The 53,908-nt window shown below is 38.8% G+C and overlaps 4 protein-coding genes across 8 annotated transcripts; 3 read left to right on the top strand and 1 right to left on the bottom strand.

The window, feature by feature from the left end:
* Positions 1-3,626: 3,626 nt before the first annotated feature.
* LOC124149131 (transgelin-2-like) lies at positions 3,627-22,074 on the top strand. Of its 2 annotated transcripts, none has more exons than XM_046520502.2 (4): positions 3,627-3,704; positions 19,888-20,024; positions 20,699-20,909; positions 21,227-22,074. In XM_046520502.2, the coding sequence occupies exons 1-4, from the start codon at positions 3,642-3,644 to the stop codon at positions 21,395-21,397; spliced, it is 582 nt and encodes a 193-aa protein (XP_046376458.2). In that variant the 5' UTR covers positions 3,627-3,641; the 3' UTR covers positions 21,398-22,074. The 2 variants fall into 2 exon arrangements, with proteins under 2 accessions (XP_046376458.2, XP_046376459.2); XM_046520503.2 differs by lacking the exon at positions 3,627-3,704 and adding an exon at positions 12,966-13,260.
* A 2,167-nt stretch (positions 22,075-24,241) lies between these two features.
* On the top strand, positions 24,242-35,761 carry LOC125371936. The gene is made up of 3 exons (XM_048380632.1): positions 24,242-24,268; positions 26,835-27,355; positions 35,758-35,761. Exons 1-3 carry the CDS (start codon positions 24,242-24,244, stop codon positions 35,759-35,761), a joined length of 552 nt encoding a protein of 183 aa, XP_048236589.1.
* Positions 35,762-41,274: 5,513 nt separating this feature from the next.
* Positions 41,275-47,860, top strand: LOC124113079 (myb-related transcription factor, partner of profilin-like). 2 transcript variants are annotated; one of them, XM_048380732.1, is made up of 7 exons: positions 41,275-41,700; positions 41,974-42,039; positions 43,064-43,160; positions 43,350-43,419; positions 43,600-43,713; positions 43,903-44,017; positions 47,822-47,860. In XM_048380732.1, exons 1-7 carry the CDS (start codon positions 41,522-41,524, stop codon positions 47,832-47,834), a joined length of 654 nt encoding a protein of 217 aa, XP_048236689.1. In that variant the 5' UTR covers positions 41,275-41,521; the 3' UTR covers positions 47,835-47,860. The 2 variants fall into 2 exon arrangements, with proteins under 2 accessions (XP_048236689.1, XP_046329288.2); XM_046473332.2 differs by lacking the exon at positions 47,822-47,860 and having other exon boundaries at positions 43,903-44,570.
* Positions 44,801-46,958, bottom strand: LOC124112234 (putative nuclease HARBI1). Of its 3 annotated transcripts, none has more exons than XM_046472258.2 (4): positions 46,188-46,958; positions 45,631-45,753; positions 45,285-45,413; positions 44,801-45,019 (listed from the first exon to the last, which is right to left on the bottom strand). In XM_046472258.2, exons 1-4 carry the CDS (start codon positions 46,736-46,738, stop codon positions 44,803-44,805), a joined length of 1,020 nt encoding a protein of 339 aa, XP_046328214.2. In that variant the 5' UTR covers positions 46,739-46,958; the 3' UTR covers positions 44,801-44,802. The 3 variants fall into 3 exon arrangements, with proteins under 3 accessions (XP_046328214.2, XP_046328206.2, XP_046328221.2); XM_046472250.2 differs by having other exon boundaries at positions 45,279-45,413; XM_046472265.2 differs by lacking the exon at positions 45,631-45,753 and having other exon boundaries at positions 45,279-45,413.
* Positions 47,861-53,908: the final 6,048 nt, after the last annotated feature.

Genomic DNA, 53,908 nt, shown 5'->3' on the forward strand with positions numbered 1-53,908 from the left:
ATAGACTGAAAAAGTGGAAAAATGAGTTTTCATCATAAATAGACTCTTACATTCGTGTCGTTTGATATGAAATATATCAACTCGAGCTCGGGTGAGATTCTCTATATCAACTAATGTGTCCAATTGACTAAAGATTATTTTATCATTCCCATTATGACAGTTCACTCAACTGTGTCATTAATGCTTATGAATATACTATATCAGTCGTACTTCACGGGAATAAACCGAAATCATTGATAATGGACAGTACAGTACTATAACAGAAATTCTTCATCTTTCATTGGGAAAAAGGTAACAAATCCGTTCGAGGAAATCTTCAAAGGTGCAGAAACCGTGAGAAGAATTTTTGTTCAACGGAGAATGTAACGTGACGGCAATACACAATCAAAACAAACTCGGCGGTTCCTACACAAATATACATGATGCACAAACATCATATCAAACCACCATATCTCTTTCAAAATAATTCTTCCAAACAGAGTGAATATGGCGGCCATCTTTTCTACCGAAACTATTTTAAAAAGTATATCTCGATCGGTTCAGGTTTACAAGCCTAGACATTCTAATCTGTCTGTGGTTCTCAGTCGGTCAAGATTCACAGCAACTTGTAAATATTTGGAAGAGCTTATCGGTTTCTCTTCAACCTGATCCACATCCACATCAGAGGAATATAAATGTGATCTCAGATTTAATTACTTGCTCTTGCATTCTAGATAGACCCCACGGCCTAGTTTTTATCTGAACACTTCTATAAACACGATGAAGCTGTTTTTGCAACTGAATCCTTGGAGTCAGTGGTTGAACGGAGAGCATTGGTTAGTCACTGATGCGATTCAATGCAAACAAGGTTTGTAAATAATTAAATACATTATTAATGTGAACTGAGGATATGTGGCCCCGACTGAGGTTTATTGTATAGATGTTTATGTCAATGTTCAGTCATATATAGTTATAATGATAGCAAGTGCCGTTACTCAAGGATATTTGGAAATATGGGATATGGGAAACCGATCCGCAAGAAGGGGAGCACAATTTGCGCCAATGGGGATGTCTACTTCTTGCCTAAATGTCTATCCCTCAGATTTTACATAGATGTTGTCAATGAGGAAGTTCAGCATTTCACATATTTCATTCTCAGTTAACGTCAGATGACATTTGCTTTCATTTTTTTATAAATTGACGTGAACCTCTGAATAGAGATACGTTACTGTATGTGTGTTCACCACGTTTTGTTATAAAAGCCCAAGGACTTCCGGAATGAAGTTTATCCTTAAGTTTGTCATGTGGCATAGTGATGTACAGAGTTGAAAAATCAAACGTATTGGCTGAATGGGAACATGAGACAACGATGGGAAACTTTGAGACAACCATAAAGAAACTCATCAATAACTAAAGAGGTCTGTACAACAACCATATTAGAACTTTGAGACAACCGAAAGGGACCTTGAGACAATCATATGAGAACTTTGAGACAACCGAAAGGGACCTTGAGACAATCATACGAGAACTTTGAGACAACCGAAAGGGACCTTGAGACAATCATATGAGAACTTTGAGACAACCGAAGGGGAACTTGAAATAACTTGAGATAACAAAGCTTTAAGGCATCCGCAATTAAACAGTTCAATAACACAAGGGGACATGACAACTGAGGGAAACTTTAGACAACTACATGACAAACGTTGAGACAGTTACAGGGACACTTTGATACTTCAACGGAGAAACAGTTAGATTGACAGTGAGAAAACCACAGGTAAACTTGAAAATAACAACGAAAGAATTTAACGAAAATCTGAATTAAACATAGCTATGACATGGCTGTAAATTACAAGCGACAGGGCGCGTTCCATATTCATAAGAAATTTCTGCTTGTCCATTGTACAATTCCGACTACGTCATAAACATGTATTTATGAATCATTGTCCAGTTGTCCGGATGCCAGTTGGAGAGTTTCGAGGCAATGGAAGTTCAACGTACAAGCACACATGTGACCGTGTAAAATCAGCAGACCTGCATGTCTACACATATGACCTGATCCTCATTTATAAAATGTACACACAGTACAACGTTTTAGCCCTTTGTAATTTTCAAATGCATACACATTGAAAACAGCGTGCAGTTCATTTTACTCAGCGGTAGATAAATTACAATGCAGATTTGGCAGGAATAAAACAACCTTTCTGAACTAAGGGCGTTTCTGTTTGAAAGTCAGTATGAAAGTTCTAATGACAGTGCAGTTTATACAGCCTTATGTTTGTGGTGCGAGTGTTATGCAGTGGCTGCAGCAAGGCGAACACGCACCGCCCTATGTTAATTGCCCAGGACGCCAGATGTTGGGAGATAGTGAGGGAGCTTGAGAGGGACATCTTGACGAGTACAGATGCATGAGCAATACTCATGTAACTGTCTTGTCATATGCACTCACTCAATCAACTGTCCAAGGATGAGATAATACAGAAATAAAATTTATATATTACCTCTGCCGGAGCATACTACCTTATATGCTGAAAAAACATCTATTAAATTGTATGTTATGTAACTTTGGGTTGTTGAAGCGATTACAAATGATTTCCAAATGAAGTTATTGAAATACAGAGTTATACCTGTGAAGACAAATTTGAAAATTTATTTCCTAAAAAACTTAATTGATAAACGTTTAGACGATTGGCATGTTAAAAAAGAGGCGATATTTACATAGGTCGATGTCAAGAATTTGTGTGCGTGAAGGGAAATATAAAGGATCGAAGTAATAGCTGGCTATGTCAAAGTTTCATTTGACGAACAATAAATTGGGTGACACATGGTACAAAACATCCCGTATATATATTTTTGAGTGGTGGTGTGGTCACACGTTGGCTCCCACACGGAAATAAAAGCGACGAAACAAGCGGGTTCGAATTCAATTCTGTCCACAGATGCTATTTGTGTTCATTGACATGCATAGATTGTTTCATATACTCGTATATTTGATGAGGGTTCTTTGATACATTTCTCTTAATCGAGGAACGATAAGCAGATCCTGAGCATGTTAAGTGAAGCAACTTGTGTGCAGTGACTACCGCATATGGTGCTAATAGCTACTGTGTAAGTATATAAAGAAACAAGTGCTTTAATGTCAAGATTCTTTTAACCATCAGTTATTCCAACCATTCTGTAAAATGCTCACAAAAATCAATAAGGATATAACGTGGTAAGAGATATACACTTTTGTGTAAACAAATCACCACGCTAAGGACATGCAACATGCACATCTTAACATCATGAATATAAAGACAGACTTTTCTTCAGAAAAAAAACAAAGAAGTGCACAATTAATCTGCCTCTGGAATGCCTACATCATATTTTGTGTCACGTATTCTTTCTGTGCATTGCCTGGGGGAAACGCGGTCACGTTTCATTTGACCTTGTGGCGTTACAATCTTAGTCTCACTTGAGAACCCGCCGTAAAGTTTCCACGACCTTTCATCGAAAGTAGTAAATATGATAACAGTGCTCCAAATATGAGAGTGTTATAAATCAGCTCAAGAGGGGAAGGTGTTATATTTGCCCAGTGATCTGGATGTTCTCGACAGATACCATTGGTGTACTGACAGGACATTTGCTACACAAGAGGAATTAGTGATTCCGTCCTTTCTACAAAAATGTCAATTTGTCGCAACTACCGTGCTCCGAAATATGGTGATGCCAGAGACACCCAAATGAAGGTAAGATGGACTGTGATGGAATGACAGATGTATTGACCGACGATTCATTGGTTGGAAGCGAACACAGATACTGCCACAGTTCCAAACAGACAAAGACGGCCATGTTAAGATCCATTGAATGTGACGTTTAAGAATAGGCGTTTGTAATGACAGTCATGGCAATAGGTTTTGTTTGTCAAAGGTATATGAAACTGTTTCGTTTTTATTATGACACCAGTGAGACATTTTTATAGTTGTTTTTGTTTTTATCACAGCTGTAAGTCATATATATATAACCTATAATAACTATGTCGAATTCAAACAGTAGTAACTATAGGTTTTATAGGTCAGTGAATGAATAGGTACTGGAGTTACACATAACATTTTTAGCATACGTTCTTCACTTAAAATTGTATGTGACACAGGCTATCACAACATGAAACAGTTTAATGATTATTATCCAATTCGTATGGTTGAGTGTTTTGGTTGAGAATTATTTTTATCTGATTAAATTCAATCAAAACAGTTGAACGCAAGTAGAATTAATTCTTGTTCGGCAAGGGTAACTAATTATTTAGGTACCTTGAGGCTTCCATGCAGGGTCCATTTGCAGAGAACGACCTCAGAGCTACGAGTATCTATCTATTAGTCCATGTTAGAGTATCCAAGTAGCGCTATGAGCGCAAGTAGACGTTATGACGCGCCCGGGGATCGAATCCCCTACCTTCCGCTCTCTGGGCGGACGGCTGCCACTAGACCACGGAGGCTGTCCGAAAATCGTGGAATGAATAAGGGAACACTACCATGAAGTAGTGTTTCCTTATTTGTTTCCCTCAGTATATGTTGAAATTTTTAACCTTAAATGAGAGATATGTATTTTTCAAAAAACACATCACAGACTTATGTTAGTCTAGTAATCCACCTGCGCAACCAACTGCGAGCTGCGACCTGGTTCAGTGTGGGTCACAGTGCCCAGACGTTATGAACCACTGTTTTTCTCTGACACAGTTTCTATCAATTACGGGACAGACGGTGTAGATGTAACCCTGACTATACGGCTAATGAAACCTAATAGTATGACTATATCACACAGTAGCAGAGAAGGTAAACAATTTTTAAAATAAATATCATATTATGACTAATTATTAGAGATTGATTGATCTTTAGGACTACATCCAAATGAGTAAACTCTAAATACTAGACGAAGTTAATTTTAGCGCGCCCGTGTAAAGGCCATCCTATCACACCGCATCTGGTCGTGGCTAGGTATGGTCGGTGACGGAAACTAAACTACATGTATGTTACACCCATTTGCTAAAGCCTCGACAGTGAACTCGGGAGTGTCTCAAAGTCAACTTGAAATAATAAATACCAGATGTAAGAAAGCCTGGAGGTTATAGTGCACGAGCAAGCCATATCTATGAACGTCAATGAGTTGTAAAACATACCACAGTTGTCAGTGATCACAACATGGTGCATTTAACTGACGCAAGAGACACTTTCAAAGAGCGCAACAGTCAAATGTCAACAACTCGCGTTTTGTTTTTAACTTTTCTCCTCAGCTCTGTGGGGAGTATAATACTACCAGCTTAAGTACTTGTCTGTCGAGAAGCATATCAATATCATTTACACCTGCACTACTCAGTATGATAAATATATCTTTATAACTTGATAATTATCATCCTGTAGGGGTACTGATAGGCCATAGGAGTGAGGTTCTGCGTTTGACAGAATCATGTTCGTGGGTTCGAATCCCACATTCCCCCTGTTTGTTACACTTGCTTCAGTTGCGCGGGTTTCACAAATGTTAATTTATGACCCATTCTATTCGGTCTTCCCAGCACCTCCCCCCAACCCGTAAAAAGAAATCAGTGTGACATATGATAATTGTAAGAATCCCTACATCGTCCTCGATTAATACCATTGTCACTTTGACATTCAATCTACCTGACACGATCCGGACCACAGAATATAGATAGATGTGCTGATCTTAATATTGTAAATGTATGATTCATAATCACTTCATAAATTTATACAAACTCTTATAGATTAAGTCATTTTCCTATGCTAATCCTCTGGGCAGTATTTGAATGTTCCACTCATGTACATTCTGGTGTAATTGTTAAACGACAAACGCAATCTAGGCAAACACGGTCTTCTATTATGTACATGTATATCAATAATTCATTTTTTATCGAAACGATAATGGTCAGCGGTATTGTGTATATACGGTTATAAACCCGTATTATATACTTTAGTTCTCTAAGCTTTGGGGGCATTTCGACTTCCCCGTCGAGATAAGGCAACAAAAGGAAACAGAAATGTAAGGACAAATCCGGGCATGTATTCACTGACTCACGTTCCGCTAAGCGCCGACATACTCTACAACTGGGATTGGTGGATATCAAGGGGTCAACGCCCTAATACCAGGAACAAAAAAACCCAGCACATTCCCTTCTGGGATATGTTTCAAATGTTATCTAATCATATTAAAGATCCTATCGATCTGTAACAAGAGTATTCCATTTAGTTTCAAAATTAAGTACTGTTCGAGGAATAGGCTGTTGTAAAGTATGTTCTGTCCATGTTCATATATATATATATAACCAACATAGATAACGCCAATTACATACACAAGCATCATCAAGACTGTGAAGGAAGAAGACTGTATATTCCACGCCGACCTACGCCTCAAACACATAAATTGAATGATATCATACCTACGTTATAGTGTGCAATGAATGCGAAATATATTAGGTATATATTCTGAACAATTTGAAGTTGTAAAGATCGGCAGAAAATTAGGTTACAGTATTCTATCATTACATGCTCACGCGGCCGTAACCTTGGACGTTTTTCATCTACACCCAACTAACAAGTAGACCTGGTCGGAAGTGTGGGTGAGCACATAGGCTGCTACCACATGGCGGCCCTGCCCTGTTTGTAGAGTCTTCAGATATATCAATTTATCATTCCCTTACAAGGGAACTGTTTGCCCATATCAACAGATTTATAGCTATCTTAATGTTGTTTTATGTTGTCAAGTCAATGAATCTGTACACATAGGTCACAGCAAGCACTAGAAGGACAATAAATCTGTCACAATGTCAAGCTAACGTCAAAGTGACGTTAACGTTGGATCACCGATGAAACGCTGTGATGTATCATATAGGCTGCACTTCGTCCGATGCCAAAGAAATATATCCGATGTTATTAGTATAGGTTGACATGTATCCTCCGGTTAACAATGATGTATTCTCATTTCAACCAGCATGTACACGGTTTCGTTCTGTGCTGATATGCTGAATTAACAGTTCTTAGAATACACGTGTAACGTGCGTATCCTACGCACTGTGCACTACTCAAGGGTATTTTGTAGATGGACATTAGAAATAAGTGTCAATAATGCTTTCATAACTGAAATATATCAAATTTATCTCTTGCTTTTTCTCAGAAGATATTTGTTGGAGAATGAATACCAAATAATACTAACTTTCATTATCATTACACAAAAATTATATGAGACGAGACTATTTATGACGAATCGTCAGCATGTGTATCATGGCAACTGACATATATTCGCATAATCGTGTGTGTTAGCGATCCAGAAGCGCTTTTACTTGGTTATTAATAAACAGGCACGGAACAATGCTTCATCCTGTATAACCCAAAGCTGAAAATTTTATAAATAGACTCAAGTACAACTATTTTACATTAGAGGCTGTCATTCTGACAATGATTCTTCACACCTTGTCCTGACGTGTTATCTAAATCTAGCCCTAACGGCCAGTTAACATGATTTATTGTTTTTACAAAACGGGTTTCACTGACAGGTGTAGCAGATGTCTGATAAATATATGTAGACAGCGTATATGAAGACACACTCTAGTTTTATTAACTAGAAATCAATGAAAATACCTTGAAATATATGCTACGATTCATAAATAAATTTGCTCAATTGGAATTCTGGAGAAAGATAGGTCCCCAGCACACCATGATGAGTTAACGGGATTGCGTGTTTACAGTGTGTGATCTAGCGACATATGTGCCATCAAACACAAGCGTCGGTCGTTGCTCATGTTCTCAACCACTGGTTTGTCTTGTCATGACATAGTTATAGACCGACAAGTTAATGCTGGAATATTGCAGTGTCAAAAATCATTCACTCACACACTCATCGGGTTAATTATTTCGTACTGCTTATGTCAATGCCCTTTATTCAAACAATTGAAACAGAATTGAAAATAAACTAGTCGCAATACTTTGATATACGTCATACACACATACAGCGATTAATAGTAATCAACTGGTACTATAACGGGCTTTGTTAAACGCAACGTTTTATATGAGTATGAGTTATAACAATACTAGGTATTCAGCAAGGATGGCTATTAGACCCCTATTTCTCCATATAAAATAAGCACCGTACACATGCATCATTTCTACACCTTACTGTGTGGCATTAAACAATCATACTGCGTCTTTGTTGTACGGACACGGATGTAATAACATACATTTTGTTGTACACAACAGAGGGATTAAGCTGCATTGGCAGTGTAAAAACGCGTAGATATACGCTGTTCTTGTTATGGTATAGACACATACAAGTGACGTTCACACCAAAACCTCTGCCAATGCCTACTCTGTGAATAAATTTAAACAAGCTTTAGGAATGTTATCCATGCAGGACGTAAATCAATGACATATTTATCACACTCGTAGGAATTTCACGCGATATGGAAGCCCATTGTAAACCCAACCCTCTTGTGGGGTATCATCTAGCACTTCTCATAACCACAGTTCCTCCTGTGTAAGGGACATATGTAAGCGATCCATTATAGCATATTTCCGGCGACCGGTACATACAGGGCGTCTGGAATTGACCGATAACACTTGTGGTTTAAAGTTAATCCAGTGCGCCCAATTTGTTGCAACAATAGTTTCTCTTTGTGGGCTTGTACCTTTGTCACCTTCTATATCAGTCGTGACCTGGCAAAAATATGCACATATAATTTCATTACTGCTAAGTCTTTTATTTGATTCATGTACCGAAGTGAAAGGTCACAGTGTCAGCTTTGTTGGGTGTAAGTGTTGGCCAGGAAAAGATCAGACGTACACATACGCAAAATACTGTTAATCTGAATTATGTCGTTACAGTATATATAATAATTGGATTAGATGTAAACCTCTGACATATCCGTTGATAAGCCACAGTTTTCAATAAGCCGCTTTATGGACCGACCATTTTATATTCGCGGGGGAGGGAGAGTGTGTGTGGGGTTTGTGTGTGTGTGTGTGTGTGTGGGGGGGGGGGGGGGGGGGGGGGGGGGGGGGGTAAATGCTTGAAATATTTACAAAAAAATATGCTAGAAATATATGGTTTTGCAGCTGCAGCTGAAATAATATCTAATCCTTATACCAAATCCCAGTCTTGTAACATCCATTGTTTATCTAATCCTTGAATGTCAAGAGTTATCTGTTAATTGTCCCCTTTACTACACGGATGCCTTGTGTGCACAGCCGATGGCCTTACATGGATATGCTATTTGAGACAATGTGTATAAACATATCCGTGTTCACCACAATGTCACCGCCATGTCATAATAATCAATGCCTTTCACTTTCAAAATCTTTCGAGTATATGGAGGCAGGGTGAGTTTGGCAGCACATTATCTTTACCACAAAGTGACTGTTTTCACGTTCATATTACGAAGTTGAGTAGTGCATTATGCACAAGTACCTGTGCTGTTGTGTTTTTATGACTTGTTCCCATCGATTGTTGTATTAAAAATGTGTATTAAGAATATTATCACACCTTATGCAAGTTAGACGATGGAATAGTGAGATGGACTAAGAGGATGTAGAGAGGGAGGGATTGAAAGTAACTTAGAGAGAAGGGTATAACAGAATAACAGGGAGAAGGCATGAGAGCAGATAGAGAGAATGTGAATGGGAGAACAGAGAGAGAGAGAGTAGAAATGAGAGAATGTAGAGTGTGTGTGAATGAGGGATTATAGAGAGAGTGTGAATGAGATAATGTGGAGAAAGAGCGTGAATAAAAGAATGAAGAGAGAGTGTGAATGACGGAATGTAGGGAGACTGTGATTGAGAGAATGTAGAGGGTGTATGAAAGAATGTATAGAGAATGTGAATGAAAGAGAGCAGAGAGAGTGTGAATAAGATAATGAAGAGAGTGTGAATGAGAGAATAAAGGGAGGCTGTGATTGAGAGGATGTAGTGAGAGAGTGTGAATGAGAGAATGAAGACAGTTTGAATGTGAGAATGTGGAGAGAGTGTGAATGAGAGAATGAAGGGAGGCTGTGATTGAGAGAATGTAGAGTTTGAATGATTGAATGTAAAGAGAGTGTGAAGAATGCAGATAGAATATGAATGTGAAAATGTAGAGAGAGTGTGAATGAAAGAATGTAGAGAGTGTGAATGACAGAATGTAGAGAGTGTGGATGAGAGAATGTAGAGAGTGTGAATGAAAGAATGTAGAGAGTGTGTGAATGAAAGAATGTAGAGAGCGTGTAAATGAGAGAATGTAGAGAGTGTGATTGAAAGAATGTAGAGAGTGTGTAAATGAGAGAATGTAGAGAGTGTGAATGAGAGAATGTAGAGAGTCTGAATGTGAGAATGTAGAGAGTGTGTAAATGAGAGAATGTAGAGAGTGTGTAAATGAGAGAATGTAGAGAGTGTGAATGAAAGAATGTAGAGAGTGTGTAAATGAGAGAATGTAGAGAGTGTGTGAATGAGAGAATGTAGAGTGTGAATGAGAGTATGTCGAGTGTGAATGAGAGAATGTGGAGAGTGTTTGAATGAGAGAATGTAGAGAGAGTGTGAATGAAAGAATGTAGAGAGAATGTGAATGAGAGAATGTAGAGAGTGTGGATGAGAGAATGTACAGAGTGTGAATGAAAGAATGTAGATTGAGCGTGAATGTGAGAATGAAGAGAGTGTGTGAATGAGAGAATGTAGAGAGAGTGTGAATGAGAGAATGTAGAGAGTGTGAATGGGAGAATGAAGAGAGTGTGTGAATGAGAGAATGTAGAGAGAGTGTGAATGAGAGAATGTAGAGAGTGTGAATGAAAGAATGTACAGAAAGTGTGATTAGAAGAATGTAGATTGAGCGTGAATGAGAGAATGTAGAGAGTGTGAATGGGAGAATGTAGAGAGAGTGTGAATGAGAGAATGTGGAGAGTGTTTGAATGAAAGAATGTTGAGAGAGCGTGAATGAAAGAATGTAGAGAGAGTGTGAATGAGAGAATATATAGAGAGAGTGTGAATGAGAGAATGTAATGGCGAGGAGGAAGGCAGAAGTACCGAGATGCAATTGAAAATTGGACTTGACAAATGAAACACAAACGTTGTCAAGAGTTTACAAGACTGACAACGGTAGTCGCTACACCGCAAACGTAAAGTCCATACCACACCCATGACACTCGTAACAAATACATCGACCCGTGAAGATCCTGGGTAGAATAGGTCTTCAGCAGCCCATGCTTGCCGTAAAAGGCAACTATGCATATGCTTATCGTTAGAGGCGACTAACGGGATCGGGTGGTCAGGGTTGCTGATATGGCTGATGCATGTCATTGTATCCCAATTGCGTGGATCGATGCTCATAATGTCAGTCACTGGATTGTCTGGTCCATTATTTACATATAGCTGGAATATTGCTTAGTACGGCTTTAAAAACCAAACAAACAAACATCACAATTGAATATAACTATTTAATTCCAGTTTTAGCCACTATTAAATATAAATGTATACTTTCATTTCCCCGGCAGTTTATACATACTGTAGTGATAGATTGATAAGGAGCTGGATTCGGGGTGACAAGACAGAACTGAAATAGAACGAGGAAATATGGAGGCAGAGGGGTTAGATGAGAAGACAATAACGAAAAAAATAGAACGTTATACTGAAAGAACCTCTTCCTTGAGGCTGGATAAGTTCTATTCTGCACCATTATGTTATGCATGCTCAGAGAAGATGTAACATAGCTTGACAGTCCATCCACGAAGCATTATCATGTTCCCGTGGGCGTTAACTATGTTAAGTATCGAGTGATGACTCGTGTAACAATAGTGTAATGTGTGGGGTGTTGGCTGGTGTGTATGTAATAATAGTGTATGGTGTTGATTCGGAAACAGCATCATTATGCGGTGTACACTTCCATTATCTGCAAGCATGAGGATGGAGTACATTCCATCGGGTGGGGCATCCGAAGGATAGTATCCTGTACACGAATCGAATATCGTTATTAGTACGTCACGTAGGGTCACCCTAACAACTTCACACAATAGTGTGACAACAGCAATCTTAGCAAATCAAAACTGAAAATGTACAATGATAATGGTTTCATTAATAAAAACCCGTAGTGACATAAAGTGACCTTTTATATATATATTGAATAATTTTATTTCTATCGACGGTAAGGTTCAATTTATCCTTGCTCCAAGTTCAGGGATGTATAGTTATTATGTCAACATGATAGGCAAGTCTGGAGGAAGCTAGTCTTCTATATTGACAACATGTTCTTATTAAGTATATAGTTCAAGGATTATGATTTAAACTAATAATCTTTTCCTCAAAGATTTGTAATCATTGCCTGGGAGACTTGTGCAAGTCTAGGGTCAATAATCTTACACCCCCCTCACGTATTGATTTGTGAAAGTTACTATTATCAGAAAAGTACAAATGCGAATGGCGTACATATAAATTAATTAAGGATAAGAATTTATGGATGAAGAACTTCTTTGTTACAATTAATTAGCTCTTAATTGTAAAAAGAAGTTGTTCATCCATAAATTCTTATCCTTACTTAGTACTCCAACATCTAAATGTCTATCAAAGAAGTTATATCAATTAATGATGTAACCTGGCCATATTCCCGAAGCTTGTGACTGTCTCAAAGTGTGTGATTAGTCTTTAGGTAGATATATTCGCAACCAGACGCTGCCTTATGAAACGGAGACGACACCTAACACATCAGGGGTTAATGACCCAAGCCGACAGTGACAATCAAAGCGAATATTTTCAGCCTTACGTGAGATAATCAAGAAATATGAGATAAATATGATGACGCGTATCTACCGAGAAAAGCCATACTCCAATTAACACGGGAATCAATAACAGGCGTGTCTCATTGATCGGAAACCGCAATACTACCATAAATGGAGAATATCTACGCCGGCGGAAATTGTTGTGACCCGCGCGCGGACGAACCTTCTAGACGCAGTGACGGTTTGTTTTCTCACCGTTCTATTCAACTCGGGCCCGCATTGAAATATCTCAGTGCGCGACGTCCGTCTTTCTGCCGTCAGGGCTCCTCCCAATGTTCCCCAACCGCCTGTCCCACGTTTAGTCACGTGACCGTTGATGAATCATTGGCGCGCCTAAATTGTCGTCTGTACATTTAGCCGAGCTGAGCGAGATCAGAGCAGACGATACTTTTGCGCTGGGACGTCAAGTTTATTTGTGCTTACATTGATTATCATTCGGATACCTGTACGTAGGAAAGATGTCATACAGAGCCAACAAATCAGGCCTTAGCGCCGAGACACAGGATAAGGTATGATAATTCTTTCATTTTTTAAATATTCAACAGGTTGTCAGTGTGGTATAATTGTTTCCGCGATGGTTATAGATTTTATTGTGAGAAACATTGGACGACTCGATGACAAAAATGAAATTTAAATGTGTTATTTTCCCAAGTGACAGATATTTCATGTAGGTCAGACTGTTGGAGAGTGCTGTGCATTCCTCTCCAGCTGTTATCAAGACCGGCTGTATCCTGTAGCGATTCACGGGATCTTGGGTCTTTCAATAATGTGGCTCTAAACCAATGAACCAACACACTGTTTACATATTTTGTTCACGGAAATTGATTTTACACATCTGCAGTGTTTAGGTGGATACTCAAACAGTCAAAATGAAAACGCTTGGTAAACCGTTTAATTTTCGCTTGTCAAAGAAGAAGTTTTCAAATTCTGAAATAGGACACACCTACAGTTTAAATAGAAACAGCTTATATTACTTACATTAAAATAGTTGATGAGGAATGACGCCTCCTTTTTGACATGTGTTGACATTAAATCCACCTTAACGTATGCAACACGAATATGTACTTTCACGTTTCGTTAACCCTTTAAACAGTGCACGAGTGCTTATCCAATGTTTGCTGAAGTAATCTATTTGCACCCCCTTATTAACGATCAAATGAGCCAGTGTCAGATTTGCGATTGATTTTGTTCTACCTACATATTAACACCATTTACTGCTTCAACAAAACTAGGGGCACGGGTGACGCAATCGCTGTCTGTGCAGAGTTGCCTCCCTTTACCTATGATCGTGGGTTCGAATCTCAAATTTTTATCTGATTATGCTCCTACGTTTGCCAGCACCATACTATTCGAACAAAATAGGTTGTTGAGCCTCTTTCTAGATTCCCTTACTTGCAGTGGTGTTATTTGAGTGGATGTGGATATCACTAGGTTATCAGTCGGTGTGTGATTAAGATTCAGTTATCTGTAGAGGAAGTACTGTACGAATCACCATTACAACCCTTATCCTGTATGGACGTATACCAAAGCACATATCAGGTTCACTACATACAATAAACGTGTATACCCGTGAATATTCCGGGGTAGAATAGGTCTTTAGCAACCCATGCTTGCCGTAAAAGGTGACTGTTTGTCGTAAAAGGCGACTAACGGGATCGGGTGGTCAGGCTCGCTGACTTGGTTGATGCATGTCATTGATCCCAATTGCGTGGATCGATGCTCACGATATTAATCACTGGATTGTCTGGTCCAGACTCGATTATTTACAGACCGCCGTCATATAGCTGGAATATTGCTGAGTGCGGCGTCAAACAACAAACCAACCAACCAATAAACGTGTATGTGATTTCAAATTCACTAAGTGGGGAGTGAGTATGGTTTAGAAATATCACGGTGGACACCAGAAACGTGCTTCACACATTGTACCCTTATTGTGAATCGAACCCGGGCCTCGGCCTGACGTGCGAACGCTTGTACCACTCGACTACTCCACTTCCCTGAGCATGCATAGCATACACCTGCGTGTGTGAGAGTATTGAAGGTATAAATAATACCTTTTGAATTAAGAAACCGTTCGGCTTCACGTTTCAAACTAAGCTAAAGAACTATTGCATGTCGGGTAAAGAACATTCATCTTCACAACGTCCTTCACAACTACAGATACGATTTCACCTTTGTGTTGCTGATAGCCTTGCCCTAGTGATATCAAGCTGCTGAACTGATGTTTACTTAAACGTCATCAATGTTGAACTGAACATTTATAGACAACACATTTATAAGGTACAAGAAATAACATGTTCACAAGTCATATTAACTTTTCAATACAATATAGTCTTACGTGATCGTTTGCCGGCCCCAACGAAGGTCCGTGTTCGATTCCCCTGAAGGGTGCAATATGTAAAGCCCATTCTGGTGACCTTGTGGGGATATTGCTGGAATATTGCTAAAAGCAGTGTAAAACCACTCTCACACACTCTAATAACATTTTGTGTCGTACAGGTATGGTACGTATGCTACATGTCAAAGTAGCTTATGGACACCAGGTTCTGTAGAGTGCATATTGACTGTCTGTTTACCTGTCTATTCACTGAACACCGCGTGGTAGTCTGCCTTGGGAACATTATTCAGTGTCGACGCAGCCCGAATCCATCATCTTCCACATGCGTCATGTTTCAAATAGCTGCATAATTTAGTCCTCAATATTGCGTACTGAAATGTTCACACTGAGCGCAATGTAAAGACCCTTCAAAAGACGTTTAGCTTGCTCGACTAGACGATTCCAGCATGTTGCTTGTATAGGATTACCAGGTATCGAGAGGTTAACGCTTGGATTTATCTTAGTTTTAAAGCAAAGTATGGCGACACTGTGTCTACTTTATCCTGAAACTAATGTGTGCAACTATGCGAGCAATATGACGCAAATAAATTACTATCACATACATGTTTTAAACTTTATTGTGTGAATAGTTAAAAGAATAGGACAGAGTCGCTAACCTTGTCTAAGCCCAGCCTCGAGAACTCTCACCTACTTCTGTAACATAATAGCAATCCTTTAACCATTGTATTCCAGTCGCCTCCTCATCCCAGATTTCCTGTGGCTCTTCCATCATGTCACCTTTTCTTCTACAGAGGACAAATAATTTGTGAAACAGTGACACGGGTGTCATTCACTTCACTTAGCTTGTGTGGGGTTAACTGCTTTTCAACGCACGACTGGTTGCCACCTCCATGCCTTTTAATAATGTATCATAAAGTTCACTAGAGTTTATACAATACTAAACCCATTTAGAAATACCGAATGCACGACAACGTGTGATATGGTAGGAGTTGAACAAGCAACAACCTCAACGGTGAGTTACCATACATGTGTATGGGACATGCAGAAAGGAGCTGCATGTTTGAGGATTTGGTTGAGTGGATGTGTGTGGGTGGGGGGTGGGGGCATTTAGATCCTTTTAAAGGAGTTCTGGTCATTCAGCGCTGAATTTAAGAACATTCCAGCCATATTACAATGGGGGACTCACAGGTTGTTAACCCTTGGGAAACCACATCACCCATTCAGGGGAGATGGGTTAATTTAGTGGCATTCCACAGATACAGATGTGTAAACTGATACCTCCATAAACCGTTTATACAGAAACTTTTATCAAAGAATTTGTAGAGTACGTTATAAAACTACAGGGCATCAGTCGAAAGGTCTTCACAAGGGTGTGTCGCTGAACCCTTGATAGTAATCAGCAGGTCTCCTATATCGCGCGTTAAGTTGACGGCTTCCTCGTGTCAAGTAGGCAAACAAAGCAAGCAACTCATGAGCCACATGGAGGAACACTATTATAGACAGAAGTATTAGCATAAGCCCAATAATAAAACGCAGCAAAGATCATATTGCTTTTTATCGCTTTCGGATCAGATGATCATTTTACTCATCCAAAAAAGATACTTTGTAAATTTCATGCTTTGATATGCCTTGTTCAATCTTATTGTTGGGAGACGAAGTCACTATCGAAGTGTTTGCCGACAGGGAAATGAGTTACACATTTCCGTCTTTTGTGTTGTTGCGTGGAAGTTTGGGAATCATTTGTATACACATGGTCATATCATGACATGGTTTTTGACCCCGAAATGTGGACATGCGAAATGTAATTTTGTTTACCGTTCTGTTTCTGTCATCGGTGTTTCTGCTCAGTGTAATCCAGACAATTTTAAAACACATTTGTTGTTCAATATTATTACATGTCTATAATGGAATATCTTCGGTTGCTATTAATGATCTGGAACACTCGTACTTGGCGAAAGTCTTATTAATTAACTGTTGAGGAGATACAGCCCTGCAATTATTACCAGATATAACAACTTCATTCTACCAGTGGTATCGGATGTTTGAGACACAAAGTCGTAAAGAAATGGGCACTGAGGTTTAACCTATGTTGATAAAGAGGTTTACAGTGATTGGTTGACCTCTTGTGCTGAGTCTAACACGCCACTTTTCCCACTCAATAACCCGGTATTATTATTATCCCGTTCAATTATAGGGTAATTGAAAATCAATCTCCTCGGCATCTTGCCATATAAATGACAATAAATATGAAAATGTCAATATAGGAGGGATTCCTAATGTTTGCTTTGCACGTCAAAGATAATGTAAATGTAAATGTAGGTGTACAAATAACTAAATGGTTTCTGTGTACAACGTTTCCATATATCTATAGTTCATGCATATTTGGTTCATAGTTGGGAGGGGGCACGGGTGGTCCAGTCGTCTAAGCCACAGAAGTTCCTTGTACAGAGTAGCTTCCCTGGCGCGATCCAAAAGACAATGATTCCAAGTTCGAATCCCATTTCGCCCTTATTGTTACTGTTTGTCAGAAACTATCCGTGCTTGTGGGTTTCACCAAAGTGGTAAACGTCAAAGACCTCTTCACTTCGAGATCTCCTCCCATATCAAGCTGACCCGCGGTGTTCAAAGCGATGTTAAATTCAACTCACTCGCTGATAGTTATGAAGTCCAAAGGCATGTGTGTTTTATATGCTCTAATAGCAACGGGTAAACACCGTTCTACAACATTGCAATGTGCAAAGGCAATCTTTGTCCGAACTGTGGCACATAAAGGGTTAATATATTAACATATTCACTTGACTTCATGTCCTTTTAAGAGGGAAGTTATTTTTCCTGTGAGAACTATTCACCTGACCTAAAAAAATGGTGGCTTGTGTACTTTGAACTCATCATCATATTGTGGAACATATGATATTGTAAACCATTTAAACCTGATTCAACAATGTTCCATGTGTGTGTTCTGTAGACCGTGAAATATCATTAATCATAGGTCAGGGATATATGTACATAGATGAACGGAAAGGGAAACCTCTCGAAAGTTTTAAAGCACATAAGCAACACGCAGAATCACATCTTATTTAAAATCCAAATGTATTGAATTTCGCACCATACTGTACTTGTATGGGTAGTCATTTAAATGTTTTGAAAATATACCTGATTTGCTTTTTGAGATTGGTATTATTTCCTGTAGAATGACTCCATCCAAATAATTAATTGTTTCGTTTGATGTCACTCATGTATTGTTTATAGGGCACAACCTGTTACAATATTGATGAGACAGCGCAACAGTGAATCATTCACTACACCTTGTAGGTGATACATACTGAGTCAGCGGTTTCTCTCACCGATCAATACTGGTGTGATCACGGGACTCTTCAATAACAAAGGCGATAGGCCTTTGGTCACCTGCAGACAAGAGCCATTGCGCCACATATATTTTCCGGTTGAACATAGGTCCGTACAGTTCGAGTCTCCAAACAGTTATGAATTTCCCAAATTACGTTTCTTCAGTGGAACAGGGTGGGAACAGATCCACCCATAATTGTCCAGGGGCCATGGGAGTCCTAGGCTTCAGACAAATCAATAAACCCCTGACTGAACATAGGCCATTGGTTTCCAGTCTCTTCAGTGCAAGTGATTGTGTTGGTCTTTAACAAGCACGGATCAATGTCCATCGTCGACAAGAACAGACCCACAGTCTATTGATCTATCCACTTTCAGCCCATAAGCGATTACGAGATAATTCCCCAGCCCAAGATGGTCTCTTTGGGAACGTCCCAAATTCAGATATCCAATCATAGCAACAGACTGGCATCCCCATGGCTTAACCTTTATCACGTAGCTCACGTCCGGAGAGGAGGATGGATGTCACTCGTTTATGTTAACCTGGATCACCCATGCCCGTCTCCATTAGTGTAATTTCCCACTTATGACAAGGGTTATTTAAACTGGTGAATTTGTCCAAAAATATTATTGATTCAGGATTTTGTGATATACCTGCGTATGAATATCAGTAAATACAGAGGCATGTTAAAAACATCTTACTCAGTTAAAATCTCAAAGTATTAGTTGAAAACTGGGAACATTCTGATACTTAATTTTAACAAGCAAAGTGTCATGACGTTCCAAAGTTAGGTCAGACCATTCGAGACTTCAGCCCATCCCAGTAGAATCACAGCCATCCTTTGCTATTTGCTCTGCTCGGATGAGGGGTTGTTTCTGTGTTTATTTTACCGCTCAGTGAGGTACACAAGAGGAAACAGCTAATGTCATGCTTGTTCAGACATGTCGTTGTGGCCTCTTGGCAGACCCATTAAGCCTCATCCCATCTGAGTGTCAAAGGTTTAACACAGAACTCCTCGTTTGATACTCCCTGTGCCTATGTGAACGCTTGAGCGTCATGTAAATTGACATTATTCCATCACATCTTGAATGATGTATATACACATATACTCATTCACTGACATATTGTATAAACACATATAGTGAGTTAGTGTGGTTTTATGCCGCTTTAAGCAATATTCCAGCAATATTACGGCGAGGGACACCAGAAATGCACATGGTACCAATGTGGGTAATCGAAACCAGGTCTTTAGCGCGAAGAGCGAATGCTTTAACCACAGTTCACAGTTTCACACAGTAGTAAAGTGGATAGAGGATACAGAACATTTCTAGTGCTGAGCTCCATACCTATGTAATATGTTTCCGGACAGAAATATGTCTGACAGTCCAAAAGGATTGATAAAACATAAAGCAAAACATGACTCAACATTTCTAATACGAACATTTTCACTTCCAGATTAACAAGAAATATGACAGTGAGTGTGCTGGTGAGATGTTGAACTGGGTGGCCAGCATGACGGGAGAGTCGTTCAACACAGCAGGGGACATGGACAACTTCCAAGAGGTCTTGAAGGACGGTGTTCTACTTGGAAAGTGAGTACTGGTCTACGTATTATGGCTGATGTGTCTCTTTTGTGCTTATTCTGAATTCTAGCCATACATTTAAACCATTTTAGGCACGAGTAATTCGGGAAAATAGGTAGTAACCTCTTTAGGTTCAAGTACTATCCACGTCGCTCTTAAGGAATTACATAACCACAACTACCATAACCATATGCAATCGATTCCTAAAGTCATTTCCCAAATGCGTCGATCGATGCTCATGATATCAATCACTGGATTGTCTGGTCCAGACTCGATTATTTACAGACCGCCGTCATATAGCTGGAATATTGCTGAGTGCGGCGTAAAACAACAAACCAACCTAAAGCCATTACAACTATACAGTTTCAGGCACATCGGATGATGATATTCTGCAGAAAAAGTAATGAATTCTTAGGTTATGAATGCAATTCAACATCAACAGAAAGATATGTATCATAGTGTTGTGTGTGTTTTATTGTATCGTTAACAAAATGTTATTCAATTGTCTCTTGTAAAATCAGACGGATGTGTATGGTCATGATCTCTATATATGTATCGCTTAGATTCGTAGAGGATACCAATGATGTATTCATGGAATATGTTCCTTAAAACTGACACAACCATAACACTGTTTACTTATCACACCGTAACAATTGCTTTATGATCAACTTTGTGACTTTCAGACTTGCTAATGCCCTGAAGCCAGGGAGCATTCCAGCAAAGAAGTTGAAGTCCACAACACTGAGTTTCAAACAGATGGAACTTATCCAGCTAGCAGTAGATGTATTTAAACAAATGGGCGTTAAAGACACCGAGTCATTCCAGTCTGTGGACCTCACAGAACGTGTTAACCTTAACCAGGTCGTCATTTGTCTGCAGTCAGTTGGAAGGAAGGTATAATGCCCTAATCTTTGATTACAATCAGAAATTCCAATTTCACCAATGTTTCCCATTGGAAAACTGTTAAAATGTGAAACCAAATTCAGTGAATCTTCAGCTATTTGATATATTTGTCACTGCGTTTTCTTTGGTCGGTTTTGCTGTATTTCACAAGATGCATTAGAGTCTATAAAGAATGTAAAACAATAGACATGATTTTTTATTATAGACATTAATGTTCCCTTCAATGAAGCTTCTAAGATTTTAATATTGTTAGTAAAGAAGGCGGGTATTAGTTTTAAACACTACAACAAAGTGTTTCATCATTTCAGGCTGGGCATGGACCAAAGGAAGCACAAGAAAACAGGCGCGACTTTTCGGACGAACAGTTGAAAGCTGGCCAAAGTGTCATTGGTCTTCAGATGGGTACTAATCAACACGCTAGTCAAGCTGGAATGAGCCTTGGGAAGATGAGGATGATCACAAATGACGAAAAACAGTGAAAATAACAATCTCATGTAGTAACAAGCACTTAAAGCATCAAGACATCTATGACTCTGCTTCTTGCCTTTCACACAAAAGGCTTGTCCGACAAAAACGATCTTGCAAGGGACCAGTCATTGGCTGGTTTCATGTTGTGTGAAGTTCATCATATTGGCGTGTCTATGAATGAAACCGCTGTGAAGTTTAGGATGAATCGTCATGAATGAACGGATGTTTTTCCTTGGGACCAACTTTAAGTGCGAACTAAACCAATGAGTGGTCTCAAACTGTAATGTTAAATATTTCCATCAGTGCATCTGTACCCAGGATCAGAGGGTCAGACAGTGTTATTATAACCAAAATGCTCTCCAAGATTCTCAGAAATTCTCATCTCAAATTTGTTGTAAAAAAATATGTTATTCAACACTGTGCATAATGTATTCAGTTGGAAATGAAATCTTCAGTTTGGAACCTTTTGCCACATGTATATGTATATCACGCATAGTACTTATCATGAGTTGAACATTTCAAAACGGCGATCACTGTCATTGTCATCATGGGACCAAGTTCTAGATATATCATAATTGCTATGTTTGCAATATTGGTAATTCAAACAAGTTTACACATGCTTAGATTAGTTAGATAATACAGTTGTGTACGGAGGAAAGGGAGAGAAATAAATATATATTCATTGACACTTTATTGTCACATGTTATCATTTATTTATCTAACCTTACACATAGATGCCGGATTCTTATTGACTGAGAGCCATTCTATATTTTTCAATGTTCTTCGTTGACGTGTAAAGCACTTTTCTTATGTTACCAGCTCGAGTTGTGAAGAACTGTTAGCAACGTACATTTGCAACATACCATCCGCAATTTTGTATCTCGAATTAATAACGTAAGACGCCCTTCTCCGGATATCTCCGATATTTTCCGAATGAAATAGCTCAAGGGAAATAACTCTAAGTTTATTTTCTGTCGTCTGCTATTTTGCCTAACAGATTATGATCATAGGAAGCATGCATGAGACAAACCTTCAGTAAAATTAGGTGTGCGGTAAGATAAATACGCTGTTCACCGGTCCCTCGGGTGACATGGGTCTTTGTTAGGCTATGGTTCCCCAGCCCATGAGATTGGTGGACAACTAATGTACCTCACACAGAAGACCCTACTGGGGGTGACGTTTGGGAGCAAAGCATTGCGATACCCTTGCCATAGGTACATGCAAATCAACTATGTTGCAACAGTTGTGCGACATCATGCAAGTAATGTGATGACATTGAAAGGGTTCTGTTCAATTTAGTGAGAAATTTGGAAATTAAGCCACTCCATTTAGAATCTTTGGTATTTGGGCATATTAGAAAACATGTTTACTGACATGTGCGAATATATTGGGACAGACATCCCATCCACCCTATCCTCCTCCAGAACATGATTGGACGATAGAAAACCCGAATTTGGAAAAGTCAGCCAACGCTTCATTGTCAGTTGAAACGTTTTAACAAAGACAAATTAACATTTGTTCACAAGGCGATTTGCTATCCGTGCTTTCCTATCATAAACAATTATAAATATTTCATATGTTTGACTTCACACTAGTAATGTTAAATGTTCATAATGTGAAAATAGGACATTCATCATGTCTGCAGCTGTTACATCCTCGTCGTGTCCCAGATGTACAGAATACTGTGAGAACCTGTTAAGCTACATGACCCAATAATGTGTGTATCTGTATATATATGTGTGCATGTCAATGAATATATACGTACATGGAGCCATGGCGTTTTTGATGCGGGTGGTACGAAGGCCTTGGATGTAGTAGGAGTAGCAGTAGCAGTAGTAGAAGCAGCAGTAGCAGCAGCGGTAGCAGTAGTAGCAGCAGCAGCAGTAGCAGTAGGGACTAACGGTGGACATGGGTCACAGGTATCCCAGTTTATGTAGGTGATTCTTAGGTTGATTAAAAAGACGAGTAGGGCCAAATGTTTATTTTGTTTTTTCTACAAATAAATGTTTCTTATTATACCAAGAAATCACATTAATAAACAAATGCATCTACGGGCTTTTATGTCTCATTTATAATGAGAGGACACATTAAGACAAAATGCAGTTTGTACTTATAATCACCTGCTTGAACAAATTCAATAACATTTAAAAACTAGCGCTGACATCCACTCTCAGACGTGTCAGACAACAGACCAAGGTTTGACATCAATAACGGTTAAACGTTAAAAGGGGCAATATACAAGAAATTAAAATCAGTCCCTTTGAAAAACGATGACACATATTTTATAGTTATCTCTAAGTATCTCTCGTAACATAAAATAATAGTATAGTCTATGACATCTTAAAAAACATTATACACTCTTCTCTCTAAAATTAAAACAAATATTTTTTTCTGATGCTGATATGGTGGAATAGAGCTAGCTAGAACTGGCTTGACTTGCTTTTGTGTACATGTCTAGATTGATTTTGTTTTTAAATAAATATATTCTACAGTCATGGTGCAGGACTAGGTTATCCCCACTGTTTCTTTTTCTATTGGATTGGCAAAAAGGTTTATAATATTAGGATTGGATACTGAAAAAAACCCATTACAAGGTTAAAAATCAGCTGTGTCAGTTAGAACCCATAAGTTAAAATGAAAGAGTACATTTATCGTGTCGACCGATAAACTAGTCATGATCTCTAGGCGTGAACTTGAGGTAAACCCTCATGACGTCACGTGATTATTGCACTTCACGCAGGAAGGTAAATACTGCATCACTGTTAAGGTTTGAACACTAGCTCCATAAAAGGAAATGTGGGACGTCAAGTTTGATCAGTGACGGTATTATTACGTTGTCATGGCAACGTAGCACAATGGCGGCCAAGGACAGACTGTCTCGTGTTTGCTTTCTAGGCGGAAACAAGTGACACAGGCTATTTGTAGAGGCCGGACCACGCTTATACTTGTCTATATTAGCATACCCTGATAAGCCCTATATGTATACAGCAGCGGTAGCGGGTTATTTGTACAGCCAAATTTGTATATTTTCGGAAATCGAAATTTATACTTGGGAGACTGGTGGTGGTGCTATAACGTATATGTCCAAAATAAAATCACAATAAATAAACCATTGCTTATTAATTTAATGTATTTTTTGCACACAGTTGTCAGAACACATACACTAGATTAAATAAATATCGTGTAAAATTGCGTTTGGATTTGGGGTTAAGAGATTATGGTGCCCGAAGATGGAATATTTGCCTCTTGTGTAATGTGATTAAGAAATTAGAAGTTGTTTTCAACAATATGCAACAACATTCCAGTTGTACCTGGGCGGCTTTCAAATAATCTAATCGGGATTAGGCAAACACGTTGCTGATAGTGTGATCAACGCCACACGCTGTCGGAACACGCATCACCCAGGACATACACTTTAAATAAAAACGACAACACCCTTTCCCGATTCAATAGAAATCTCTGCTAAAAGCAGTGTCGTTGTACGATTCCGACTATACCATGAGCATGTGTTTATGAATCACTGTCAAATAGTTATGATACTAGGTGTTCGCGAAAAGGTGATTGTATCCTGCCCCACCGTAGGCACCCATCACAAACAAAGGCACCGGCAAGTCAATTGTTCACCTGAAAAAAAAACCACGGGAACATGTTGTACAACACAAAATAGGGAATTTCATCGGACATCATTTTTGCCACTGAAGCGTCAAATTTGGAAATGTCCTACATATGTTTACGATAAAACTTTTTGAAAACTTGCACGGCCTTGCATGGAATGTTGTAACCTTGATCAAACAACTTCTGAGCAAGAGTCGTGTGACGCTCTTTGAAATCTTGGTAGAAGGAGTTGTGAAATGTAAATACCAAAGGCTGGATCTGCTGGAATATTACTCGACACGAAGGGAAAGTTGAAGTCATAGATCTAAATATGAAACAGATTATGTGGTCTCACTGGTCTCTCTTATTTCTAGTTCAGGTGGGTAGATCAGTCGAAACCCTCCGATCCTCAGTCACTACCAGATCACACATTTTAACCTTCCGATCCTCTTAAGACGTACACCATCAGGTCACACATTTTAACCCAGCGATCCTCATAAGACGTACACCACCAGGTCACACATTTTAACCCAGCGATCCTCATAAGACGTACACCATCAGGTCACACATTTTAACCCAGCGATCCTCATAAGACGTACACCACCAGGTCACACATTTTAACCCAGCGATCCTCATAAGACGTACACCATCAGGTCACACATTTTAACCCAGCGATCCTTACTAGACGTACACCATCAGGTCACACATTTTAACCCAGCGATCCTTACTAGACGTACACCTTCAGCCATGTCACACATATTAAGCCTTCGATCCTCACTTGTCTGCTCTAACTACAAGCAGGAGGTACTGGGGATCTTTCTAAGAAGAAATGGAATCTTTTGTCTAAGATTGTAAACTTGAAAGCTTTTGTCGTTGTTTGTTTCGAATATCACAATTGTTTTGTGTCCCCATAAGGTCTCCTTACTGACTAGGGAAGAAATGTAGGATTTATTATACAAACACAATGATACAATGTTAGTTTTTCGAGAGGAAGTGCTATTTGATGGTACACCTATCGGCGTCCCTGAGAGCCTTAACATGAAACGCGTGTTCAAATATAAGTAGCCAGAACACGTTGATTGATAGCGATTCATACACATGTATATACTCCGGAAACACTCCCGAGCCAGATGCAAATGTCCTACAACTGACCAACATTCTGTGTCTATTTGATTATACACCTCACGGCTTCCTTTAGATCTTTAAAGATGTTATCGAAATATGTGCTTGAAGTCGACCAGAGGCATATTAGGCATGCAAGATAAAAGATCTCGGAACACATAGGTGTACAGGTGTTTAAGGAAGATCAACGGTTCCGTGTTCTGGCAGTTGCTGTCTCGCTAGAGATTCCTGTACATTCTTGTATTTCACAGCACAATTCATTTTATCGAGAAAAATAATTGTTTGATAAGTATTACTTTGAAGTTTACGGATGACAAAGTAGACACACTTTATGGATAACAACTTCTTTTCTTGCTTGACAACGGTATTACGGTCTATACTGACAGTTTTTATCCATAAATTGTGTCTTCTGTGAAAAGCCAATATATCCGTGATTTCTCGAAACAAAATAATTATGCTTCTGCCTGTTTAAAGAAATAGAAATTGCCTGCCACAAAAACTACGTTGTTGCAATGTGGGTTTTAATTTAAACGAAATAATACCTAGTTTTGTAGCTGAAGCTGAAAAAGTTCTAATCACGAAACGAAATCCAAGGTTTATGTCACTCTAATTTAAACCGTTCTCAACTTTAACAAAGATATAATAAGGACAGCAAAGCCTAGGCAAGATATAAAACATTATCATGAATCATTGTACCACAAGCCCACACACAACTCCTGCCACCATCCCCAGATAAAACAAGCCAACGTCGCCACCCTCACCCGACATGCCAAATCCATTTGTCACCCTGATGCCATCAGCAGTGAACTGGACCATCTCAAGGAAACCTTCACTTCCCTCAACAGTTATCCTGCCTACCTAGTCTCCAAAACCATCCGCAAGACCCTCAAAAACTCCTACCCCAGGCCCAAACCAGCTCCATCACCCATCAGAATCACCATACCCTATCATGGCCCTGTCACTCCTCAGATTGCCCGCCTCATTAAGAATAAAGCCAACATAGATGTCACATTCTCTAGCGGCAAGTCTATCAAGACCCATCTACAAGCCAATGGTAGAGGCACAAGCTGCACAAGTCCCAACCCCCGAGGAGGTATAAACCAGATCCCCTGCAACTGTGGCCACCAGTACATTGGAGAAACCCTTAGACCCCTCAACACAATACTCAAAGAACATCGGACCTCTGTTAACAAACTCGACCAGAAATCCGCTATTTCCGAACACATCCTGAAGAACGAAAACCATAACATCATGTGGGAAGCCACCAAAGTCCTGTCTGCCAACAACAACTGGCGACCAAGGAAACTACAAGAAGCCATTGACATCAGGAGACACCAGCCAGCCATGAACCGTGACCAGGGAACCTATCTGCCTAGCGCTTGGGACTTATTGCTTTGATCTTTGTCGGGGCTAATTGCCTAGCTGGCTTCAATTTGCCCTTTGCTATGTCCATTCTTACACATTTCAGTGCTAATTACACACACCCGCGCCCCCATTTGGCCAGTGTCCATTACGAATTACTTAGCTATGATAACTTGAGTGTTGGCTTCCATTGTCTATTGCTTATCACCTATCAGCGCCAATCATCTGTTGACTTCCTTTGTTAGCTTGTACCCTTTATTATTGTCCACCTTTTGTTATCTTATTGATTTTAATGTCCTTAGATGTATATATTTATGCTCTCTGCCTCATGGCATTCATTCACCTGATGAAGGAGTAAGCATATACTCCGAAACGTTGTGTTCTGCTTTATAAAGAAGTTGACATCCATATATTCTCTTCCTTATTATCATGAATACATCTTTCGAATTTTGTTAATTCTAATAATTTATGAAGATCAATTGAATTCGTATAATCATACTATAAGATGAAGAAGACTTTCGGTTGAGATGCACCCTATACAAGATCTGCAACTGGTATTACTATCACCACAGTCATACATGTACCTATTCTTCTTCTTCTTCTAATATTATGGTATATATAATTCAATATTAGACTCTAGTATTCGTTTTTGAACTTGACTCTATATCGAGAGTGCAACAATGCTGTCTGTAGCGAATGCCTCTGTGCGTGTGTTAAAGGTAACACGAGTTATGTCCCTTTGTGCGTGACGCGAACAATATGCGGTTCACTGCGCGATAACACTTTTGATTTATATCGCAGACGGTGTCACGCCATCGGGGGCCTCGTATCTGACCACTCCCTGATATGGAGGGCCTGGCAAGACATTAACACTGATAAGTATCACACTCACTCTGACATGCTTGTAAATATTTCACTACACACCAGGGGATCTAATACCGAACCGGAGTCGGTGGAAATAGATAAGGAGACTCATCTTTCATCAAGAAAATATATTTACACACAATGTCTCTTTTCAAAAAGAAAATTTGTTGACTTCACAAGCATATATAAACATTTCATGAAAGGAGTTTTAATTATGATTTCCGTTGACCCTGATGGAGGGAGATTGGTTATACTGATTGTAATAGGTAAGTTGGATCTCTTGCATTGACAATTTATATTTACGTTCGAGTCCAGCTCAGTTTGTAGATAAGATGATTTAAACTGTATTCCTCATTCTGTAGATTATCATTAGTTATTACATTCTCACACATCATATATGTTCCATGATTTCCTTGTGTTTATTTCTTATTGGTAACTCTATTTGCATTGCGATGTGAGAGAGTGAGTGAGTAAGTTGGGTTTAACGCCAATTTGAACAGAAAACCAGTTATATCACGGTGTGTATGTTTGATATGGGAAGAAAGCCCGACGTGGATCAGGTCTTAGACGTTCGCGGATCGGGTATCGGTGCTGACAAACATTGTAACATAGTCAGGACGAACCGGGATTCGAACCCACGATTATAGGTTTCTGAAGTGCCCATGGGATGCAACACTACACAGTGAATTTCGGCGCCTTAGACGACCGGACCATCCCCGCCCCGCATTGCTATGTGATTATGTATGTATATGAAATGTATTATATTTTACATTGGAAATGAAATCGACAGAAATGAACTGTTTTAAAGGGATATTAATGATGTCAATCACTGTATAGTCTGGCCAAGGCTCGATTATTTGCAGACTGCCATCATATAGCTGGAGCATTGCTGAGTGCGGCGTTAAACAACAAACAAACAAAGAAACGATATGATTCGTACAGGAACATGCAATATCAAGTATACATCCTTTTTATAATGTCAAATAATCTTCCAAACAACACCAATATTATCGATTTCAAACGTCTTGAACACATCCAGGTGTCATTATTATTCAACCGAACATGTGAAATTTCAGCTTTATGTGTACAGTCGTTTTGAGCAGATGTTTACAGATGGACGTCGAAGAATCAGCCTATGACATACACTTAACTTTCAATCAGAAACTAGTTTATTTAAGGAACATTATTAAGGAAATATGTGCCTAAAGTCAACCAGAGGTATATAAATCATAAAGATCTCGGATAGGTACACAGGTGTTTAAGGAAGATCAATGGTTCTGGCAGTTGCTATGGCAGAGATACCTAAACATTCTTGTATTTTACATTACAGTACATACATCAAATTACCTTAAAATAATTCCAACAACTGGTAGAAAGCGTTATATAAAAAATGAAATGTACTTGAACTAAATGTTTCATCTTTCATGACACCTGGCCCTCTTTAACTGTAGCCGTCAGACAGCAAGACATTGAAGTCACTCCAATATCTGTTTACGATAGTGGCCGACGTTCCTCGTTCTGCCGTACCACCGCTATGTATACTTGTGCCTTCTTTGTGGTATACATTGCCGGTGCATCAACACACGGTTCACGTGTCGACCAAATACACATATAATGTCACGGAAGTGAGAAGCGTCTCTTATCCAACATCTTCTGAACAGTTAGGGCAGAGACAGGCGCTGATTTAATCTAGGTAAATGATGAACTGTTGGATTAATGGTGTTTCAATTAAACTCGTCCCTGTGTTTGGCACAAGTCTGTGGTTCTGCGTCATGAAATGAGAAGGTCGCTCAATGTAAAAATAGACTAAGACTTGAACAGGCGGTTTTGGCATTGAGAGTGTTTTCTGCTTACGCGGTAAATCCCAAAGCCTAAAACCTACCTTTCTTCACGAATGGAAGGAAAAGCGTTCAAGGTATACTTGTTTTTTTGAAATTCCTGAAACGTTGCTACAGGTATACCACTCCACTATAAACACTCTTTACAAGTAGCTAGACGCCTACGGGAGTTGCTTAAACTGTACCTCCACACCGTTCTATAGTTTCCTTTCAATTACTAGTTTCTCCTTGAACATCATGCCTAGTTTGAAACTCGTTATATTGTTTTTCAAATAATAACTATGTCAAATATGTTTCCTAACTACATACAATTTCAATTTAAAATTGAGAAAAGGTGAGTGTCGAGTTAGAATCCCCGCGGTTTGGTCGAAGCCGCCCCAAGGAGGATAGATCATATGCTTCTGTCTCATACGAAAGATACTTCGTCTATTAGACCTGTATCTAACCACCATGCTACGGCTCTCCCGATAGACTTACACAAGGCTAGGCTATATAACGATAGGCTTGTCAGCCATTTTGTTGTGAAAGACCACTCGGAAACGCTCGGTAGTAATCGCCTTCTATCTTCCACTGACCAGGGACAGATACGTGCTTTTTCTGCGAAAGTAATAGGAGGTGAGGTGAAATTGGGTTTAACGTCGCGTCCAAGATTATTGCACTTATATAGCGACGTGCTAGACTAACATATAGTCTCTGAAATGAACATATCGTACAGAAAAAACAGTTGCTCAGTTATCTTAATAAAAATATAATAAAAAGGGAGCCCAGTGATTCTCTTCATTTCCTGATACTGCAGTAATCTAGACTTGCCAAACATTATAGACTTGCATGGGCTGTATTTGATATATTTGTATCAGGGTCTGTAAGACAGACTAAGCGACGTGCATGTATGTGTGTATGTTTGTGTGGCTGGTTGTACTAGTCCGGACTGATGCCGATTTATAGTGCTAGCTCACTAAGATACTATGCCGCAGTTTAACATGAATACCCCACTCAGACACAGTATACTGACTCGGAGCCGACCAGCCCTTGTTTTAGCCCCTTAATGCCGAGCGCCAGACAGGGTAATAACAAGTACAATCTTTTAACGTCTTTTGGTATGACGCGGCCGAAGATCGAACCCCGGACCTTCCGCTCTCCGGGCGGACGCTCTACCACTAGACCATGGAGGCGGTGAAAGTAATAGGAAGTATCATACAATTAAATCAGGTACACAGAGCATCGTACAATTAAATCTTAATGATGATGATGATGATAATGATTGTATGAGAGGAGGGACGTGACTGACACTTACGACAAGCAGATCGCTGTAATATTTCTTCTTCACTCTCTCCCTCCCCCTCTCTCTCTCACTGTGAGTGAGTGCGAGGTGCGTGCGCGGTGCGTTCGTGCGTTCGTGCGTTCGTGCGTGTGAGGTGAAGTTTGTCCTTTTGAATGAATTTTCTCTTTTGAATAGCTTACCATTATGTCTTCATACATGTCCTTCCGCTCAGCGTTGAGTGAACGGATGGGAAGTTACACTTCTCTTAGCACTATCCAACAACAACGATACAGCGAACAACAAGAATGCCCCCTCGCGAACACCTGGTATCATCACTATTTGATACTGATTAAACACATGTTCATGATGTAGTCGGAATTGTACAATGGACTCTGCTTTAAACACATTGTCAACTTCCCTATCATTTTGGAACTTTGTTTTTCATTTATTTCATTTATTGTGCCCGTGTGGGGGTTCAGGGAAGCCATGGTCAATACTTTGCATCACCCACCCACTCCTCATGAACTGTGATTCTCGCTCCATATGATATTTGGTAAAAGACTTCGTCAAAGAACACTCGGCACAAAAGTCTGTGAAAGTAAATCGATCTCCCTATTTGATGGAATTAAGAGTGAATGAGTGAGTTGGGTTTAACGCCGCTTTTAACAGTATTTCAGTTATAACACGGCGTGTCAGCTTAATGTGGAAGGAAAGCCCGAAGTGATACAGGTCTCAGACGTTTACCACTTCGGTGAAACCCACGAGCACGGGTATGGTGCTGACAAACCTAGAACATAATTGGGGCGAACCGGGATTCGAACCCACAGTCATAGGTTTCTGGCGTGCCCAGCGGACGCAACTCTGCACAGCGAATTGCGGCGCCTTAGACGACTGGGCCACCCGTGCCCCCTGATGGAATTAAATAGTAACCAAGTGAGAGGATTTGGTTTAGTGCCTCCTGGAACAGTATTTCAGTTGTGTCACTGCGTGTCAGATTGACGTGGGAGGAAATCCTGAAGTTTTCAACTTTGGTTAAACCAACAAGCACTTGGAAACATATCAGGACGAATCAGGGATTCGAACCCACTATGGGTTCGAACAGAGAATTGAGGCACCTTAGGCCCAACATAGTCAGCCGTGCCCCGGATATAATTGAGAACGAAATAAGAATGAAGGTAAAGGAGAAAAGTGTATTATGTACATGAAAAACTACGAAATCTTATATTCCTTCTTTGGAGCAAAAGACGTTATAAAACAAGTTCATTTTGATTACAGTAAACTACGGTTATAACGAACTCGAGGGGACCACTATTTTTTGTTCGTAATAACCGTTGTTCGTTATAAGAATACATACAACATATATACAACAAATGGTCGGGACTAAAAACAAAGTTCGTTATATAGGTCAGTTCGTTATAAGCGTGTTCCTTATAAACGTAGTTTACCGTATTTTAATCCCAGTCGAAACACTACCTCCATGTGCAAAGAAAGAAAGTGTTTTGTGTTCAGAACGGAATATGATACATGTGTTCAGATATTAGTCTTCCACCAGAAAGTGCTATATAAGGGGTTCTCTTCTCATCACAGTGCGCCTTGTAAATCAAACGTGAGCACGTTTGTACATATGTAAAAAACACGTTAGTTTGTGGCATTTGGCACATCATAATAGACATTATTTGTGTAGGTTCAATGAACCTTGAAACCACACAGAGCTTGTTTAGAAATGGGTGTTTCGGCATGGGCTCTTACCACTAGGTTCTCTTAACATACCGGTATGATAACCGACAGCAAGAAAAGCCAGCATACGTGGAATACCCTCGCCACAACCAAGTAGCACATACGCCAACTTTGTGCTTTATCAGGCAGTTTTGTTGATTGTATTGCCAATGCTATTTTTACTACAGTGTCGTGTGGATTTACATTTTGCGAAAAGCTCCACACAGACAAAATAACTGTCTGTTCAGCTGGTAGCAAAACGGCGCTATCGTGTTTGAAGACATGGGTGCCAGGAAAATAAACTAACTTGAAGTCAATAGCTGCTGGTTGTGGATGAACGCTGAAATGAAGAGCCCTAGAGAGAAGTTGCAGAACGGCTATAAAAAAACTTGAAACACTTCATCATCTTATCTCTAACCAGATGAACCTCGCAAAATAAAAAGGAAAGTTAGTTTCTATTTGCAGGGTTGCAAGTGTTCGCAAGCGCAACAAAAAATATATATATATTTCTACAGCGATAGCCCGAGCATGCATTTTGTGAATTATTGTACGCAAACAGGCGAGTGACATCGTTGTGTTTATGAAAAGTCAAGTGTCTTCGAGTTAATATAAACAGGAGGAAGGTGTAAATTCTTAAGAGCCTCACTATCCTCTCTCTCAATCTCTATCCCTCCTCTCTCTCCCTCCTCTCTCAATCTCCCCCCCTTTTCTCTGTCTATCTTTTCACCCTCTCTCTATCTCTCTCTCTCTCAATCTCCCCTCCTCTCTCCCTCCTCACTATCTCCCCTCCTCCTATCTCAATCTCTCCCCTTCTTTCTCTCCTCTCCCTCTCTCCATCTCCTCCTCTCTCACTCCATCAACCCTGCATTTTATAATTTATTGCACACAATGAGACCAGTGTGTGTATGATTTTCTTAATATAAACACTTGCCTCTATCCCTTCTCTCTCTCTCTCAATCTCTCCCTCCTCTTTCAATCTCTCCCCTTCTCTCTCTCCCTCCCCGTCTGTCTCTCTCTCTCTCTCTCTGTCTCCCCCTCCTTCTCTCGCTCTCTCTCTCAATCTCTCTCTCTCCCTCACCCTTATCCCTCTCTCTCTCACGCACGCCTGCACAAAACCATGCACACAAACACCTGTGATAAATATACCATGGATAAGTCGACAACTGCGTCAAGACTTTAACGATGCAATATGCTCATTTGGCGCGATATTTCGTGCAGGTTTAACGTTTCCAAAGTGTTTCTGGCGATGGCGCTAAATGTCAGTCTAGCTACGAACATGTTGGATGTAATGAGTGAACACACGGAACAGTTTAAGAACAGGCAAATTCAAGATGAAACAAAAACTATAGGTACAGCACGTCTTAACTACACGTATGAGTGAGTGATGTTTGTTTGTTGTTGTTTAACGCCGCACTCAGCAATATTTCAGCTATATGACGGCTGTCTGTAAATAATCGAGTCTGGACCAGACAATGCAGTGATCGACATCATAAGCATCGATCTACGCAATTGGGATACGATGACATGCATAAACCAAGTCAGCGAGCCTGGCCACCCGATCCCGTTATTTGCCTCTTTCGACAAGCACAGTTTGCTGAAGACCAATTATAACCCGGATCTTCATAGGTAGGTTCCTAGAGTATTGTCATGAGGCTGTAATATATTCGAGATTATTTCTGATGATTGTCACTGACAGACAAAATGAAGCGCTCATAAAATGTCAAGAGTTCTGGTTGCCAATGGTGATACGTCAACGGCAGCTCGTAAAATGGTGTGACCTCTCTTCGTGTTTACAGTCCAAACTCCGTTTCTTAACATCTTCCTTACCCTCCCGGTACAGAAACTTCAACTGTAAGGATCTTGTCGATTCTCTTCCCGGTGTGCATAAGTGCGATTCTAAAAAGTACTGTCGGAAATGCTAGAAATATGCTTTTCTGGCTTCCTTTAATAAACACGAGTCATAGGACTATAAAAAGAGAATATATATCAAAACAACGCAAACTGACTTAATCTAGCCTGTCCTAACTGACACTGTGATTACTCAAAATGTACTTTTACAGGTAAAATGATAATACTTCTTAGAAAATATTCGTTTGTTGTCATGCTTGTATGAAACGGCCTATAACCTGAGGTTGTAACCTAGCACCTGTCCCTAGCACCTCTCACAGGTGTAAATGTCAACCGAGTTGGGGGTGGTCTCACAATATTGCTGTCATTGTACTAAATTGATAGGTGCGTTCATGGGTTAGCAATTAAGGATATGTACTGCATAAAATTTGCTTGGAAACGTGATTGAAAAGTTAAAAACTATGAAACGGGATGAGTATTGGAAGGTTGTGGTTTTGGAATCAAGAAGTATTTGTTGTTCTACAGATGGTTTCTTGAGGTAGCATTTATCTCCGCCGATGACGTATATGAATCTGTACTTTTGAACGTTGTATTATGTCTTACCACGAACACTTTACACTTAGCCAATGTAGGCACAACAGGGATGAGCACACTATCTGACTGGCGTACATAAGACAACCGTGTTGTGCCGCCAGCACAAATGTCTTGTACTTTACTGGTTTCTTATTCAGCCGAATTTTCTCCATGAGTTTAACTTTCGTTTCAGATGATCTGAAGTCGACAATGTCATATATTCCTGTATGGTCGCCTTCAGACCACTAATGATTGGGCTACAGTATCTGATTCCCGGACGTTATATTAACTGGCATTATCAATGACAATGACACTGACGTTGTTTAAAATGGGCAATAGCCTCAGTTTCAACGTGTCTATGAACACATAACCTCCGATAATTTCCTTAAGAAAATCACCAGGTTCCCTTTTCGCCTCGAAAACTAGCACACATCCTTCAATAAGCCCCATGTCATGGGTTGCGGCGTGCAAAATAATGACACGATTGTCCATCTGCCGATAGCCACATGTAGTCAGGGGAATGATTCATCAAGGTAAATTATCTGGACGCCCTGACTGCGATGGTTTTGAAAGGTCCGGAGATAATGTAACCTCGTTGACAGGATGGAATATTTTCTCCTGAAACTGCAAGGTCATCGCCTTGCGCCATGTATCGAAATCCCATCTCCTGGAGAGCAATAGTTAGTGCAGTCCATGAGACATTAATTGTATCTTTAATTTGCTGCCCAAATTCTACTACAAGTCGGGGTTTCCTTCTGCACATAAAGCTTGTACACTGTACGCCTAATCACCCTGTATCAAGCTGTCTATTATCCTTTTACGTCCCGGTTTTGTTTTTGAGACCACCCCTATACCTGTTTTGTTTTATTTATCATATCGAAGACTTGATGGTATGAATTCACAGCAAAAAAAATGCAGTTTCCGGTATCCGGATACCTGCCGGATACCACCGGACACTTACCCAAAACGCGTCCGGGTATCCGGTGGCAGATACCTTGCCGGATACCAGATCTGTGGTATCCGGCATGGACACCTCACCGGAAAGTATGTCACCTGGAATCCGGGTATCCGGCACCGGATACCTCACCGGATACCTCAATCTGGGTGTCCAGGGATCCGGCACCGGATACCTCATTCTGAGTTTCCAAAAACATGTCACAATTTGGGGGGTGCATTTTGTTCAATTAAGTGTGAAACACCTAAAAATATATTGGAAACTAAACATGAAAATTGAACATTGCTGAAGGTATCCGGCAGGTATCCGGCAGGTATCCGGATGCAATTTTTCGAGATGTCTTTCTCCTAGTAATAATGTTAGCCTGGGCATAGCAGATAGCTGTAGTAAAATTTCTGTGCTATTTTAGTTGTAAATATCCCCCTGAAGTTGAGATCTATGGGCATGTACTTTTGGTGAAAACATTTTTCAAGTTCATATATATTTCAATTTAGATGTTCAGCATTAAAATGAAAAGCATTCAGTCCTGGTATGATGGTATCCTTACATTTCATCTTCATATTCCCAGTTTGTTCTAGCCTAGTGGTTGAAGCGTTCGATTCACCACATCGGTACATTGCTTGGTGTCACCCATCATGATATTGTTTGAATTTTGCTCATAAAGTGGCATAACACCATACTCACTCTGACAAAAAAATGAAAGTCATTGGCTATGTGCTCACTTGGGCCTTTGTTCCTGGTGAGATTAAAAGATTATTTTGGAACTGTATCAATACTTGTTACATCTTGACAGACGAGTTTCATTGAAGTTCGAAACAGAATATCATTAACCCAAATGGGTGCATAAGACTAATGGCATCCACAGAAAACACCTAATAAAGTACTGGTACATAAAAATATCAATGTAACTTTTCTACTGACATGGAACTAAAAACTCCGTTCAGTGAGCTGGATTAATTGTAGGAAAACATTCAGGGCATTAGTATATTTGATATATGTTAGCACCTATGTTATGAATGATCAATATCATATTTCTTTAAAGAAGCAAAACAAAAAAATTGTTAAGATAAAAAATCATATTTATTGATTTTATGACATTTCATTGGTTCAGTAACCAGAGGTGTTTGCAAGAACATTCAAAAACAGAAACAGATGCTTCAATGCCATTTTCTAAATAAACAAATTAGTCAAATCTCAGAAGAATTTCAAGGTAGAAGAATATCTAAAGTCAATTATGTTTGTGCAGTAAACCACAAAAGTCATTCAGATTTGTATAGTCAGCGTCAGTGTACACCACATAAACATAGTCTCACTGCTGTGGTATTAATTCCTTTAGACTTGATTAATGTCGTAATAAAACAACCTACAGAATCACACTGATGTGGCAGTATTCATTCAGAATCATCACTTTCTGAGGTGAACCTGTTAGTTGTTCTGGGGAGGATTATTCATCATCCGGAGAGTCCTTTGTATGACTTGTCTGATCTGGTGTCATGTGTTTCCAGGTGCCTGAAACAATTTATAACATCTTTAAAAGCTTGTTATTAAAAATATAAGAAACACACATATATTGACAAAGGGTAAAAAGTTGGTTTCTCAATGAGTAAGGTAATGACAATTTATCAAGCAACTGTTAACCAAACCATGTTAACCAATGTAAAAAAGCCATAGCAAACAGTAAATTTTACAGAAAATACAAAATTGTAATTGATCTTCTGAAAACAATTCCTGTAGTGCCATAAGGCAGGCTCACCTGAATTTTTCTCAAATGTTTGCATTACATCAAAACATAAGGAAAGGTAAACAAGGCAATGCAAATTGCATAAAATAGGTTCTTATACATAAAAACAGAACTAACGTATTTGACGTAATAAGCGCCTCGCTCTAATAAGCGCCCACGGGAATATTTGCTAATATATTGGCTAGTGAACAATCCCAATTAGCACCCTTTCCAATTAATCAATGTATACAAGACTTATTTATTTGCGTATAATACACACTTGTGTGTGATATGCATTATCATATTTTTATCATTTATCCTATCTTTAATTAAGATTAACAATAACAGCAAAAACTGCCAAATATATTGGTCAAGTGTAATCATAATTTAAGTAGTTCTATTTGGTTTTGGAACTTTTCAAGGGTAATTGTAAATATATGTGTATTCCTATTTGAATACTCATTTGATTGTTATAAAGTTACACAGTATTGCATCTATCGTCTGTTTCTAAATACAGTGGAACCTATCTTTGACTTGTGTGACATAATTGAATCATACCCCAAGTTCATTATGCATTGTTATGCATCTGCACAGAGTGGCCAAAGTCCTTGTCACACACATAGTTTGCTACAAGGCAGAATCCAATAAGTACAGTTGAGACATCAGGTTTTATCCAGACAAACTGTCTGATAATCTCAAGTATGGTCTTGGTCGCATCAAGGGATGTAGCTAATCCTAAATAAACATTAAACAAGTGACATAATCTCTTCTACAGAACACTTGATCAAAGCCTGCCCCACCTTTGATGTTTATCATCTCGTTACGCTCACAACAGCTCATTAGCAAGATGAACTCAATGTCAACTCATGGTGGATTAGGGATTAACAGGGCAATTAGTGTCAGGTGGGTATTATCACTTATGCTACTTATCAAATCAGTTTACTGGTAACATGTTTCTGTGGACCAAGGAAATGTATCATGCCAGATACTTAAAAAGTTCTACTCATAAGTAATAAAAAAATGACAGTTTTGATATGCAATTCTCCCTACAAAGACATTTAACATTTGATATACATAAACTGTCTGTTGAAACTATGATGATGCTAATATACAAGTCGCACAAAACAACCTATTCATATACTGGTACCTAGCCAAACAAACATAATTTTTTTACGTGTATGCACATGCTTGTACACATATACCTCTACTGGCATATCACACATACAAACAATCATTAGATGAATGTTATCGTTCAAAAATATTTTAATACAAAAACAAGTGAACAGATTCTGTAATAGCATGGTTAATATTGGGAGATGTTTTAGCATTTCCATTTTCACAGAATCGAAGGCATATCCTTTCATGACTCAGATCAGCTTGTCGTGATTTAAATTCACATAAAACTGATTCATGTCAAATGACCTATCCCGCATGTGTGGGACCTGTTATAAAAATACCATTCATTACTTATTTGTGTGTCCAAATTATGCTATTATTAGAAATAATAGGTATTATTATACAGCATGGATATGACATAAGAAAGCTTTATATGGAATTGTTGAAAATTATGTACAGGAAAACATTGAAATAAATCAATCAATACGTGCATTTATCTCAGAATCTGGTAGATTTAATCAATATGGACTTCTCCTTCATTATCTACTTATAATCAGATGATTACATTATTGCTCAACTGATAGTTTGCAATAGTATAGAATTAGTATTTTATTAATACTTATGTTGTATTTCAGCATCATTTAGATAAGCCATCGGCTTGTTTGCAAATCCAGTTCACTATGAAAAAAATATATGTTTTAAACACATGTAGTAGAACATATTGCAATAGTTAAGACCCGAAAAGAAGTTATGTGTAGGATCTTCAAAATGGTATCCACAAGAGCAGGTTGTAGAATCATGTTGGTGTTTGTTGTTTAACTCTGCACTCAGCCATATTCCAGCTATATGACGGCGGTCGGTAAATAATCATGTCTGGACCATACTATCCAGTGATTGACATCATGAGCATCGATCCACACAATTGGGATACAATGACATGGATCAACCAAGTCAGCGAGCCTGATCACCCGATCCATTAAGTTATCTCTCACAACTAGCATAGGTTGATCATGTTGATGGGGACCAACTTCAACTTGGAATCCCCACATGAGTAAGTATGCGGCTGTTAGCTTTGTTTGATGTTTAACGCCACACTCAGCAATATCGCAGCTATGTGGCAGGAATCAAACCTGGGTCTTCAGCACGAAGAGTGAACGCTTCAACCGCTAGGCTACCCCACCACCAAAAATTCCCCCATGATAAAGTTGTCATCATGGTTATTGTTCAACTAGTTGAAGTGAAAATGTTCATACCCTTAAAATGTCTTATCTTCCACTTCACGATGATCTCTGATGCAAAACTTCCCTGTTATTAAAGCTGTTCTTGATTCTTCAGATCTGGAAAAATATGTTGAGGCTATTAATCATTCTCACAGAGTACAGGGAGTATATGAAATAAGACAGTGAGTCACATTAGCATACAAATTATCCAGTTAAAGTAAACATATTTCTACATTATATACATAAGCAAATACTAACATATGATAGACAGGCTACTTGTCATATAAAAATATAATTATTCATTTACTTACATGTTGGCTATAAAAGTTAATGTGTCACATGTGACAGGCTTACATGTGGTAAATTACTTTAATACGTGATCATTGTAATATTCACATATTCCTTACCTTAATGTGTCACTTCAGCTGCCAGCATGACCTCAGCTGCAATCTCAATATTTGGCCAGTTTTGACGAAATGACCGATCGTGTTCAGTGTATAAGCTGGGCCTCGTCTCTAATAAAACTTGGCGCAAGTTGACGACACGCATAGAGAGCCGGGAACCAGCTTATGTCGTGTTAACCTGGTTCCCGGCTCCCTATGCGCGTCGTCAACTTGCGCCAAACAATAATGTGATATTAGAGACGGGGCCCAGCTTAGTGTTAACCCGGAACAAGCCATTTTACCCATATCCCCCTACGGTCCAGGGTCCCGTTCCACAAAGCGATCGTAACTACAATCAATCTTAGAGACTTACGTCGATTATAAAATCGTCTTAGCTAAAGTTTACGCCCGTTCCACAAAGCTATCTTAGGGCGATTGTAACTTTACAAGTTCTTAAGTAGCCGATCTTAACAAAGATCGGAATCTTCAGCCATGAAGATACGAAAGTTTCCCTAAGAGTGGCCTCCCTTGGTCATGTTTAGCAGACGACACATTGTCGAAATATGGCCGAATCACAGACCTCTGTCGGCGTCAAACGCGTTCGTCGAAGCAATTTTTCAGCAAGCGAGATCGCTGTCCTTGTGGATGAGGTGTCTGTGCACCACACAACACTTAATTCCTCATTCAGCTCTACCGTCACCAGTAAGCTGAAAGGCAGCATATGGGAGGACATCGCTAACAAGTAAGTGAGCTGTGGACTGTCACTAGTGTCAGAATGTTATCTGATATAAAAATAAGTCAATATACGTACCCCAACATGCACCATACCTTTGAAATAATAAATATATTCGATTTAATATTAAATTCAGGTAAATTGGATATAATAGCAAAGCCTAGAAAATAAACTCTATACCTTAGTACAACAAAAACTGTAACTAATGTAACTGCATTTTGTCCAGTCTGTAAAATAAAACATAAAGACCCTGCCCTTCCATAATTCCAACATCATTTACAGGATCAATGCAAATACGGCAAGTTGCCGATCAGCAACCGATGTTCGGAAGAAGTGGAATGACATCAAGTAAGTCAAACAAACGTAAAGGTATAAAAACTTTGGCTATCTTCTCTAGATTCTACGTATGTTCCCCTATATTATCTGATATTCAATATACTACTGTAGTAGAGTAATGGTACTTATGATGTATTATGTATATCCATATCATTTGACATTCTAAAAATATATGATCCTTGAGAGACGCCAAGTAAGTATGAGGAAGATATTTGCAAAACACCTTAAAATATTGATTGAGCTCAGCACCCTCAGATGGCTGAATCAGTACTGATGAGTATCAGGTTCATCATCCATAAATTACAGTGAGTGCCCATTTAGATTTGCATACATTTTCTATTTCAACAAGTGTGATGGGTTCACACATTTATTATTTCATCAAGTGTGATGGGTTCACACATTTTTGTTATTTCAACAAGTGTGATGGGTTCACACATTTATTATTTCATCAAGTGTGATGGGTTCACACATTTATTATTTCATCAAAAGTATGACGGGTTCATACTTTAATGTGCATAATAACTAAGTGTATATTTTTAATATTGAAATAAGATGTAATGAAGCTTTTGAATGGTAGTCTTTAGACATCGGTTCGATTCCGGTCAAAAGCAAATACATCCAGAATCATTATTAACTGCATGTATTGTTATTTTGTGATGCAATGTCATATTTTTAATATCATCATTATTGTTATAATTGTTGAATGTTTTCTAACAAATTACCTCAGTAGAAATATAAAGATTATTTTTAGTATTTTAATTGTGATGTTATTGGGACATGTTCACTGAAATAATAATTGATATGTTGCTCTTAATATAATATTTAGAAAATACAGAAATATGTAATGTAATACATTCCAGATGTATACCATGCAGGAAGATAGGTACATGCATGCATAATATAACATACTATGCATATTGATACTGTACATGTACAAGTAATTACCAGTCATGTAACCTTGACACATTGTACTGAGTACATCTCAAAATCTGTTCACTGTATATATATTAGTAAAATACTACTACTTATTCAACAGATGCCAAACGAGAAAGAAGGCCCAAGAAAAAAGGAAAGAGGCATGTAAGACTGGAGGAGGTCCATGTCCTGCTACCCTGTCGGAGGTGGAACAAAAGGCACGTATTTAAAGTAAACACTTGTTTGATAATGTGATTATATTCACAATTGAGTTTGTAATATCTATCTAACCACAGTTATAGCTGAAGGTGTCAACATAATTATGTTTCAATGAAGGATATGCAAATCAAGTAATGGTTCTTATGACTGATGTAATATTGAATAATAATATTTCATTGGTATCACAGGTACTCTCACTGATTCCAGCCTGTCAGGTTGATGGCATCCAGGGAGGTTTGGAAACATTTCTTAGTGAAGGTAATACAATAAAATACAACATTATAATGCTGAAAGCTACGAGTGTGTTATGCTTATATCCTCTTAAACATAAGAATTATATGTTCATGTACTTAATTTGTACAGGAGTATGAATTTTGCTTTTAATATTTCATTTAAATGTTTTATTTTTAACAACAAGAAAATCTCTTTATTTTAAAGCGTCTAGTGATACAAGTGGGGTCACCATGCCAGTCGAACCAACATTGGCAGATGAGCCTGTCCTTGCAAGCCTTCCTAGTGAGGAAGCAATCACTGAAACAACAGTGCATGCAGGTGAATATTGTGGTGAAAAATGAATATAAGAGTATTATCCTAAGATCATTAAGTACAGTAAGTAATATACATAAAAAAGTATATTATTTTGCATAAACAGACAAATAGAGCATGTACTTTAAGAGCATCTGAGGAAGTATTACCAAATCATTCCTTTCAATGTCGTTGTCAGCTTTCTCCTAATTCCAGGCAAGAAGTGTGTGAAGCGACCCACACAACATGCGGACCAAGTCCTTACAATTGTTGATCTGGAGACCAACAAGTTATCAGCAATAAGGGAGCTTGTTTCAATCCAGCAACACAGGTGTGAGATGGAGAGAGAGAGGTTGACATTGGAGAGAGAAAGGCTACAGATTGAAAAACGTAGATTAGCTCTGGAGGAGAGAAGATTTGGAAGTTTATCTTTTGATTTTTTTCCTGACACTACTCAATCCCCCTCCAATTGTGTTTCACCAACTATCAAACTTAATTGAAAACTTTCTTTTATCCACATCTTAAATGTGTGTCTAAAAATGTTCAGATGCTTTTTTGTTTCGATGAAACTAACAAAATATGGAATATTACTTAAAATATAAGTTTTAATATCATTCACATTATCCCAGGGGAGATAATCTGAAAAACAAAAGGTATAGCAGTGCAGCATGCAGTTTTGTTATTGTTAATTAGTATTTAGCAGATGTGTAAGTCTGATGTTATTTAAATGAAAACCTATACTATTGTTTGTGGCAACAATTCATGATGTTTAAACAAAATTGGAAAGTAATATGCCACTAGACAATGTTGTCATGAAACCAACAATAAAATGTTAACTGAAATGTTTTGATTTATTCTGATGTCAATGGCTCACATACATAGATGTCATATCAGTTGTATTGTAAGAGTGTTAGACATTACATTTAAACAATAATGCATGGACAGTATTCATATATTAAAATAAAACATCTGTTTAATTATGAAACAAAATTGTATTTGCACAAGTACACACAGTTTGAAATTCAAATGTTTTTATCAGTTGTATTAAACATCCAGAATATACACTTGTTCCTGTCATTATTGTAATGTTCTCAAGAATTGTGAATCAGAGACAGTTCATGAGAAATAATGAGCAATCAGCTGAGCTCTGGCCTGATGTCCATCTTGAACATTGCCCTGGTAGAGGACGTGGGCTTCCTGGTCTTCTTCCAGCAGTTGTGGTAATGGCACTTTCTGATCCATACAGAAATTGTGCAACTTGAACGCAGCCATGATCACTTTACAGTTTTTGCTGGTGGAAAATGGGAGGCACCCCGTAGATTTGTGAAGACATCTGTTATACATGAAAGAAATATTTTTAACAAAGTTGAAGAAAGGCATGTGAAAATTTAGTTGTGTTTCTGAATTACTTGAAATTAATGTATTTTCGATGAACTGAGGAGAAATCTATACTGAAAATACTACATATGAATCTTCAACTTCATCATCAATAAATTTCAAATTATTGAAACATTTAAATAGCCAAAAGTATACATGAACTTATTCGAATTCACAACTGCTTATTAAATTCAATTTATGAATTTTTTTGCAACCTGAACCTTGACTTTAGAACTCCAAATGCTCTCTCAATGGTGTTTCTTGTTCTGCAGTGTGAAGAGTTGTAACGCTCTTCGTGTCTTGTTTTTGGGTCAAGTACAGGTGTTAGGAGCCATGGTCTGCATCCATAACTGTAACATTATCAAAACATATTACTCACATTGTCGATAAGGTGACCTAGGCCAAAACTACTTTTCACAATCACAGCTTCAATCAACTTAAGATATTGTGATGTATGTTAAAGGTTTTTATAAGTTCAGTCAAACTCATTTGAATAACACATTTAAAAAAAATATATTTAAAAATTCAATTGTGTAATATACCAAAAATATTATTGCAAATATTTACCCAGAGTCTCCAAGAAGAAATCCATCAGGGCAATTCCTATTAAACTGGTCTCCAATGGAGCTGTTGGTTAGAATTGATGCATCATGGGCTGAGCCTGGCCATTTTGTAACAACATTAGTAAATCTGAAAACAGTAAGAACAAAGCCCAGATGACAATATTTCAACATACAGACATTATGAAGGGTTTATACTATGGACAATAAGTTACATCCTTTTTATTTTAATGTGATGTGTAACACTGTCACACTGATTTGAATCATATGTCAAGTGGTTATAATAAATAACTGTTTTACACAACAAAGTAAGACTTTTACATGTGTGATATCCTTAAGTAACCCAAAACGTACCCCACTAAATAATTGCTTATTGCCTATTGGCTTATAGATATCATGGGCGTGTCTACTGAGAGGTACAATGCCAAGGTCGTTTCTAATGTAAACAGGAAGTAAATTAGTAGAAATAGGCTCAGACTTGATCGCCACATTTGTCTTTATTCTGATACATTTGCGTGTTCTTTTTATTCTCTGGCATGGGGGAGGGGGCACTGCATAAATTACCTCAAGTTTGCATCGCAAATGGCTTGCACATTAATGGCATGGAAGCCCTTTCGGCACACGTATGCTGCTTCCTCATCGGCAGGGGGCCTCCTGATCGGCACTAGTGTCCCGCCTATGGCTCCGATGACACGGGGGAATCCGGCAAGTCGATAAAAATCGTGCTTCACATTACGTAAATTGTCAAGATCAAAACAGATATTATTGATAGAGTTGCAAATGGCGTCTACAGTCGGGTGAAACACCCGGGACACACTTGACTTCACAGTCCCGTGAAGGTCGCCCAACTCAACGAAAAAACCACCCTTGCTTAAATATCTCAAAGTCAGGAGTAACTTCGTTTCTGGGGAGAGGGAATGTGAACGCTGGGTTGCTGGTGTAATGGACGGAGAGACTGCTTCGAGCAGTTTCAAGAGGGCGTGGCGTGGCATACGATATCGCGCATACAGTTCATCGTCAGATAACGTATCCAGCTGCCGGGTGCGGTCTCTAAAAACCCTTTCTTTGTGTAAGACACGGTCCATTTCCTTGCACATCATAATAAAAGTCGCCATCTTTGTTGTTATGGTACACTATTTAAGATCGATTTTAGCGATCCTAAGTTGGTCCGGAGCAACTTAGCATTTTGATCTTAACTTACAACTCTCTTAGTTAAGATTGCTTTGTGGAACGGGCGGCCGATCGTAACAAAAATTTAAGATCGCGTACTTAGTGAGTTACAATCAACTTAGCCCTAAGATCGCTTTGTGGAACGGGGCCCAGGGCGCCATTTTAGAACATGGATGTAAACAAACCTCGTGTATCGATATACACTGTGATGCTTGATTACGATAAGCTTACCTCGTGTATCGATACATTGTTCTCATTCACCTCCACCACGGAAATGCCGGCCGAAGTTCCTCTCAACCATCCACAACGCGGAAGTCAACAGTATTTGGAAAGGCGATTGGCATTGCCAGGTACGTAGCAGGGCTTCGAGACCTTATGATTTCTGTGCAGAGATCTTATGGAACGGATTGATGTAGATATTTTCCTGCTCTACATACTTTACCGTAAACGCCAAGGGTCCTTTTTTTAGTATTATGGTCAACTGTTTGTTAGCATAAGGGGCGTAATGGATTTGTGGTCAAAACAAGATGAACCAAATTAGATCCGCTCTTTTATAGATAATGAAGAAAAGTACCAAGATCTAGGAACGGTTATTAACTCTAAACTTTCGTGGGATGCTAATACAGATTATAATTTACAATAATGGCCACCAAAGACTTTATTTTTTTTACGCTTAGGATATTGTTATAATTACACTGTTATGTCCTTGTTTTGTATAAGCTTCATAACTTAATAATTCAATATTTCATGGAATGACTCTGACCTTGGCGAGGATCTTTTTTGCAACAAGTGATTCCCTATGTAAAGTGTATGTTGAATGACCCTGGCTTTGTTGTCAAATAATTGTTTGACAGTTGTTAAATATGGGGTTAAGTTTTATCTCTGAATGTTTGGGATGAAATATTTTAATAAGGACAGTTCTACATGTTCTAAGTTGGAAACTCAACTGGGGCCTTTTCAATTGAATTCAATGTACAGCATGTACAGTTTGGACATTTCTGTAATGTGAATGCTACTTATGTTTGCAGAATGTCTGGATGAATGAATGAGTCAGTCATCTGCACAGCATCAATGGAAAAAGGGAAGCAATGAGGAACAAGAGAAGAGTAGTGAGTGGTAAATATTTGAAATTATTCTGTTTGGTTCATCATGTTCATGTAGCTATTCTGCAAATATTTCTTCAGTTTGCTTGTTCTTTATCACCTGTTTGCATGGATGGCCTAATTATTAAAGGAACCACAGCTTGCTGTGCATAGTTGCATCTCTTGGGCTTGACAGAAACCGATGGTCGCGGGTTTGAATCGAGGGTAGCATCATACACTTGCTTGTGGGTTTCATCAAAGTGGTAAACATGTAAGACCTGCATCACTTCGGGCTTTCTTCCCACATCAAGCTTACATGCCGTGATATAATATAACTGGAATACTGTTCAAAGAGGCGTTAAACCCAATTCACTCATTTAACACCACATCCAGCAATAGTTCGGCTAAATGACAAGGATTATAAATTAATCAAATCTCAAATCTCAACTAGACAAACCAGAGATTAATGTTATGAGCTCGATCCAGACGCACCGATGATGACTGTTATGGACAACATCCCACGTTATTGGGTACGATTACGAGCTTTCAATGAGCCCACTTGCTACCTCATCTATTACTTTGGCTTGTATGGCAAGCATAGGTTGCTAGGAACATTTTTAAGAGATGTCAGTTAATGATTGTTTCAACTCATCAGCATGGAACAATATATATCTCAAATGTTTGGTATATAACAAAACTCAAAGATGATAAATTAAGTGAATTTGCTGCCTTTTATCTGTAAGTACATGTTGCAACAATTCTTTTCTTTTGCTACAATCTTTATACATAATTTTGCAGAAACTGAAGTCCAGCTTGAGATACCCAGATGACAGGTTGACAGTCTGGAAGGACCCTTCCAGATATCCGAAGTGATTGGCAGACAGCGATGAGGAGAGTCCTGTTATTTCAATGGGAGCCTACCGAGAAGTTATATGCCAATTGACACTGGGACACACTCCCAAAGGGTGGTCAGGCTAATGTGAGAAGACCAACCAATGCCAAGTCGGAGTGGGACCCTTCAAGGACGTTGAAGAAATTATTGTCTTTGGTCATGTGGTAATCACTTGAAAGGAATGATGTTTGCGACTACTTGTCTATAAATGTGGACCAAATAGAATGTTCACAATTCTACAAACACAATGCAACAGGGATAGAGCCCATCTGGCCTCCCCTCATCCTGGTTCCTGTTTTTCCATGGCAATATAGAAGGAAAAGGATGTTTGAGGGCAAGTAACTCTGAACTGGTGAGCATGGTCTGCTGATGCTTTCAAGCGAACAGTTATCCCGCTCTGTTATGAGTATTGAAGAATAGGAGGAAAGTGCATACTGCATCAGGAACCATTATGTGAACACTGTTCAATGTGTGATATATGTATATAAATAAAAGAAATTGATAATTTGTTTGTTGTTTGTTTCTTTAGCCAGCTGTGTAAATGGGGATTTTCCAATATTTTGCCTCAGTTTGATAGCCACAGTTATCGTATGAAACCATGCATTGCTTGGACATCTTTGGAATAACACATTGACCTGCTATGTCAAAGGTCAATGTCAAAGGTCAATGTCACAGCCAGACAAAAAAATTGTTAATGGCCAAACTCTTCCTTAGGGCAGGGATAGAAGTTGGCAACAGGTCATACACTTACTTTTTATCCCCCCGGCATATAATACAGGGGATATATCGATCAGCCTGTCTGTCCGTCTGTCCGTCCGTCTGTCCGTCCGTAATCATTTCCTTTTCCGGGGCAGGATTCCCAAACCATTCAGTGTATTTGATCGAAACTTGGCAACTCTTATCAGGCACATACTGAAGTGGTGCCTTTTGATATTTTGTGATTTTTCTAAGTTTAATTTTTTTTAATTTTTATGGAATGAAGTTGGACATAGACTCAATTGAGGATGGGGTTCGTTTCCGGGGCAGAATTTGAAAACTATTCAGTGTATTTGATCGAAACTTGCCAAAGGTATCAGGCACAAACTGAAGTGGTGCCTTTTGATATTTTGGGATTTTTCTAATTTTTATTCTTTATTTTTTTTATGGAATGAAGTTGGACTTAGACTCAATTGGGGATGGGGTTCGTTGCCGGGGCAGAATTCGAAAACCATTCAGTGTATTTGATCGAAACTTGCCAAAGGTATCAGGCACATACTGAAGTGGTGCCTTTTGATATTTTGGGATTTTTCTAATTTTTATTTTTTATTTTTTTTATGGAATGAAGTTGGACATAGACTCAATTGGGGATGAGGTTCATTTCTGGGGCAGAATTCGAAAAACATTCAATGTATTTGATCGAAACTTGGCATTCATATGGATGCGACCATGGTGGATCTTTTGTGGGTAAACAATGTATGCTTCTTAAAGAACATTCAACTGTTGACTCATTACATACATAATTGCACATTTACTAGTGGTTACTTTACAGACAGCTGCCGGGGGGATATGTCATCTTTCTGATGACTCTTGTTCTCTAATGTGCCTTTTCCTGCAGAAGTCTAAATAACTCTTATACATATAGTTGTATATTATTGTCATATGTTTGTCAATATTACACTGAATGAAGCACTTTACAATTGTTTTTGAAATAGTCGCAACTGATATTGAAGGTCAAATTAGCTTTCAATGTCTTTCAGTAAAAATGTTCACAGTAACTGAGGAACAGCCCTCTGTAGTGTGATGAAATCTGGTACATGTCACCCTCAGAGTGAGGCATATTGTGTTTCAAACTTAAATGAAGCTGGTATGCTCATAACAAGTACTTGTACCTTTACAAATAATCAAATTATCATCTCACTAGGACCAAAGGCCCAAGTGAGCACACAGTCGATGAGTTTATACTTTCACTCAGAATAATCTGGAAGTCTGAACATGAAATTTAAGGATATCATCATACATGTATTAGAACTGATGTTTGTTCATTAAACAGCTTAACATCTAAAAAGAATTATAGATGAAATTGAAAAAAATTGTCTTTTCCAAAAGTACATATTTACCAGAAATAAGACTTCTCGAAAAATTGCATCCGGATACCTGCCGGATACCTGCCGGATACCTTCAGCAATGTTCAATTTTCATGGTTAGTTTCCAATATATATTTAGGTGTTTCACACTTAATTGAACAAAATGCACCCCCAAATTGTGACATGTTTTTGGAAACTCAGAATGAGGTATCCGGTGCCGGATCCTTGGACACCCAGATTGAGGTATCCGGTGAGGTATCCGGTGCCGGATACCCGGATTCCAGGTGGCATACTTTCAGGTGAGGTGTCCATGCCGGATACCACGGATCTGGTATCCGGCAAGGTATCTGCCACCGGATACCCGGACGCGTTTTGGGTAAGTGTCCGGTGGTATCCGGCAGGTATCCGGATACCGGAAACTGCATTTTTTTTGCTGTGATTGAAAACCCAATAGCTTGAGCAGTTCGGTAATTCACCCTGTCTAAATTAATATATGGTTTCCCTCTATCTCTCTGAAGTGTAAGGAACTTGCATACATTTCTTAATACAGACTCCATGTCGTGCACCATGGTTATGGCTATGCAAGTGTAAAGTAACATGCATCGTGGGAGTAGTATCATTTTAGAAGATGCTCATCTGGAATTTTCTCCAAACGATTTTTGTGTGTGGATCACATGTTTTATGAAGACTACATTATTATCGTTATAACGGAGTCCCGTGCGCATATTTCTATAGTCCGTTTCAGACTGCCATCATTGGACTTAGAATAAATTTCCGACAGTACTTGTTTCCTTGATCTGACTTCCGGAAAACGACGTCAAATTCTGGGAAAACTAAAGACTCTCAACTAAATCGAAGTTGTTCTGATATTTATTGTTCAACTTAATATTTAGTTAACGTGATATCCATTTCCCCAATCCTAATGTCACGCGTTTCAAATTTGGGATTGAGAAAAAAAATGTATGGAGACTTTTTACTGTTATGTAAATAAGACACGTGGCGTTACCACAACTTCAACAATACTGATGTGAATAAAGTCTGCACTGAAAATGGTTGCAAGCATGGTGACAGTGTGAGCAAGCTGAGTGAGGTCAAACGTTGGTTTGAAGAGTATTTCAGTTTTTCACGACGTGTCGAATTGATGGAGCCCGTAAGGGATGCAAAATTGCAAATGCGAATAATTCAATTGCAAAAACATAAAAGCTGATTGTGCTCGACAAATGCGTTTTTGATGATCTAAATGTTTGGGCTTAACAAGTTTACATAATCGAAGACATATCTACAAATTGCGGAGACTAAAAATAAACTAGACTCAGATAGTGCCATTTGATTAGGTTACTAATATATGTACATTGAAGCACTTGGACTATGGATCTTATATGCCCAAACAAAGGACGAGTAAGTTAATAAATGTACATACCTCTTATCCTGATTTCGCGGCAAACATTGTATTTTTGGAATTGGAAAGGGAAAAAAAGAAAACAAATACCTGTTGAACAAGTGATTAATTGTTTCATCTTAGAATTCGTGACATAATGAACTGTGTGATCTGACTTTGAAGAATGCTTAAACGTGATTGTTCTTTCAGAAGCTTTAAATACAAATATGCAACACCTCTGTCATAAGCTCAACATAAGGTGGATTTATGCCATTACTGATAATTGAATACCTCACTCGGAAACATTTATTATTTACACAGTGCAAACATAGTAGACATGTTTCATTATACGGTCATGTGATAAGTAAATGTATATGCATACAGATATCCATGTATATAATGGTGAGTGAGTGAACTGAATTCACGCCACTTTCGGAGTATGTCAGTCAGACCAGGAATCTGGAATTCAAAACCACGTCCAACGGATACTTTTTGCAGCTAAATGGCGCTAACCATTAGCATTCTTACGGATACATATCGCTGGGCTACCCAGAAACCAGTCACAGTCACAACACTGCCTGTTCAGTGTTGTTCACGAGGGGGTTGGGCGTTGCTCGAGCCTAAACAGGCTTTCACGTTTCTCAACAAATTGATAGAATGATAGTATAAAAAAATAGTTGATAGTTGAGAACAGCTACTATAATTAAGTTTGTGCTCCTGAAATGTCAGGTACTAAATTAGATAAAGGTTCAAGAGAAGGATTCCACACAAATTTACCCCCTTTATCTTGGGGTAAAAATAAATTTAGGTGGTGTCTTGACTTGACCAAATGTCGTGTAAATCATCTCGTAATCCCTTTTCGCCTCAGGTTCTGCTACATGGAAGTGCTGGATTATCTGAAATGAGAGATTAAAACGATTACTACTACTAGTACTACTACTAATTGATAACTCTCCTCAGATAACATCACTCATAGTTACGTATTCGCTAAAAGAATCAGGAGTAATGGCCGAAATTACTGTTTCAGATTTTGTCTCGCTGACTTGATTGATGCATGTCATCATAAGTTTAAGTTTTAAAGTATTGCAGTTAGAAATGCATATGTTTATTGATACACGTGATGTCGTTTAATGATATCAATACAGTGACGGGATCAGGTGGTCAGGCTCGCTGACTTGGTTGATACATGTCATCGTACCCCAATTGCGTGGATCGATGCAAATGATGTCAATCACTGGATTGCCTGGCCCAGACTTGATTATTTACAGACCGCCAACAAAGAGCTGAAATATTGCTGGGTACGGCGTTAAACAACAAACAAACAAACAATCAATCTAAAACACAACTGTACTTTTGTGACACCAAGCCAGAGCTCCTGTTCAGCAAAACGTCGTCCCAGGCAGTTCCTGAGCCCAAAACCGAAGGGCAAGAGAGCAAAGGCTGGGTATTCCTTTTCTCTCTTATTGCTTGAGTCGTCTCTCAGCCAACGCTCAGGTAGAAACTCTTTAGGCGAATCGAAATACTCGCTGTTGAGGAGAAGACGCCGATTGTTCATGAAAGCACAGGTCTGAAACACATATCATCATAGACGAAGAGCAGGAATACTCTGCAGCCCAATATGAAGTTGCAACATCCCTGATCATAATCAGAAACTACAGATTTGTACATAAAGATGCTAATTATTTATTGTTTCATCTCAT

The sequence above is a fragment of the Haliotis rufescens genome, unplaced genomic scaffold (genome assembly GCF_023055435.1).
Source record: "Haliotis rufescens isolate VD_foot unplaced genomic scaffold, xgHalRufe1.0.p SCAF_32, whole genome shotgun sequence".
NCBI lineage: Eukaryota > Metazoa > Mollusca > Gastropoda > Lepetellida > Haliotidae > Haliotis > Haliotis rufescens.

Coding starts and splice junctions, on each gene's coding strand:
- LOC124112234 (XM_046472250.2), bottom strand. CDS start 46,738: ATGGCGACTTTTATTATGATGTGCAAGGAAATGGACCGTGTCTTACAC. Junction 45,754..46,187: donor ATTTGCGATGCAAACTTGAG/GTAATTTATGCA, acceptor TACTGTTTTCAG/ATTTACTAATGTTGTTACAA. Junction 45,414..45,630: donor TTTCTTCTTGGAGACTCTGG/GTAAATATTTGC, acceptor ATAATGTTACAG/TTATGGATGCAGACCATGGC.
- LOC124113079 (XM_046473332.2), top strand. CDS start 41,522: ATGGCCGAATCACAGACCTCTGTCGGCGTCAAACGCGTTCGTCGAAGC. Junction 43,420..43,599: donor GGAAACATTTCTTAGTGAAG/GTAATACAATAA, acceptor TTTATTTTAAAG/CGTCTAGTGATACAAGTGGG. Junction 43,714..43,902: donor TGAAACAACAGTGCATGCAG/GTGAATATTGTG, acceptor TCCTAATTCCAG/GCAAGAAGTGTGTGAAGCGA.
- LOC124149131 (XM_046520502.2), top strand. CDS start 3,642: ATGTCAATTTGTCGCAACTACCGTGCTCCGAAATATGGTGATGCCAGA. Junction 20,025..20,698: donor GACGGTGTTCTACTTGGAAA/GTGAGTACTGGT, acceptor TGTGACTTTCAG/ACTTGCTAATGCCCTGAAGC. Junction 20,910..21,226: donor TGCAGTCAGTTGGAAGGAAG/GTATAATGCCCT, acceptor TCATCATTTCAG/GCTGGGCATGGACCAAAGGA.
- LOC125371936 (XM_048380632.1), top strand. CDS start 24,242: ATGGCGGCCAAGGACAGACTGTCTCGT. Junction 24,269..26,834: donor CCAAGGACAGACTGTCTCGT/GTTTGCTTTCTA, acceptor CACCATCCCCAG/ATAAAACAAGCCAACGTCGC.